The 72,089-nt window shown below is 29.8% G+C and overlaps 6 protein-coding genes across 13 annotated transcripts in view; 3 read left to right on the top strand and 3 right to left on the bottom strand.

Annotated features, from left to right (window-relative positions):
• The window catches only part of LOC106784240 (serine protease inhibitor dipetalogastin), a 39,474-nt gene extending 34,086 nt beyond the window's left edge, over window positions 1–5,388 (bottom strand). The window contains exon 1 of the mRNA XM_014743571.1: window positions 4,753–5,388. Within this exon, the coding sequence (XP_014599057.1) occupies window positions 4,753–4,807 (55 nt within the window). The 5' untranslated portion in view covers window positions 4,808–5,388. The remainder of the gene's footprint in view (window positions 1–4,752) is intronic.
• A 14,577-nt stretch (window positions 5,389–19,965) lies between these two features.
• On the bottom strand, window positions 19,966–23,201 carry LOC106784244 (UDP-glucose 4-epimerase). The gene is made up of 7 exons (XM_014743579.1): window positions 22,797–23,201; window positions 22,122–22,268; window positions 21,633–21,751; window positions 21,279–21,569; window positions 21,026–21,206; window positions 20,623–20,907; window positions 19,966–20,551 (listed from the first exon to the last, which is right to left on the bottom strand). The coding sequence occupies exons 2-7, from the start codon at window positions 22,249–22,251 to the stop codon at window positions 20,469–20,471; spliced, it is 1,089 nt and encodes a 362-aa protein (XP_014599065.1). The 5' UTR covers window positions 22,252–22,268; window positions 22,797–23,201; the 3' UTR covers window positions 19,966–20,468.
• Window positions 23,202–24,128: 927 nt separating this feature from the next.
• On the top strand, window positions 24,129–55,621 carry LOC106784217 (protein 4.1 homolog). Of its 8 annotated transcripts, XM_014743522.1 has the most exons (22): window positions 24,129–24,869; window positions 45,895–46,067; window positions 46,136–46,283; window positions 46,361–46,655; window positions 46,779–47,117; window positions 47,226–47,398; window positions 47,512–47,651; window positions 48,443–48,529; window positions 49,023–49,256; window positions 49,866–50,681; window positions 51,401–51,508; window positions 51,612–51,719; window positions 51,822–51,926; window positions 52,028–52,132; window positions 52,233–52,340; window positions 52,442–52,543; window positions 52,779–52,880; window positions 52,988–53,095; window positions 53,354–53,464; window positions 54,074–54,178; window positions 54,644–54,853; window positions 54,927–55,621. In XM_014743522.1, the coding sequence occupies exons 2-22, from the start codon at window positions 45,909–45,911 to the stop codon at window positions 55,104–55,106; spliced, it is 3,843 nt and encodes a 1,280-aa protein (XP_014599008.1). In that variant the 5' UTR covers window positions 24,129–24,869; window positions 45,895–45,908; the 3' UTR covers window positions 55,107–55,621. The 8 variants fall into 8 exon arrangements, with proteins under 8 accessions (XP_014599008.1, XP_014599009.1, XP_014599010.1 ...); XM_014743523.1 differs by lacking the exon at window positions 48,443–48,529; XM_014743524.1 differs by lacking the exon at window positions 52,779–52,880.
• A 1,899-nt stretch (window positions 55,622–57,520) lies between these two features.
• On the bottom strand, window positions 57,521–60,071 carry LOC106784221 (protein phosphatase 1 regulatory subunit 42-like). Its single transcript, XM_014743533.1, has 6 exons — window positions 59,758–60,071; window positions 59,382–59,687; window positions 59,064–59,298; window positions 58,869–58,988; window positions 58,630–58,767; window positions 57,521–58,575 (listed from the first exon to the last, which is right to left on the bottom strand). The coding sequence occupies exons 1-6, from the start codon at window positions 59,893–59,895 to the stop codon at window positions 58,445–58,447; spliced, it is 1,068 nt and encodes a 355-aa protein (XP_014599019.1). The 5' UTR covers window positions 59,896–60,071; the 3' UTR covers window positions 57,521–58,444.
• Window positions 60,072–60,387: 316 nt separating this feature from the next.
• On the top strand, window positions 60,388–64,818 carry LOC106784219 (integrator complex subunit 8). Its single transcript, XM_014743531.1, has 12 exons — window positions 60,388–60,455; window positions 60,521–60,693; window positions 60,777–61,191; window positions 61,259–61,496; window positions 61,584–61,820; window positions 61,897–62,142; window positions 62,225–62,474; window positions 62,561–62,971; window positions 63,047–63,301; window positions 63,385–63,637; window positions 63,714–63,832; window positions 63,910–64,818. Exons 1-12 carry the CDS (start codon window positions 60,445–60,447, stop codon window positions 64,275–64,277), a joined length of 2,976 nt encoding a protein of 991 aa, XP_014599017.1. The 5' UTR covers window positions 60,388–60,444; the 3' UTR covers window positions 64,278–64,818.
• Window positions 64,819–65,027: 209 nt separating this feature from the next.
• On the top strand, window positions 65,028–70,881 carry LOC106784220 (protein mothers against dpp). The gene is made up of 4 exons (XM_014743532.1): window positions 65,028–65,080; window positions 65,152–66,536; window positions 67,147–68,459; window positions 68,533–70,881. Exons 3-4 carry the CDS (start codon window positions 67,213–67,215, stop codon window positions 68,690–68,692), a joined length of 1,407 nt encoding a protein of 468 aa, XP_014599018.1. The 5' UTR covers window positions 65,028–65,080; window positions 65,152–66,536; window positions 67,147–67,212; the 3' UTR covers window positions 68,693–70,881.
• Window positions 70,882–72,089: the final 1,208 nt, after the last annotated feature.

The raw sequence follows: 72,089 nt of genomic DNA, 5'->3' as shown, positions 1-72,089 counted from the left end.
TTTCTCTTTTACTTTCGTACAAGCATACTCCCGCTTTAAATTGCACCGACAAACGGTCAGAGAACGAGTTGTGTTCAGTGAACAGAAAGAAAGAAAGAGAGAAAGAGAGAGGAGGTACGATGAAGAAAAGAATTAAAGTCGCATCAGGCTTGCCGAAGGAAACAGCGATGCGTCTGTACGAAAAAGGCGATACAAAAATAATTGTAAAAGAAGAAAAAGAAATAATGAGATAAGACGATACGTGTGGTCGTTTCAAGTATCTTGAAAATTTTTGGATGTTCTTATATGAGACGAACGAGTATCTCTACGGTTTCTCATCTCCTTTTCGAAAAAAGTACCGTAATTTCAATGACGTTGGCATTCTCTCGTGAATACATTTATTCATGCTCGGATGATCAGCACAATTTGAAGAGACTTGTAAATTCATTTTATGAATAATAATGAAAGTAATTAACAATTTTAGGTATTTCATTTTTATAATGTCTCACTACGAAAAATGACATTTTCCTATGTTTTTATTTTCATTTATTTTACATAGAAGAAAAAGTTGTTAGGCTGTGTCAATGTGTTAATTATCGTTTGTTTAATTTTCCCATTTTGTTTTCCAAAATAAACATGATATAAATGAGAACACGTGATAATTTGTAAACTGTTTATGCTCGAATAATCAGCTAACGGTAATAATACGCGTATATATATGCTCATTTTATAAATAATAATAAAAATAATTAACGATGTCTTTGGAACTTCATTTCAGGAATTTTTAATAATGTGAAAATAATGAAAATAATGAAAATAAATTTAAGGTATATTTTTGTTTTAATTCAATCACAATCATGGAAAACATCCGTTCGACAATGAATATATTAATTATCATACGTTAACCTTTTAATGTATGGTTTATGTATTTAGAAATAATGGAAAGATTATAATATCATAAGTTTTTTACAAAATTTGATAAAAAACTAAATTGTAAAACTACGTACATTTAAGACTTGAACACACTGTCTTCTGATTTTTAAAATTAAACATAAAAAATACCACAAAAAATTCAAGCAAGAATGATCAGAAAAATGTGATTAGATATGTTTTATGTGTATAATTTTCTGAGTAATAAATGAGTTTAATAATTAGTTAAACTTCATTTTAAATTATTCTAATGACAAAAGAATACGTGTTGATATACATTAATCATAATAATTAATAAATTGCAATATCACATACATTAGAGTTTAACAAATATTTACTTTCTTTTTTAAAGAGAAAAGAGAAAAATTATCAACGGAAGATGATTTATATCACAAAAGAACTATTCGAAGGAGAGTCCAATTTACACAGCAGAAGATCGTAACATATGCCCGATAGCGTCCATAAAAGCTTATGAGGAATAAGAAAAATAAAAATACGTTCATCGTTCTAGTCACAGTTGTCGTAAATCAATTGCGTGAGACACGTGCGAGATAGTGAAAAATTTTCGCAGGATCTCGTTACTCCTCCTAGTTCTCACGGTTTTAAAAGCTATGGTAACGCGATATTACTTACTATTTTCGATTCTCTTGAATTTCCATGCTTTCTCGCTTTCTTAAAAGCAAGTTGTAAAGCCGATTAGCATACTTAATTAGGCGCGTTAGCTCGACTAACTCGTCGACTTTTACGACTTTTATGTGAAGCACGTAACGTGCCCTGTCGAACACACGAGCTGGTCCTATACCAACACATACATTCTTATATTATTATATATATATACTTCCTTTACAGTACAAGCTTTCGTACAGCAGCGTAAGTAAAATATAAAGGACATTGAGGATTCGCGAATAAAGAAAAAGCTATGTAACTCGTTTTTCCTGTAAATTTAATCCTTAACGTACCTTTTTCTTAATTGGTCTAACAGATGCTTCCTTTTCTCTATTTTTTTCCGTACTTACTTTTACATATGTATAATGTATATTATATATTATATATACCGAGTGAATCACTTAAAATTATAAGATCAAGACAATTTTATAATACATTAAATTTGTTCTATGGTGATATTAACTGAACAAAAATATTGTTCTGCCGAATAAAATATATTCTTTATTTGGAAATTTGTTTCTATCATAAAAAATAATTAAAATATATTAACGCTTTTATTTTTAGATGATTCAGTTGAATAGATACATTCCTATATAACTAACTGTGTGTGTGTGTGTGTGTGTTTAATAGTTTACAAGCATAATGAAACTTCCGACGAAAGTATGTACAATAAATTAGATTCTACTCACGATAAAACTTGTGACTTGTCAACATTCTCGATACACATATACGGATTTACGTAAATCTTACGTCAATCCTTTTGCATCGGAACGCACGATCTCGCGAAACTTGATTTAATGAATTCTAAAAGAAGATTTTCTCGATTTGATATCGTAAGACGAATTATAAAAAATATCGAGAGAGTAATTTATCTCAAAACGAGTATTTAATTAATTTTTATTGCCGTAATGAAACAACTCTTGGCTTGCTTGATATTATCTAAAAAGAAGATTATTTGAACGGAAATTAAAAAATATGCATTGTTATAGTCATGGAATTAGGTAAGAAAAATTAATATCTATTGTTAGAATTTTATTGTTTTTAAAAATATAATTTAATAAAAAAAAAAGTAATAATTGTTCTCTCTCTCCATAATTAAGCCCAAACCATCGAAATATATCTCGCGTGTTTTAATTTGTTGAAAAATGTAAAAAATATAATTAAATAAAATAATAATTGTTCTTTAAAACACAAAGATCTAAATCATTGGAATGTTTCTCGAATAGTTTAATTTGTTGGCAAATAAAATCTGAAACAATACGAAACAATTATTGTTCTCCAAAATGAAACCTACGCCATTGGGATATTTTTCGAGTGGTCCATATCGGAGTCATGAAATAAAAAGAGAAAAAGAGGAAGAGAAGACAAACTCGTATCTTCCTCTCCCTCTCTCTCTCTCTCTCTCTTTTTTTTTACTCAAAGATTGGAGCACGAGGATGCGAACGTACGAGAGATTAAAACGAAAAACGATGGTTCTCTCTTTCTTTCCTCGTTGAAAGAACACCGCTTTTGCCAAGGAACGATCCTGACTCCCTGCAGGGAATTCAATGGGCACCCTGAGCAAAGCCATTTACCGAGAAAGAAGGTAGAAAAGAGAAGGAGATACTCGGAAGCTGTTTGTGCATCTCTATTTTTCTCTCTTTCTCTTTCTATTTCTCTCTTTATCTTCCTTTCTTTTTTCTCCATCATTACTCTTTCTCGCTTCGTTTATCGCATATGAAAAGAACAGTTCTAAAATTACATTCCGATTTTTCGTGACAGTTTTCCATGTCCCACAATCTTGACGATTTATTGAACCATCAATAATTATATTTATACGGAATATAAATATATACATATTACGTACGTATATATGCTGCCTAAGATAAGGTACATCATGATTTAAGTTAATTAACTTAAAAGCAATAAAAAACGATTATAAAAAGATTACTGCTATAATTTGTGAGAAATATTTCTAAAATTAGACGAAAGGATATAGAAAGAAATAGAGAGAAGAAAAATGATTCGAATGAATTAGTCCAGTGCTCTAAATAGTCGTCGTTAATATTTGAAAACTACTTTACATACTGAGGTATATACTAGGTTTAATATCGACTTGCCTATAAGTAGTAAAGATCGAAGAAAAAATCGGTATCTCAATGTTTCTTTGTTATGATTCTATGTAAGTATAACAAAAATAAAAAGAGAAACTCGTTTCTAAAAATGTGTAGTCAAGTACGACCCTGTCAGGTAAAAACAACTCTATAAACATTTCTCACAATGTAACTCGAGATATATTTGTTTCTTTAAATTGTTCTCACGTGCTTCCTGACAACACCCACATAAAACTTCGGTATACGTCATTTACTCAGTTAGTAACATAAATCGTTGATATAAACTCTTCACCCGGACGATTTACTTCGTTCGAATCGAGCTCAATTCTCCAAACTCGTTAGCTCGGAATCGATTTCGTGATTCTCGATCGACAGAGCGTAAAATTATTCGACCATTCATTCTCAAGATTCTTCGAATCGACGCGACCGTTTCGGTAGTTACGCCGATTAATGATATTTTCTTTTTCTTTTTTTTTTTCTTTCTTTTTTTGTCAAGGTCACGGTTTCATTTACTTCTCGAATTACGGCTAGATGACCATCACCGAAGAGTTCACCAAGAGATCTGATTACCAACCTTGATATACCGTGACGAGGAGAGCAAGAAAATCAAGAAAAAAGGGAAAGTAAAAAACGAAAACGAAAGAAGATAAGTATTTCTTGGATGAAAATAATCCTTTTTAGTAAGGTCAAAGATACTTGAATAACAATTGAGAGGGACCATACTAAGAAAACTAAGAAAATATAACTTTTTAAAAGGATTTGCACATCAATTAGTAGTCAATCATTTTCCATCTAGATCGCATTGTTCGTGTGTTGATTACTTTCTCTATTGAAAAATTTATTTCTATCATCGATAATTACATTCCATTCATATTTCCTATCAACTTATATTTCTTTCAAAAAAAAAAAACAAATATTTTGTACAAGTTTGGCAAAAATTTCCAAAATTAAATATATCAACATAATAATGTGAAATTGTTCAAAAAATCAAAACAATCCAGAGATCGTTATTAAATGCTTGCAAATGTATAACAAAAAAAAATATTAAATATAAAAAAAAAAAAACGAAAAAATAAGTACCAACCTTGAAGATAACCCAAGAAGATGACTCCAACGACGAGGTAGACCTGTCGATGCATCCTTCCCTTTGATCTCTCTCTGACGTTTTAAGAAAAAGGAAAAAAAATAAACGATGACCGAGGAAGCCGATGAAAATTGAAGAGACAGACGTCCTAAGAGAATTGCAACTTGAATAAGAGGATGTGAAGGATGTGGAAGAAGATCCTTCCTTTTTCTTCTTCCTCTTCTTCCTCCTCTTCGTCCTCTTTTCTCTTGAAGAATAAGGACTATGAATCCTGGTTAATCGTATTGATAAAGAAAATCGTTGTGTTGCGTTGTCGTCGTTGTTGTCTTATCACCTTCGATAATGTCAAAGAGAACGAGAGACAAACGAAGCAAGAAAGATAGAAAGAGAGAGAGACGGTGACAGAGAAACAAACAGATAAAGAGTCAAAAACGGAAAGTTGTAAATGGATAAAAAAGAGATCAAAATAGAGAAGAAGCACCAGTCAGGAAGGAAAAGGAGGAAATGTCCTCTTCGACCTCTATCGTCCTTCGAGGTCCACGAACGACTGAAGCGCACGAAGCGACGTCGGTCCGGCTATAGCCTCCCCTTCCTACTTTCACGTGGCGTGCTCCCGTTTCCAACTGGAGGCACGGAGCCTCTCCATGGGCCATTTACCATCGTTGTCGACGATGCCCCAAACGAAGAAAGAAAATAAGAGAGAGAGAGAGAGAGAGCTACTGTTGTGTCCAAGATGGAAAGGAGGTGGTAACCTCTCTGGAGATCCTTCGTGAACGCATCGGAGAACGCTTTGGCACGTTTCTAGGCCAGTCTCTCTTTCTCTCTCTCTCTTTCTTTCTTTTTTTCACTTCTTCACCATCGAACAAGACATTTTATTTTTTTCGTTATCCTCTCTTCTTACTCTTCTTCTTCTTCATCTTCTTCTTCTTCCTCTTTTTTCGAGACAAAAATGGCCAACATCTCTCCATCTCACTCTTTATCCTTCTTCTTTAAAGGGTCACGTTTCCATTTCTCGACGGACCAATGTATAATTCTTACCTTTCGGGAGGAGGTCAAAGAACGATGTCCTGACACCGATCGTGACCGATAACGAGGACTTATGCTTCCTTTTCCGAAGATGACTCTATTTCCTTTTACATTTATTCACAGTTTTCCTTATTTCAGTGTTATCGAACGATCGCGTACTGATCTATGAACTGTTCTCCTTTTGGTAAGTATGGTACGTATGTTAGTAGATCAACGATTACGTTAGTAATCAACGATTACTCGCTCCGTTTTCATTCAAGTATGTACGTTTATAAAGGATTATTGCTGAACGGTACATCGCTCGTTTCGGTCTATGCTTTTCTTTCAAAACTGCCGATATTTGTCAAACCTTTCGACCTCGATAAAGCATCCGTACTTCTCTCTCTCTCTTTTGGTTTCTCTCCTAATACGTAGGCCACTTCTATTGTAGAACATCGTTCATCAATATATATACTTCAAAGATTTTTTTTAATATCTCAAATATGTATATGTTTTGTCAATATTTAAATTTTTGTCAAAGAATAATACTTAAATATAATCATTATATCGTAATCGTAACGTTTTAATTAATTTTCATTATTTATAATCATTATTTATTTATTCAATTGCATCTGTAATGATGAATCCAATATGTCGTTCAACCACAGTAAATATAAACTTTATATATGTTTTAAGTAAGATAAATTACCGATCGCGAAGTCTCTCTCTTGTGGCACATTAAAATAATTGATTTATTTTGTATAAACTTTTTGAAAATGAAATATTATACTTAACCGTTAGTTATTTGAATAATTTATATAATTGATTTGATAAATGATACTATCGTTATCAAACACGTACATTTCAGCAAAAAATTTCATTCAGCAAATATTCATTCTATTTATAGTACCATAGATTAATGACAAGAAAAAGGAATTCAAATGAAATCTTTCCAAGAGAAGAAAATACTTTCCGTGTTCGATGTACTATACGAACGATCGCGTTGCTCGATATTTTGGTATTCAAAGTGAATAACATGAAGGATCGACGGAATGATTTTAGAGTATTTCTAGATAGACCCATACGTCTTAGCTAACGGTATGCCTTACGGTCGGATAGAAACGCGTTTTCCTTCGAAAAATCTTCAGGGAAATAAAAAATCTACGATTAAAGGCACGTCTTGCGAGGGTTAAGCAACATAATCGTTAAACAATCAAAGATAATAAATGATTTTACCGGTTTAAATACTTACATGCAAACATATAACCATCCAATCATCGAAAGATCACGCGTATTACACATTTATGTTTGGTATATAAGTATCTATGTAGTATCTACGTACGATCGCCTACAATTAGACGAGATGTACTTTCTAAGCGTACGATCGAGAGAAACGAGGAATTCGTTTCTTAACGACGGCGATATTAGTCTCCTTTCCTACTTTTACACTCCGAGCAATCATATTTATTTATCTTTTTCTTTATCCAGCGTATAAGAATCGATGCGAATTCATGAAAAATTGATGTGTCATAGTTATCGATTATAGTAACACGTTTGTTTGCCTTCGTTGAAAGATCTATTCCCAATACTTTTCATTTAGCAGTTTTTACATCAACCCATGTTACACCTATAAATATTTAATATTTGTGTAATGTAATTAATAAGATAGTTATAGAGTAATTAGAAAGAAAAATATGTAAAAGTGAATTTTCTTATATCTTCATTTATATGTATAATTGTTATCATTATGGAAAACATTTAATTAAGATAATTCTAGTCAGATCAAACGATTGGATGTTCTTTACTTTTTGACTCGAGAAAATATGAGATACATAAAAGAGATACTCATAATACATTTGCACGAGTTAGCTCATAGAACGTATTAATCGCAATCACACCAATATATTTATCACCACGCTCGAAGCCTTTTACTACCGTCGACTTTCTCGCAAAACATTAGTATTATCTTAAAGGTAGGCGATCTCCATTAACATGAACTTTCTTAGATTCAACGAAATCGTTCTCGGTGCTCCCGTTTTCCGATCATTTTCGAAAGGGAGCGAACAGTTGTTACACGTAAGGAGAAAGAGAAAAAAAAGAAAAAAGAAAAATATGATAACATAGTCCAGTTGATCTGGTTGTTGTCAAAAAAAAAATAAAAAAGAGAAGAAAAAACAGGTGCAGCAACGTTCAGAAGCTCAGAGCAGCGACGTACCTCATATAACAACGATCGTTGCTTCTTCGAGGACCCCGGAGGGAATTGTTCATCAACATCAATCACGCCATACCTAATACTTCAGACGTAACCGTCGAGACGTATCTGGCCAACCGCAAAATATGTACACCCGATTTGCCAGTATATATTTGTCTTTTTCTTTCTCCCTCTTCTTTTTCTCTCTGCTCAATCGCCATTAACCCACTTGTGGCCTTTAGCGCGTTACCACGCATGATGACCCATTCATTTGGTTAATCGACGAGATAAGTATTCCAAATAATTATTTTTAATTATTAAAATTTGTAAAGAAGAAATGTCTTATGGAATTGTTTATTGATACTTTTTTAAATGTATTTATCTAAGGAATAATTTTGTTAATTATTATTATTGTTTAATTGTTTTTACTTTAACATTCTTTGATAATAAGATTACGAAAGTCCATTTATTGTAAACGGGGAACACTCCGAATACTTGTGATAATAAAAATTTATTTGTGAATATCATATTTACATTATGTGTAAAAAAATAAGGATGAACGTCAATATAATGGGAAATGTCACATTCCGTGACTCACCCTGTATATTTGTTTTGTAATGTATTTTGTTCCATTTCGTTGATCAGCTTTTTAATCCTGCCATAAATTTGAATCTTACAATTAGTATTAATTTAATTTTATAAAATATTAAAGTTTTCTCTGTATTTTTCAAGAATTAATTTGTCGATACTTCAAATTATAATCCATTATCATGAATAAAACATAATCATCAATAGTGATCGATCAATCGAATGACAATCGTTTATTAGAAATCAAAAGTTCGTTGAAAAGATTAAGTAGGAAAGTTAATTTCAACGTAGTCGTGTTCGCAAAAAGTGGGTTTGATTAAAATTTATGCACTATGTATGCGTCGAAAGAAGATCATCAGGTCTCTTACAAATATGCAACGGTAGGAAAGCTCATTCCTTTCGACGGCCGATGCATTATCGCCTCCAGGAGGAAAGTACCCTACTTACAAATGATTACGATAATGATAAGTTGAGACTGAATCAGCAACCGAAAGAAAAGGTACTCGAATCAATTACCGTGTAATGTCGTTAGAATTGTAAGCTCCTTGTAAGTCCTAATATTGATCTTTGTAGATCTAAGATTTTCATATACTTTCTCTCGATGATCTGTAAATAACAAAAACTTGTTTTTTTCTTTTATTTCTTATTCGTGAAACTGATGTCAGTGATGATATGAATATCATTAAAAATTACTTACTAAATCGAACAAATGTTTTACGTATATATTCTATTATTTTTTGTCACAATAAAACTTACAATTAGATCACATTATTTAAGAAATTGGAAAGCAAAAACATCCTATCAAGGATACATGCATCAGTAATAAGACGGGAACTATACATGTGGGAAAGAAGACATCAATTTCAGCAATACTGTAATTCATAGTAATAAAATATTGTTGTTGAAATATCTTTTTGTTTTATCTTAAATCTGTGCTGAATTACTGTGTAATTTAGAAATACTGTGTAGATATTTATACGTATTATTATAAAATATTATTAAATATTATCTCATATATATAAATATATTACTATATTAAATTATATTATAATAAATATATGTATGTTCGATCAAAACAAATTTTTATAATAAACAAAAATATTTCGTTTCTCGAGGATTTGCATTTTTGATTAAAATATTTTTTCTTTATAATAGAAAAAGTCTGGTAGTATCAGACTGATACCTATGAACGTATAATTAATTAATAATTTTGTTTTTGTGCGAGGTTGAATAAATAGCACGAAGAAAGTCAATGAACATTATAACGCGATGTATCCTGGTGACCGTCACGTTAGGCGGTATAATAAAAATATCTTTTAACCGGATTGAATTTGAATGGTTTCATTATCTTCCTTAATAAGTGTCTCCCTCTTACGTTTTTAGCCTTTCTTGCGTTGGCCTTTCTTACGCATTGCATGAGCCGACCTAGCTATAATAAGTATAAATCTTTTGTTCGCAACCCAATTTTGCGGTCAACCATGAGATCGGTCCTCTTCCTTAGTAATTTTCAACCACGTCACAAATTCACATTCTCAATCACAAAATTAACTTAATATGTTTATATGTCATAGTTTCGTACACATTAAATGTAATAAAAATCATTGATAAGTAGTACTAGTATGTTAACAAACTTTAATACGAATTTTTTCATACTCTTTTGTAATATTTGAAAGATTAATAGTATAATATGTTTTTCTAGTGTAAGCACAGTATAATTTTAAAAGCATTACAAAGATTAACGTATATTTTATCTCGAAAACAAAAGTAATAATTATAAAAGTTATTATGTATGATCATTTTAAACAGTAACACTGCGATACCCCAATCTTAATTTTGTATCTGATTTAAAATTTAAAACAAAATAAAAGTAAGCTTGATTTTTGAAGAAAGTACGAAGAAAACTAACAATAAGATAAAGTTTATCGATACATTTCGACATCGCATAGTATCAGCTTTGCAACAAAAAGAAAAATCCAAAAGAAAGAGAAAACAAACATAATCTAATAAAAATAAACATAAATATTTATGTGCAAATAGTTTCTTATATGTTGTCACAAACTGTTTCTTAAGATTATATATAATATATATATCCGCAACCCTTTTCTTTCGCAGTGTAGAAAATCTTCGTAAGAACACCGTAGGTTGGTCCTGAAAAAAGTGTTGAATTCGCTAAGATGGTATTCGCGACTAAAAAACACCCTGCATCTTTCTTCCATACCTATAATGAGGGAGGGATTCCGAACTATATCAATTAGGGAAAATCTTTCGGCCCCAGATTCAAGCACGAACACACATCAAGGATAATAAAAAAGTAACGGTATGAGAGTTATGACTAGGAATTCATTAATTTTATTTTAAATTCAAATAAGACACGATCAAGTGTTAATTGGTTCAATATTCAATATAAAATTATAAATTATATTTTATATCTCTTGATATTATTATTTTGAATTTAAAATAAATTAAATTAATTGAAATGTTATTCACAGTACATATAAAAGATGATAAAAAGAAATAAAATTAAATATAACACTTATCATTAGGCTTCGATCTTTAGCGATATTTATTCTGATATAAACTAACTGTGTTACTGTTACGATAAACGATATAAAAGGAACAAAATATAAAAAACAAAACATAGAGATCATATACACACGCAACTATCATTGAACGATAAACATTCATCTAAATAATCTCTAATGGTTTCTACAATATATATCATAAAAAGAAAAATAATAAAAAAGAATGGAACGTAGCGAATATATCGTTTGATAAGAATAAAAATTCTACCAATTCTCGAGCGGACGCGACATTTTGGATTAATCGAAGCTCGTGTTATCGATCTATCGCATCGACATCTCGATTAATAATCCACGCTTGAATAATCGAAGCCTGAAAGATCGGACGAGTTCGAAACAAGACTCGTTATACAAATTTATAGCACGATTGGAATGCAACGTTCGAATTCTTCGATAAATCAGCGCCACTTTGCACAGTGGCCCATGAAACAAGCCGCTTACACAATACCGAACGCAACAATGAAATTTCATCGATCTAGATTCTCTTCAATATTTTTCTTTTTCATAAAAACTCGTCCTATGGCTTGTTTTTCAGCATTTATTTTTCATAATAATTCGTTCCCATTAATCTGTTAACCGGAAAGATCAGATAAATCCAATTTTCCTTTTGTATTTAATAACAATAATTATATATTATAAATTTTAAGTGAAACTTATATATTATACCAAGTATATGTAAGAAACCATTATTATATATCATTTATATTTAAGAAATATAAATTTTAAACAAGATTTTAATTAAGGTTTGTTAAACCTTGTTAACTAAAAAATATAATAAAATTTAAAGATATACACAACTCTTCTTCTTCTTCTTTTTATTAAGACTTTGTCGTGTAATTGTTTTTACCGAGGGTAGGTTGCTAGCCTCTCTCACCCTCAAATAATAAAGATATACATAATATATATAATATTACTATATATAAGTGTATACGTTATTTCAAAGTGAAATGGCATTATAGAAAATTAATTCATCATGATGTCTTTTTTTTCTCAAGATAAAAGAAATATTAAATCATTTATATCTCATGTTTATATTAGAAAGCATTATACTTTCTAATTCATTAATTTATCTAAAGTTTCCTGTTTTCGTTTGTAACATTTTCATTTTCATTTTAATGGAAATCAATTTCACACATACACATGCTAAAATAATAATATATACTTTAATCATTATATATATATAAGTTTGATCTAACATTAATATAATGTTTGAATATATATAGACATCCTTCCAAATGTTACTTGGCAATTATACAAGAAAAAGAATATAATTTTTCAAACATTCAGGATAGAAAATATTTTATCACTTTTTTTTAAATTTATTCCTTTTTTTTAAACAAATCTCCTCTACTTGGGAATTACCATTGAAACCGGTCAAACTCGAGAAACAACACTTCACAAACTCAAATGATCAAGATGCGTCGCAAGAGTGTAATGAAGGTGATCCACTTTATGCGGTCGTCCGAAGTATGTAAGTAATACATAAATGGTTACCCCAGCAAACACGATAACCATGAATTATTGTTACTTTATCATGAGCGATGTTATTCGAATAAGACGATATATATAGGTACAAACGATTGATATCGCTCTATTAATAGCTCAACACGTTTCGCTTCATCGTGCATCGACGATACGTAGAATGGTGAATGTTATCTCGATGCTTTTCTCAAAGCAAAACTAAGAGAAGTACCTTAGGAATCCCGTAATCTTGGCTGATACCTCGTGAAACTTGCCTCTATTACACATGATCGCTAATTACTTTCTATATCTTACACCGAGAACGTGCTAAAAAAATCTATTTTAATTACATCGACATAGGAAGAAAGAGGAGAAGAATGCTGTTACTTATAATGGGGAAAAAAAACAACAAATGTGCATACCAAAATAATAGACTCGAATAATTAAGAAAAGAAATTACTATAATTATACTAACATCTAATAATTAGTAACTAATTTATAATTATTATGCTATTAATATTCTATATATAATACATAACTATATTATAACTATAACAATAATTATATATTAAAAGCTTATAAATTCTGACTAAAAATAAAAAGAAATAAAATTATAATTAATATTAAAATAATCAATTAATCAATTCGAAAATTTAATAGTAGTAATAATATTTAAAATACTTTAAAATATATAAAAGACGCCTATTTAGTAAAATATAAAACATAAAAGGGAAAATTATTAATATAAAATCGCGCATAAACCGTTTAAAAAATGAAGAAAGAGAAAATATTTAACCGCTATGATTTAAATTATTCGAATAATGTGATCATAACAACGAAAGTGTCCTGCTGGATTCCATCTAACAATGATAAAAAAAAAGTATCGAAATATAAAAGGTCGACATCGAAAGCAAACTGGCGTGACCGTGGGAATTCGCTTTACATTTTAAAAAGGAAGAAGCCTTTTAAGAAGGTGTTTATCGAAGCCGAACGAGAAAGACTTTGATCGGTGAGATCCGATCGACACGCTAATTCGTTTCAGCAAATCGTTTTTCTCAACTTACTGCTATCCTCGTGAGTATAAAAGAACATAGTGAACCGGGCTAACGCTCTCCAACGAAACTTCCTCAAGGTTAACCCTTTGTTATCCACATTCTTTATAATATTTCCCCTTCAAATGATTATTAAATCTCATTTATTTATTTATTCAATTTTATATCGATTTAATTTAAAATTAAAATTAATCCGTTATCAAACAGGATACAGATACTATTTAATTTTATTCAATTATTATTATATCTCTGATGATAATATATTATTTTAATTAATTAATTATTTATCTTGATTAACAAAAATGTGCACTTTAATCAATTATAATTTATTATTTTTAAATTTTACTTAAATTTGATAATTTTTTATTAATTTTATCTCGATATTCTATCGTTCATTATTAACACAGATATATGTATGTCATGATTCTTTCCTCTTCAGAATACGAATAATTCATAATCATATATCGATCAAAAGTAGATTTCGAGTCTGACTCGATGTAGAAGGAAATATCGTTGATGCAATAACGATTAGAAAGTTTTACAGGAAGTTATTCAAAGAATACTACTCATCGAGCATGTCCTATCGCAAGTCAATGTAAATGTTGGCATATTAATAACGCACTGCTAATGTAGCTTCGCGACTCGTCGCATCGTTTCTCAATGTTACCAGCAACTATTCATTCTATCTCGGTGCTTATGACGGCCTTAATCCGTAAGACGTACTGTGCACAATGTAGACACGGACTAGGAATATACAATGTTCGCCAACTTGAATGCCACGTACAATCAAAAATAATACCATGCTTAACCCCACGACTTTCTACTAGAACTACAAGAATATCATTCTTTTTTTTCTCCTTTTGTGAAAGAAATTCTAGGTTCTATAATCCAATTTGATTTTATGTCTTAAAAAATAATATAAATACAATACAATATACAATATGATCTAAGTTATATCTACTTTAAAAATATTATTTTAAATTGTAAGATGTAGTTATAATTATAAATTATATTATATTATATTAAGTATAATTTATACTAATAAAAGTTTAAAGTTATATTATTATTTTACTTACTGTTAAAATAAGTGTAATATAATCTATACAAGAATAATTGTATATAATACTACTAAAACCATATTATATACAATTCTATTGTATCATTTATACCAGTAGTTCCCAAAAAGTGTGGCATTGATATATATTCATAAGTATTATAATTTTGAATTAAAAAATTAATAACAATAAATTTGAAACTTAAAAATTATATAACATTGTAGTAGGTAACGTTCTCTTAAAATAAATCTTTATTCGACAAATATTACTTTCTTTTTTTTTTTAAATTCTGTGATTTAAATGTAAGAAAGAAAATAAATTTAAAGAAGAAAAACATATAAACCAGAAGACGTTGCGAAATTAATCGCGTGAGAATACTCTTCGAGCCATTGAAAACGTGAAAATTGTATTCCTACTGTGTCGAATTAACGTCCGATTTCTTTTGAAATGACGAACTTCGTCCGACAAAAAAGACGAACCAACGAATGAAATCCGTGCTTCAATTCCCGATACTTCTGATTTCATAGTTACCAATAAGAAACTTGCAGTTTTTAGGATGCTCGCGTACGCTTATTACCATAATAATTTTATGATGCGTAAAGAGAGAGAGAGAGAGAGAGAGAGAGAGAGAGAAACTTCTGACAGAAGCACGTGAGCGAACGGTTACAGTTCGTGCATCGCCATTAAGTCATCTCGTTTCCGCGTTGTCGATTAAGGCTGTTCACTACCTTTCACCTGAAGCATGTATGTATCAGTGACAGATATAAATTAAAAGTGCAATAAAGGAACAATGTACCGTATCAATGTACAAACTTATATATGTATATCATTTGCACAATCGAATATTAATGTTAGTGAGCTGAACTCACACTTTTCAATCTATCATATTTATATCAATCCTTGTGTATATGGTTTCACAGTGATCCATGCTACAATAGATACGACAAAGCTTTTTTTTAATGACGCGCGACAGATCTGTAAAAAGAATAATTATTAATTATTACTTAACACGTGTTGACTACCGCGCGCTTTTCACATGATTTGCCTGCCACGCCTATATGAATTTTTTATTATGAGATACATATTTTGTTGTGACATTTTTCTTACAGCTGATAAAGGGAGTTGTATAATTGTGTTAATGCATTATTTATGATGAGGTCACCGGTAACCCCTAAGACGCTGTAGACCATTTTCGTGATTATTAACTGTTTCAAACTGTCCGAATGACAGTAATGATTGTAATAATAATTAAAGTATAATTGTAAATGAAACAATCTGATATCCGTCATTTTAACAGACTTGAAAGTCCTAATGTTAAAAATCACATTCAAGACATTATGTACCTCTCATTTCCAATCCTATTTTATGACAAAAGGAATTAAAAAATTCGATATATCTCCCGTCATTTCTAAAGAAAGGAACGAAACGATACGAGTTCGCAGAAGGCAAGGGTGCTTTAAATCGGCTTAAACGGAGCGAGAAAGGACTCGCCAGATTTCCATGTATGAAATAAACATTTCGCCTATGTGAAAGAACAGTGGCGTCGCGTATGGTGTCCCGTGTTCAGGACCATAAAGGGCAACTCGTAAAATACGCTAACCGGATAAACGCAAATGTAGAAAAGTGTCAGGATATCGACGACGGCACGCTGGCTAAATTCTTTTTCTGACTTTTTATCTCCTCGTTGAACAATCACGAGCTTGATCCTAATTTTTTTTCCTGTCACAAGCAGACAGGTAGATGGGACACGTACGTTTTTAAATTAAACGCTTCTAGGAGAAGTAATTTCATAAAATTTCAAACAAATTTTTCAATAAAATGTCACTAATTTAGTCTACCCGTACTTTAAAGAATTCCTTTGGAATATTGATTCACGTGATTTATGTGCAAAAAAAAATTACTAAAGTGTACTAACATTAAAGAGAAACCTATATTTAATAAATATCTCTAATATCTCTATATTTTGTAATAAATATTATAGGTTCGAAATATTTTTTAGTAATAATATTTAAAATTTATATTGTTTCATAAATACAAAAAAAAAAAAGAAAAATAGCGTAAGAGCTCGAAGGTTGATGTTAACTAATTGTAAGTATAAGCTACACTTATTGCTAGTATAGTATTACTATTAACATGATATTATAACTATACAGTTTTACGTAATTTAAATAAATTTCATATTACATAGTTATTTTTATAAACGCCACGAACGTATTTAAATTATAATAGATAAAACATAAAATAAAAGATAAAACGTAAGTGATCGATATAGAATCATATTTGAAATAGATCCTTTCGTTTTTCATTCGCCAATTATTTTGTATCATACATTATTATTAATTCACTCGCTAACTTACAACATGAAATACTTGAAAAACATGCCTATATACTTGTCTACGAATTACTTTATTTATCATTCTCCAATCGAAGATAAAATGTTCGAAAATAAACGAAAGAAAAAAAAGAAGAAAAGCAGGATCTTGCTCACGCCTTCCTTGAAAGCGGTAGTTTGCGAGTAATTCGATTGACACCTTGACGATAAAACCGGATTACATCGGCTTCTTCTTGTTAACAGCCACGGAATGTGTCATGTCTGACAAAAGACTGCACCTACAACTTTAGTTTCTTATTTTCTTGAGTTCTTCGTTGACACGATTATCCTCGGTTCCTTGATTTATCGCACGAGAACAAAATCCCTGTCTAAGAAACCAAAAAGTTCAATCTCTTTCACGGGGCACGCGAACACTCTAAAGGCTCATCGCGTGTCTACGCGTGCAAATTCAACAGAAACACCTTCCGGATTAATTCGTTCTATTTCAAAATACCCTCGCTGTTTGCAGTTGCTTCAACAGTTCCACGCTCTCCCTCTCTCTTTCTCTCTCTTTCTTTTATCCTTTTTTTTTCTCCTTCATTCTCCCATTTCCACATACTCTCTTTCTCTTTCTCTTACTCTCTTTATTTGTACTCTCTGTCTCTCATTTTCTTTTTTGCACTTTTTCTCTCACTCTTTTTCCTTATTTGCTCTTTCTTTTTAAGTTCTCCCGATTTGATGAGAACAATTCTCGATCAACCTCTAAGCTATTTCAATAAAAAAAAATCAAACGTAACGATATATGTAAATAAAAACAATCATATGTCATTATTAACCGTAATAATCCTTTTTGTTGCTTACTTTACAGTCAGCTTACATTTTTAATTTCCTTCGTTCGTTCGTAGCACAGCTTTCTCGTATAAATTATCTTGAGTATGATTGAATTTGGAAAAATCTTTTTGTGACTTATGTACTAAGCTCGTGGATCGATAATAAAAACTTATAATGTTATATGCACGTAAACTCTTACCGTTGCACTTCCTGGCATTCGTTTTAAGCATTGCGTGAAACTCAGCTCTTATCGGGCTCACTAGCTAGCCAATGACCCTGTTAACTTAGAAGGTAACACGATCTCGACTAACAAGTCGACTATTGGAAAAATGACATTTCCAGAAATGGTCAAGCTGTAGTAATACTCGTCATCAACGTGCTTCGAAGATTAACGCATTACAAACGGTATATTAGGTTTCTTACGGTATTTTTTGAAACATTTTATTGGTTCCAACTCATTCTCTAATACCTAATCATAATCTAAGTAACAATTAAATTACGTAACGAATATTAATTAAAAATTACATAGCATTACATAATCGATCCATAAGCGTAATTCGTTAAAAGTATTTCCGCACTTAAAACTTTTTTTTAAAGATAGTTAAGTGTCGGATTAAATAAAGAAGTCGTCATTTGTTTTAAATTATTATTAAATTATTGTTTAAAATTTTTAATGTTCGTAAATAAAAAAGAAGGAAATATATAAAAAATGTGTTATGTTTTTTGTTAAGTAATCCTTTTTTGTCAAGAACAAGTCATTCTGACCTCTACAGTATAAGTAGGTATACGTAAATCACTGGTAGTTCTAGTGTTAAAAAACATTTTTCAATAGTCCGGAACATTGGTTCTAGTCGTCCATAGCAAGAGGAAGACGAAGTATATTTACTTTTATGTCTCGTCTCTCTTACTCTTTACACAGAACTCGGTCGCATTGGATATCCGGCGACAACGCCGGCAACGACGAGGACACCTTGTCCATGCACCGTTAATGCAGCCTCCTTTACCGGTCCAGGAAAAGAACAGGAGATCTCCATTTTTCACGTGTGTCAATTTATGGTGGTCTTTCCTTCTGTATACTCGACTTATCAAATCTCATTTAAAGATCGACTGTTAGAATTCTACAAATCTTCATTATTATTTCTATCTCGACAATCAATGACGTTAATAACCAATAATTATAATTAATTATATATCATGCGATAATAATGTACTTAAAGATTAACGCCAATAAATGATTCCTGATAATACTTTAATTATATGTAAATTATTCGGCTTGATTAACATTAAATCTATCAACAGTTTATTTACACCCACTTATAACACAACCAGTCCTTAGTAAAAATTATATTTTTTACTATTAAATACAGATAACAGTCAATCTGATACTGACTTCGATAATTAATATAACAATTTTTATAAGAGTCGCTCAGAGCCCAATGCAGTTAAGTCAATGTTTTTTTATTTGCACATTCTGTGCATACCTTGTTTTGTTGCAGAACATACCCTTTGAAAAAATACTTTATATACTTTTCTGAGCAAATTAAGAAACTAAACATTTTAAAAACCAATGTATTACTAAACATCAATTTTTTAATTTTTGTTTTCTGGACTTAATCGCATTGGCTTCTGAGCGACTCATATAATAATAAAGCAATATTTATAATTGTTTTTAAATTTATAATTGTCATGATCGTAAGATTTAAATTAAAAAAAAAACATTAACATTGAATGCAGAATTTTCATTCTAAATTTAAAATCGTCATTTAAACGATGGTTATTATTTTTCGAGTATTTTCCAATAATATTTAAAATTAATCATTGGTTCTAGACATTTTTATTTATGTAGTGTTAATCATATAATTTCATGAACAATATACCCATGAAGAAGTTCGTCAATGATCGAAACACGCACATTGACGAATTACTTCGTAGATGCGTTATCAATCATTGATGAATAATTCCGTAGATATGCTGCAAGTTATTGACAAATTACTCCGTAGATACATCATGAATCACTGACGAATTATCTCGCAGATATGCTGTGGATTAATAATAGCTACGAAAATTTCAATGATCAATAATATCATATTTATAAAAATTGACATTTCCTTTATTATAAGATGAAATATTTAATAAATAATTCTTTTTTAACGATCAAATTTTATTGAACATTGATAACAATACATAGTTAACACATTTGCGAATAATATATATATAATCTTTGTACTGATGAAAAATGTTGGTCTTTTGTAATCAAACTAATTTTAAGTAATAACACATGGCACACAATTTAGAATTCTAAATATACAATATTTATGTATACTTGTACAACAAATATAAGTATCACTAAATATTAAAAAATAAAGAAAAGGAACAAACGTATCTATTATTACTAAATATTAGGAATGACGCTGGCATTGCACTTAACATAAAACTATGACAAAATATAAAATCAAATTAACGTGATAATCTAATCAATTGATTTTTCATATGTATCAAAATTTTTATAACAAGATATATGATAGATATGTTTTCACCTTAGGCTTTGGTCTAAACTTTGGTAACTATACACCACCGACATTTCGTACTGCTAGCATGCCTCTTATAAGCATGTAAAAACAAAATGTACATATTATTTATTATTTAAACAGTAGCATGTTTAAGCACATGATAAGTAGGCTTGTAACCATTTGGATTACTTTGTTGCCATCTCCACGTATCCGCACCTATAAATTATGAAACTTGATAAAATTCGTACGTGTCAGTTTGTAAAAACAAAAAATAAAATTATGCTTACACATATCATCTATATTTTTTACAGCACGCCAATTCAGCACTTTAAACGCTAAATTTGCGTCAGCGTAACTAGTTGATATATCGCCAGGTCTACGTTCTACTATCTGGTATGGTATCTTTACTCCTGATGCTTTCTGAAATGCTTGAATAATTTCTAGAACGGAGTATCCTTTACCAGTACCTAAATTTATAGGATTAAATCCAGTTGGACTTTGATCTTTTTGATAAATCAATGCTTTAACATGGCCATCAGCTAAATCCATAATATGAATATAATCTCGAACACCTTCAATGAAAAAAATCACTGAATTAGATAATTAATTATAACAAATCATTTCATAAAGATCATAAAATATCATCTAATAGTGTTTCTTCTATTATCAATAAACATATCTTTTACTTACCCGTTCCATCAGGAGTATCATAATCATTACCAAACACATCAACTGATTTTCTTTTTCCAACCGAAACTTGAGCTATTATAGGCATTAAGTTATTTGGAATACCATTAGGATCTTCTCCAATTTGTCCTGAAGGATGCGCACCAACTGGATTAAAGTATCTGAGAGATATAACTGACCATTGCTAAAAGTATACGAATTTATTTAAAAATTTGTATAATTCTATAAATAGTCTACATAAAATGTAGTTTTATACCTTGTCAGATAAGCAAAGGTCTTTCAAAATTTCTTCAACCATATACTTTGTTTTTCCATATGGGTTTGTGCAATTTCCAGTCTTCATAGTTTCTACTAATGGAAGTTTTTCCGGAATACCATATACAGTAGCACTACTGGAGTATATAAACCGTTTGATCCCATTTTCTCTCATTACGTTCAATAGATTTAAAGTACCTCCAACATTGACTTCATAATATTCTAGAGGTTTTAAGCAAGACTCACCAACTGCTTTCAGTGCAGCAAAGTGTATGACGCATTGAAAGGTATGCTATAATGAAATTTATGTCTCATAATCACTATCGATTCACCAATAACTCTAAATAGATCTTACCTTTGCGAATAAATCCTTCAATTCATTTATATTAGTTATATCACAATTTATAAATGTAACCTTTTTATTTGTTAGTTTTTCAATTCTTATCAGACATTCAGGTTTTTCATCAATATCTTCTGTAAATGCATGAGAACATTAGATACATAACGCATGTTCTTGAACGTACTAATATTACAACATATTACATTTTAGACAATATAAAATAAATAAAAGCATTTGTAAAGGAATAATAGTGTAGGTAATGTTATAGCATGTACTTTCTTATTAACCCTTTGCACTATAATTTAACATATTGAGCTGCGTGCAATATTCAATGCTATATTTTATGCTTCTTATATCTGACCCATAAGATTTCCCATAAGTAGGATTTGTATTTCTCATGTTTGAACCGTGAAGTATTTCACATGTTAATAGTGTGAAGGGTTAAATATAAATTATATATACATACATATGCATGGTGAACCAATGCGCTCAATTATACCTCACCTTTATAGGCATTACTAAGGTTGTCTATTACCACCACCTGAAAGTTGGCCTGTAGTAGTTCCAAAACAGTGTGAGAACCAATATAACCAGCACCACCCGTCACCAGTACATTCCACGACACATTTGCCATTTTGATTTTGTGGTATGCTGCATATTATTTATCAATTCTTTACTTTATTTTATAATTTATAAAACAATAAGAGACCAGACCGATAACCAATCACTATATCATAAATATATACAATAATGTAAAATATCATCTATAATAATAATCGACAACTTTGACATGTGCACACACACACAAATAAGAATTTACAAAATAATATAACTTTAAAAATAATAAAAAATTGTTAACGATGCTATAGGAATAATAATACTTCAGAATAAGTATAGCAATATATATATTGATTTTCCTGAATATAATTATCAGTGGCACTCTCTAGTAATTGATAAAAGATTAATAATATTCAATGTTAAATGTCTCTTACGTATTAGTTTATATAAAAACTTAATACTATGGCAATTTGAATTTCATTTGTGTTGCGAAAGAGGAAATAATTCTACATTGTAAGAATCATTAGCTTGTAGCAGTGTTTTGTCTGTTGTTGCTTAAATAAAATAGCTGGATAAGATTGGAAAAAAATGATGTTTGGAAAGAAATAAAAATTACTTTACCTTTTCTTTAATCTTCAATGAATAAATCTGACTCTCTCTTCGTAGAGGTCAGCGATAAACTGAGTGGATTGTGATATAAAAATACTGAAGGTGCCACTTTTCGTGACGTTATTATATAACATTGACAAATAACATTGAATTAGATGAGAGTAGATAAGGCCATGCTGTTATCATCAATATTTGAATATTTCGATAGTTTGACAAATGATTTGAAAAATGTATTTATTCCTTCTATTTTTTGTTAACATGATCTATAGATCGTAGATTTCACATATCGCTAAACATACATTATATAAAAATATAAAAAATGTAATAATGCAATCAACGTATTATTATTATTATCATCTAACGAAATATCATCGCCACGTAGATTTGTAAACAATTGAATGTCCCTCCCACTTCCCTACCTATGATTAAATGTTTGATATTACACGAACTCGGATGAGAAATAGCAGCTATTTCAATATACATACTATATTCTAGTTATTTGTATTCTGACAATGATTGGTGGAAAAAGATACAGTTGAAGGCTTATCATTATTTTATTAAATTCATTATACAATGCAATATAGTGTTTTATAATTTTAATATTTTTAACTAGCATTGAAAATGATTCGATATTTAAGTTTGTCATATTTGTTTAACATAAATTCGACCTAAATTCTTTTCAAGTTTGTAGTTCCTATTAATATCATTATATTGGTATGCTTGTTAAAATAAATACTACCAATATTTCCGTCCAGTTTTAAAATGGTAACAGAAAACGGATACTTTTGGATAAGAAAATAATCTAAAATTGACGTAGTTTACAGAAAATGATAAAAGCAAGCTCTTCTTTACTACGTAATCCCAAAATCGAAAGAATAATGAGAATTCTTGATTTTATTATCGATAAAAAAAAAATTGCGAATTATTATCGATACAATTTTTTGCAAATAAATCTTACATAAGATAACCTTTTGTACTGTAATAGATAAAAATAAAAAGTAATTATCAATCAAAGGATAATAAATTACGCCTAAGTGTAAACTTTATAATAAAAATAATTTATTTTGACTCAATATTCGCATATGTGCGCGTGCGCATACGAATTGGCGGGAAACAATCTAAAAATCAAGAAGACGACGTGGTGTTGCATTATAATCTTTCTCTTTTTCTTTCTCTCTTTCTCTCTGTCTTCCTTTCCCTCTCCATTATACCTACCAATACGATACCCCCTCCTGTGATGCCGCCTGGCGAAGAAAATGCGCACGAAAGTACGCGACGCGCTTCAAGGTAGAATATAGTGGTGGGGAGACGAGTTCGTTCGATTGCGTCATAAGAGAAACCTCGAGTTTTCCTATTCGGCCATGTTGATTCGCGCGTAAGAACACATCAAAAGCAGTTCCAGCGTGTTTACTGCGTTTAAAAGTCCGAACGTATATAGGTGGACCTATATATTAGGTTAATTTATCGTTAGTAAAGACGATTAGTTAGTTAATGTTAGCAATAATAAAAAGAATTATTGTCAAACGACGAATTTGAGAAGTGTCAAAGTAGAGAAATAGGTGCGACGAGAAATTAGATTTGATACAAGAAAATAATGGAACAAACGCGATAGTAAAAGAACAAGAGAAAGAGAAAGAAATAGTGAGAGAGCAAAAGAGAGAGGGGAGAGAAGCAATCAGTGACTCTCTCTAATATTGAGAACAGTGAATAGCAGAATAGAGTAGTGTGGGACTATTTGAAAATCGCGCGTGCATGGGTAGTGGCCGCCTAACGGCGTCGTCTCGCGGTCTCGACGGAGACGTATCGCGTTCGTCAGTCGGTGAAATTGGAACGCGCTGACTTGTTTACTGTGTTTACGCTCTCGTAGGTAAGGTTTTTTCGACACCTGCCCATACGCCGACCGGGAGAAGAGGACAGACGACATCCATTTTTTCTGCCTAGGACAATCGTTCGTCTTTCTTTTATCTCGTTGTCGACGTAGAAAACGAAAGATTTCTTTGGCCGGTTGACTTTTTCCATCTCCTGCGTCGTTGTTACTTGACGAACGAATATACACGCCTAACTTTGTTCCTGCTGTTTAGAGAGGTAAGCCTCAACTCAATTATTTATTCTTTATTTCTTTCTCCTAGTTCGAAGAAACGTCATTACGAATTCTTTGGTAAATTCTTCTAATTTTTTCTTTTTTTGTTTCTTCTTATTAACTATATAACGGTTCGTCGTTACGATAAAAACGATCGAACATCGTCACGATAAAAGGGAAGTCAATGCTGCGTGCAGAAAAACGAAAGGTACGTTCTATATCGTGACGCATAGGAATGTTAAACCATAATTTTATGTTTAGAAATTTGTCGAAGTGTATAAAAGATCATGACTAACGTGCTTGGTGTAATACCGTGCATTTATATACATATACGTCAAAATCATACTCGATTGAGGACGCGCCTTTTTTTTTAAATATCCTTCTTTTTCATCGAATTAACATCTAAGGACTCATCGATCCTTTCACATATTTTATTACTTCGCTTGTCATTTTTCATTCGTCACAAATAAATATATATCGGTCGAACATGTTACTTTTCTAATTCGAATCTCTTGATTCTCAAGTTCGGTTAGAAAGTTTATTACGACACGCTAAGAATTTTACTCATTAAATGCACAGCGTTCTTATCTTCGATTGTTTTCATCGGTAATTGTAATAAAAGTAAGAAACTTTTTCTACAAAAAAAAATGTTTGTGCGCGCGCTCGCGCATTTACTTTACGTTGCTTGTTACTCATTGTAGGTTTCACTACATAAGAGGAACTCTGACTTTTACTATCTACCTGCTAAATGTGGGTCGTCGTAGCACGTTCTCTGTATGTTTCGGATGGGTGTTTAACGATGGGCTCGCACGAGCCTATCCCATACTTGGTTCTCATGTCACTACTATGTGTATGTCTCCCTCTTTTTATATATATATATATATATAAAAGAGAGATATACAGATATACGTAAGTTGTATATGTGTCTCTCCCTTTTATGAGAACAACACACTGCGGAACAAAATTCGATTGATGCACGCGCACCTAAGGTAGAGAAAAGAATATCTACTTGGAATTTCTCGATGCTTAGAAGGCTTTACAATTCTAAACGAACCATTTTTCGAATCATCTTTGTTATTCACCGATAATTTATTATCATGATCAACATAATATCGATTTACCATTTTCTTCTACAATACAATTTTCTTACGAAAATAACGGTATATACTACAAGTTATTTCAAATTATGTGTAAGATATTCATTTTTTTCTTCTATTATAAATATTTTTTTTCTTTTAATTTTTTATAGTGATCCCAACTTTTTTTTTATATTTTTAGTTTTTCATCTAGAATCACCCACTACTTGTTTGTACTATCAGTTACAGGACGACCTGTATGTAAAAATGTGTGATATGTATGGTAGAATGCTTTATCAATTTGTCTTGTTTTAAGTACAAATGATATGTAATAGAGTATATATAGACATATCAAATAAAAGATGAGCAGAATGTATAGATAAAACGTGCAGATAATATCTTATTCATGTGTGGTATAAATATTTAGAAGACTCAAGTACGATCAGTGTTATGTTTTTATCAATTGGTGTATAGTTGATTAAAAGTAAATTTGTTGAAGAATATATTACAATCATTTTAACATATTGCAGACGCGGATTACAATTTATGAAAAATGAACTATGTTGACAATCACTATTCAATAATTTAATATTATAAACTTAAATATTACATGCTTATTTAACATTTTCTTCTAAATTTTTAGTTATGAACTTTTTGCTACTATTATAAAAGTAACCGTTATCTTGTAATTCTCAAGTAAATTTCACACGTACCTGAAAACAAGACCTCTCGGTTCCTGTTTGTAATGTGTTAAATACATTTTGTTATTAGTATTATAAAAATAAAAATTAGCACAAGCAAAATTTAGATAATCGGTATTAAACAAGTTTATTTCCATGTGTATTTAGTTTTTATCATATATTACTTATAGTTACATAACATTTTTTATAATTACTTTTTTAATTATTATAAAATTTTAATTAATTTTTTTTTGTTAAAAATAGTCAACAGGCTAGCCACGTTGAATTACATCAGATCACTAATCTAAGTAACGTGGGCACGGTTAGTAAAATGGACGGGTTGTTCGTTTGGAAAAACAATAAAATAAAAACTGTATGTTGTTAACTCTAAAGAAGTGGTAAAAAGACGCGACCTCTTTGATAATATTGAATAGGTGTGAGAAGGGTTAATATAGAAGTGACTCGAATCTGTAAAAGGAAAAGAAAAAAGATAATTAATTTAAGATCTAATTTAAGAATCAATAATTAAGTAATATATATTCGTATTTATATATTTAGGTTATAATTATCATCATATATAGGTTAATATCATTAAAGCTCACTGTTGCATGCATATATAAAAATATAATAGCCAGGAGTGTAGTTCATCATTTTATTAACAGATAAATAATTAAAGCAAAGGTATAATTCATCCTTTGAATCGAGATGAGAAATTTTAATTTAAAGTCAAATTAGCCGTCGTTTTTATTTAGATGAAAACTTTGATCACAAATGATTCAATAATAATCTTATCGTATATTTCTTTTTTCTATAATTTCACAAAGTTTCGTGTTATAACAGTCCAACGCGATTTACCCGATTGTTATCAACTTTTTCCCGTCCATCTCCATTAAGGAAATCGCATTAGTTGTTTCATGGCAACCCACTTTGTTCATTCGTTCGCGTTCGTTACCCTTCCATGTGTGTTGTGTAAGTTTGTTCCCTTTATTTTCTCTTTCTTTCTTTTTTTATTTTCTTGACCGCAAGTAGACCCGTTCATAATAACAACAAACCGTATTTGTGCCCGTTCGATACCGTTAAGTTCTAATGATTTATCTGATACCACTACGAGATTTACTTTCGTGTAAAATACTATTCGCGGCTTCTCTTGTCGATGTATTGGGTTGCTCGGAAAGTTCGTACTGATTTAAAAAAAGAGAGTCAAAAGCTGAACTTTTATACTTATAAATATATAGGTATCAGATATATAACGTCGGTTCAACAATTTTCAACCATCCCACCTATATTAATAAATTTTAAATATTGAATATTGTATTGATATTATAATATAAATATATATTTAACATTATGTATAATAATTTTATTTTAGTATTATGAAATGTAATAAAAATCAATATTTAATTAATAAATTCCTGTCTATATATATATTTAGTTCATATATTAATTTATAATTAAATTATTTTTAGAAGAATCCACTTTTGTAGTTACAAGAACTTATCGAGTTCAATATATATCTATAGATCTATCCAAACCGGGCAACCTAATCTAAATATACATATATATAAATCGTGTTTTTTTGGGTTCTACCGAAATTACCCTTTCTAGTGAATGGCACGATTATTTCTAATGAAAAGTCCAAACACTTTCTTTTATATACATTGCTATTTATTGTGAATTAACGAACGAAAGATAATAATGCATGTATATAAGAGTCTCGTAAAGTTGTTTTCAATGATAATGATCTTAATAATAATTCTAATCATGATGGTATGAGAATGACATCATTGAGATAAATATGGCTGATTATTACTACAGTAGTATCGTATCCATTCGATATTGACGTTCTTTTGAAATATTCTCCTTCGTATCATTTTATTATTAATTCGATCTATTTAGCAAGCCTATTTTTCTTTTTTTCTCAGTCAGTGTTTATTCGTTTTTTATGAAATAAACATACAAGTTAGTATGTTCGTTCATGAATAACACGCTTTCGAACAAATCTAGCGGAACATTGCAAATCTCAATTACATGTACTTTCATTATTCCTATATAATAATAAAAAAAAAAAAGATTAGTTCTTTTTACAGAAAGCACGAGGACAGTTTATTCCTACTCTCGAATAGTTTAATAACAACGTATAACTTGTTATTGTTAATTTCGAAATTGTTGTCATTGTCGCAATATACAAGTTTTTTTTTTAATTAAGCGAGAATTCACGGATATCGTAGTATGTCGTGAGAAATTGTCGAGAAACTACAGAGACATGGTAACATAAACAATGTATGTGAGATACTCGTGAGACTACCTTGATACTTCATATACCTAGCTAACTTTGCATTAATAATTATTGTTAGAGTAGACCCTCTTTGAGATGAGTGAGACGTTGTAACGTATGCTGAGATCAACAACAACAGCGCCAGCAACAACAACACACTCGTTAGTTCGACTAATTTATTAACCGATTGCATACTTAATTTGTTGCGGTTTGTGATCATCGGCCCAGGTTGACAGACCTTATCGCGAAATTAGTTATGTATACATAAATGCCGAAAAGGCCAAGTTTAATGGACACAAAGATGCGAGCCATGGTGCTGTTTATTAAATGTCGCGTGAAATAACGTCATCGTGCTACATCGTGAATACCAACTTTAACAGAAACGTCCTTGCTAAATTACATTCCCTCATTTGTATAATTTATTTTTAACTAGTTAGTATTTCTTCAATAGCGAAGAATCGATTGAAACTTTGTACCTTTTCAACGGCTTATGAATTAGCATTTTCCCTTCCGAACTCAGGATTTGTTATTTTCGTATTAACCAAATTGTATTAGTGTGGGGTAATTGTTTTTTATTTTATTATTTTTCTAATGTATATATTACTAAAATGAATACTATTTCTATTTTTATCTTGTTTATTCTTATTAATTTTAGTTTTTTTTTCTTTGAAATTAAAAATGAATGACAAGTTAGTCTTATTAAGCTTATTAGGCCTTATTAACCTTGTGCTATTTAATTTTGTAACATTTTTGCAGATATAATGAATATAATTTATATCTTTATCTAATATTGCAAGATTTTTGCATCTGCTGATAATGCCGTTATCGTAATCGTATTAGTACAACATTTTTCCATATTTGTTTCTTTATTTATAACTTATCAGATACATATCAATAACATATATAATTTTCATTCCTTTTAAGTTTCCATGGGTATATTATGTGCACTTTTATTTATTTCAAAAAGTCAAACTCTAATATAGATAGTATCGTTATCTTGATCTTTAATTTAAACATAAAAAGAGATAACGGAGGAAGAAAACTTTTCCGACTTTAAACGCATCGATGCGCTCGAAGAAAAGAAGAGAAAATGTGATTTAGAATTTAGAATTTGTTTTCTTTCTTTTTCTAGCATTGCATAAAGATCACGATTGTGTGGATTCTTTGAATCTTTTTGTTTTTTGTCCACACAGAAATATACTTATACATAAGTACTTATATATATACATACTAGCTATAGAATAGTTGCATAGTAATAAAGTTGTCTGGGAAAGCTCGTTTATCATAATTCCATCCGGATAAACATCTCTCGTTGAAGAGAAGAAAAACGGTTAACGAACCTGCAACAGTAACGATCCTTTTAATTTTCACCATTCTTCAAAGTGTTCACCAACCGAACCAAAGATACATATATATGCATATAGTGGGTTTCGTTTCACGTCAGAATCGTATGACCCTGAGGGCAGAAACTCTTCTTCAAAGTGTGCCACTTGCTTCTCGTGTACGCACCATAAAACGCGTAATACCTTCTCTCTTTCTCTTTCTTTCTTTTTATTTTCTCGTTGGCATCGAATTATCGCGAAGGATGCGATCGAAGGTGCTCATTTCACAAGATATCCAAATTCCATGGACAATCTTTGCGATGATGAGAGTAAACAGTAACGCATTTTGGTTAGTTGAAATTAATCGATTGATTGAGCTATCTTAATAATACGAAAAAATAATACGAAAGCAGAAAAAGAGAATTCTCTCTTTACTAAATAGTTATGAAATTTATTATAAGAAAAACCTCTTTAGTGTTGCATGTATGTCCAGATATTGTCTCTCGTTATTGGCCTGTTTCACGCATGATCTAACAAGTATATTCCAACATATAGCCTATATAAAAAAAAGAGAAAGAACAAAAGAGAGATAGAGAGAAAGAATTTTCAGCATATTACTTGCCAAAAACGTTCACGATCCTATATGAATCTTTTTTTATTACCTTTGACTACGATTACGCGCGTGGATGATTAGAGTTAACTCATACTCGACAGGGGTTCTCAATGAAACGTGCTTGGATTTAATATATACGATTTGTGAACAAGTAGTTTTATAAATAACATTCTTTCTTCTTCTCAAGAAAGAGAGAGAGAAGAAAAAAGAAGAATTTATTTTGCGGTACTTCTTCGGAGTTCACATTCATAAGAAGATAAAAATAACGGCTTTAGATATTCCGAGAAAAGTATTATTTCGAAGCATCGAATTTTTTTAATTTTGTATAAACATTCAAAATAATGATTCGTGTAATATTTCATTTTATTGATTATTTTATATTGTACAATAATAGTTGGACAAATGTTCAAGTTTGTTTGTAGAAATGAACGTGTCTCCTGTTGTCATTCTCGTTCCACGCTTTTACTATAGCCAATAGCTTTCAATTAGGTCATTTGTACGCTTTGGTGCAGAAGCAACGCCAGCGTTTTCCAAGACGCATTAACCCGGATATATGGTAGGAGTTTTGATCGATGTTCAGCTCGTATCTCTATTTTCTCTATATTTTCCTTAAATTTCTCGACTGACATGTTTTATTTTTGGAAATTCTTTGTTTTATTCGTCACTCAACGATTACTCCATTAACCTACTTCGACGAATTTGCGAGAGATTTTATGTTTTTCTAAATTATTTCATCTTTTTTTGTCAAGGTCGAACCAATAAAACTACAAATATAATCTTTTGTGGATAATGGATCGTTTCTTTCATCAGTAGTAGTGAATAGTAATTTTTCTCTTGACGGTAAAAACAGAATCCTCTGACTCATATTACGTTTATTCTTCGAGATGAAATCGATAGAGATAAAGATAGAAAAATTAGCGTGGCTTATAACACGCGAAATAGTGAATCAAATGTAAAATATACGTTTCCTCGAGCATTGAATAACTACGTTATATTTTCCAGAGATTTTTCATTCGTATTTCTAAATCGAATAAAATATCGATCGAACAAACATTCGAAGTTGTATCAAGTTTAACATTTATTTTAAGCGAACTCTGAAATTTAATAAAATTATTAAATAAATATACATATATTTGCATTTAAAATAAATACATTTTATACATTTATCTGTTTTAAAAATCATCCGAATGGTATATTACTGTTGCTTGTCACGAAATAAATTTGAAAATGATCAGAAATGTAAAGTTTATCGAAATAAGGAAACATTTTCGCGAACAGTGAAAAGAGCAAGTCTTTGGGGCCAGTTCATGTAGTAACTAAAGTTACAATGAACTTGGGAAACAAGGCTTCACCTGTCGGTACGAAACAGCATGCATGACACGGCTGGCCGATTTTACACTTCCTTTTGTACTTAAAATGCGCCCTAGGAAATGGATTTCATTCCTTTTTCTTTTTTTCTTTTTTCTTGTACAATATGAACTCATGAGTCAATAATTTTCCTTCGTCATACAATCATTAACTTGTGCATTTATTCAAGTTAAAAATAATTTGTAAAAATATGATATTTAAAAAGAACAATATAGATGTTCGAAAATGAAACAAATGTCATCAAAACAATTAGAAGTTAAAATTAATACTTAGAAAAGTATTAATTACTGAAAATCATTTAAATTGTATAGTTTCTAGTCTTATCTACATAATGTTATGTTTGTGTTATACACATTGCATACATATATATTACATATGTACCGTTCATAGCCCGTTTACACATATCTTGCAGTTTCCATTATGAAAATATACTTGAACCGTAATGTGTTTATTGTGAATATTGCAGTATTATCAGAATATTGCTGTTTCGTCTTACGCAGCAAATCATATATATATATACCTAACATATGTAGTACAAGTACTTCTACGTGATCCGAATAAAAAGAAATCGAATTATTTGTTCATCGATTTAAAAAATCTTATTAAAGAAGACATGAAAACTAAACATGAGCAAATTAGCATTGAGGGACTAAAGGTTTTGTGATGTTGAAACTCCCCCGTCTAATCTTTATCTAAATTGCTATTTCCCTCAGAGATTATCAGAGTTATCATAGTTATTAATAGTGTCATCTCTCTCACCGTTGCTCTTCCTCTTTTTCTCTCTCTCTTTCTCTTGGTGAGAGAATAAATCTCTGTGAGAGTGAGAGAACAATCCGGGAAATGAGTCACCGGAGTTCGTGAATGCTTGTTGGGACTTTGTTCTCGGTGAGTAAAAGGGTGATTCTCTTTTTCTCCCGCGTTGATGCGCTGCATCAATATTTAATGCAATAACGGTCATTGTGCTTCGTCGATAGATATCATCGAATTATTCCATAAATTCGTTATCGACCACCATCGTTGATGAAATAAAATTTTTATGGCTCGATGACATAATTTTATTTTTCTCTTTCTCTCTCTCTCTCTCTCTCTCTCTCTCTCTCTCTCTCTCTCTCTCTCTCTCTCTCTCTTTTCCTTTCTCCTCATCGTATCAGGCATATCAGAGATAAAGTAGTGAATTTAAAATTTGACACACCTTTATTTTCTGTTTCGATGCATTCTAATTTTTTTAATCATACTTAGACCTACCCAAACTATTTACAGTGTCAAATTGATGTATCACATTTAAAATTTGACACACCTTCATTCGATGCATTTTAATTTTTCTAATCATACTTAAAGCTACCAAAATGATTTTTCGCACCGTTCTGTTAATACGGTTGAATATACGAGATAAGAACAAACTCGCGGCAATTTTCTAATAAGCCACGAACTAGAACGGAAACGGAGATCATTCGTTTAACCAACTCGTTTAAAGCTTGTACATATGCTTATCGGTACTGATCGAATGACTATCGAACGTCGAAGGTGAGCCGAAGGCGAGGCCGGAGTTTTCAGTTACATTTAATTCCCCTGTTATCCTAGGTAACGGCGATTTGTATATACGAACAATGTGTAATGCATGTATACAGAGTAAGTCAATATTTAATCTATCGAAAGAACTTTACATTTATTTATTTATTTTATTAAATAGAATGTTTACGTACGAAATATTTCACATGAACATTTTGATTAATCCCTTAGAAACTATCATTAAAAAATCACATTAGCAAATTGTATCGCAGTTTCATCCAGTTTATTTTACAATTCTGTTCTAGAAATTAACAAATCAAAGAAATTCGATTTATACCTTTTTTTTTTTAATTATATCATAAATATTAAAAGAAAATTTGAGAAAAATTATTTGATTAAACTTTAAGCATTTTATCTTTTTAATAGTAACAGTAATTATATTAATCAATCGATCCTGTAGTATAATAAAATATTTTATATACATGCATATACATGTGCATGCACACTCTCATGTGTCTGTCTGTGTGTATACACTATCGACGGAAGTAGCCACGATGCGACAATATGTACAACGCACTTCAAAAGTTAGAAGGTAAACGTGGACAAGGCGTGGTCACGTTCACGACTACCACTACGTGGCACCGTACCGTGACCAAAGTCGAGATATTCACAATGAACTTGAGATTCGACGCGCTTTAACGGGCTTGATCCTTACTCAGTGCTTCACTTCCTTTGTCTTACCGTTGTTCCGCTCTTTGCCTTTCTCTTATCCGACTCTTACCAACTCCCACCAACTTCTCTTACTCTCTCTCTCTCTTTTTTTTTTACTTTATCTCTTATTTTTTAATTGCCTATTATCAAAACTTCATGTCCTAACATGCACTCATCTATTCGTGACAAAATACTATCCTTGTTTTAATAAAATATATTGTATATATACATATATAACGTAAATGCATTTACAATATATTCATATATGAGAGTAGATTGAAAAGTTTTGAGCCTCAACAATTTTTTTTTTTATTATAAAAGTAAGTTTTGTCGAAAAAAAATGTATTTCTATGTTAGGCTCACAACTTCTCAATCCACCCACGTATATATTGCAATATTATAATGTTTAAAAATATAATATATTTTAAATATATTTTATACTTATATATATATAGATTTGCAACGATAAAGTACATAAACATTAAAAAAGCCTGTGTAAAATACTTTTTATCAGAATTATAATGGAATATATTAAATATTGATATATGTATATTTCACAAAAGAGATTTTAATATTGAGTGTATTCTTTTTTTATTTAAATTCCTGTTTACATATCTTTTTATCATGATTACTTTTAATAGAACTTATTGAAGGAAGTCAACATTGTGATTTTGTTTCTTCGAATGCGGCAAGTGATACTTTCATTTCCCTTTTTCCATCGAAAGCGAGAGAATCCATGCAAAATCAGGGACGCGAAACATCTCTTTACCGCTTCCGCAAACGCGATGTTCATCGGTTCTAAACCGTAAAAACGAGTTATTAACGTCTAACATAAAAAAAAAAAAAGAGAAAATATACGGTTTGAAAAAAGTAGAGTAGAAGTGGAAGCAGAGCAAGGGAGATGAATGAGTTGGAGGAACATAGTCGTTGTGTTAAAGCAGGACACAGGTACTTATGTTAGTAGCAATTTCAAGTAGACTCTTCTGCTGGTGTTCTTTGACCCATTAAGTCCGATCTATACACTCTCTTTCTCTCTATTACGAGTCAGCCACAACGAGTCAAGTATTCTCTTGTTCGGAAGGCCTTTCGAGTCTTGTTCAACGTCGAATCTGTCAGTTAAATTATCCAAAAATAGGAGTCACCAACGAGAAACCCGAGAGACTGGTTTAAAATTCAATTTAAAATTCAATTTAAAATTCATTTCAAAACCTCGCTTTTTTTTTTTCAAAGATATCTAGGCAAATTTCTCTTCTTACGATATCATCCAATTTTGTGCTTATATCAGCAAAATGAAAATTTTCTCGATTGCAATAGGAAGAACACATCTGCAGAGATATCTAAAAGGAGAATCATTTGAAAAGGAAAATAATCAGCAATGCATTTGAACGCGTTACATCAAAGTTTTTTTGAACAATGGTAGTTCAGTCAGCTTTCCATGCGACGCCTTCCAAATTATTATAAACTAGACTTCTTGCATGCGCAATGTGCATTTACTCAAACATACGTCTGATACGTAACGTATATGTATGCACCTATACATAAAAATGTATATGTATATATGTATGTATGTATGATACATATATAGGAACGTGTATATATATAGATATATTTCAGATATAATGACTCACTGAGAAGAACCATGCGTGACGCTATCGAACGCATGCACCACACGCTTTTTTCCATCCCCTCGCTTCTTTTTCTTTTTCCCTTGCTTCGAGCCTCACTTCAGTCTCTAATCCGCACGTAACGGCCCGTAGGCGGGCACACCACTTGTGCGCGAAAACTCGTATAAAAATACACGGCCGACTTATAAGGACGGTCTTTAATTAAAATCATACGAATGAAACTCTATGAGTGACGAGTTGCTTCGATCTTTCCCATTCTTTTTCTTTTTTTTTCTTTTTTCTATATCTCTTTTCCTCTCGCTATTGAATATTTTATTACCGCATCAGTGATTTCAAATTGAATTCTATCCTAATTTATCTAACATGTAATTCTAATGATTTTTAATTATTCATCAAACTTTTAATAAATCCTATTTTTTCATTTATGTTAGATAAATTTTAAGAATAAATATATCAACACTTTTACGTATAATATGTGAGATATTTGTTATAACTTACTATCATAAACACATACGTATAAAATGACAGTTCTTATTGCACTTGGCACGAATCCGACGTTAGTAATTATCGAAAACGATTTTAAACACTAGAATTGTTAAGAGGAATCTCGGAAGGTCGAGAGAACCACAGCACCGTGCAGTATCATGTAACAATGCGGAGTAATGAGACAACGTATACATACAGAACCTTCGCATACTATATACATATATACGATGTGGATCACGTAATATGAAAAAGCAGAAAGACGACATATTTCAAATTCCATTTTGTTTTTTCTTCTCTCCCATTTATTTCTCGTCTCGTCATTAACGATTCGAGAATGAAAATAAATGGCTGAACGTAGGAAAAAAAGATGGCCAAATCTGCCATTTGGAGATTGCATTTTTCCATAGAAGTTAGTGTGAGAAAAAAAGACAAAAAGGAAAGGGAGAAAAATAAGTAATACGGAATAAACGAAAGGAGACGGTTATTCCCGAGGGATATCAAAGTAATCTATATCCTGTCGAATAATCATCGATTACGTTAAAAATGAATGATGGAAACGATTGCAAGCGATCCATCAAATAACGAAGATAGCGTCACCGAAAGTAGTTATTTGTACTATTCTATTTAACGATTACGATTTCTGAACTAACGAAAAAGATCGATTAGAACGTAAATGAGATGAAGAAGGATCCTTCCTCCCTTCAGAAAGAAATCTTTCGAATCGTTTGAGTTATATACATAGAAAGCAAGAGGGGTGGATTGATCGTTGTGTTTGTGTACGGATAAATATTATAGTCCCACTTTAACGAACGTCTTCGAATCCTCTTTCATCCCCTCTTTCACTCTCTTTGTGTATTTTTTATCGAGCGTTCTCTGACCGCAGGGTAATGTTGGATGAGATCGAAAAAGAGGAATTTAGAAAGAAAGGGAAATCGTCCGGATCGTAAGTTAAAAACACAAAGAAGAAATAAAAACTAAAAGATAAAGAAAGAGAAAAATAGAGATCGTGCACTCGCGGAATCGTCGTTAAAACGCAACGACGATAGTATTTTTACAGAATTGGACCCTTTAATCTCACGCTTCAAAGAGTCGTCGCCTACCCTTCCTTCTCCCGTCCCTTCCTTCACCCGTTGCATCGCATTTGCCCTCCCCTTTTCGTCTACAAAGCTCTCTTCCCTTTTCCCTTCCACTACCTACCATCATCACTACCATCACCACCACTAGGATACTTTTCAACCCTCTCTCGCGGAAAGAGCACGCTTTGAATTTGGCGCCCAGACGAAGGAGTCGTCGGCAAGCGTTCGTGGGTGTGCGAATGAAAAGAAGGGTTCCTGGACAAAAAGAAAGAAAGGAAAGAAAAAAAGTACGCGAAAGACAGCCCTAGAAAGATCGACGACCAAATCTTCACGAGTTTCGCGTACATCACTTTGAAATATGAAATTGAGATGTAGACAAAATATGTCGATTATTTCGTCTTGTTTTTCATCTAAGAAATTGGATAGACGATGGAAAATATATTTTTCTTTTTCTGTGTGTTTTGTTATGTCTAATATTTTATTTATATATAATATTTCAGTATTACACTAGAGAGAGAGAAGAAACATGTAGATATACGTATATTTATATATTATTCATTTGTAAAGATATTTTATATTTCTTTCTCTCTCTCTCTATATATTTTTCTGTATATAGAGCATTAATAATAAATATATTTTTTATGTATGATAATTTTTATCTTGTTTTACTTTTCATTTTTTTATTTTGCTTATAATTGATTCGATGTTCTCAGAGAAAAGCACGCACAATTTTTCCTTTTTGTGAAAAAGAAGTCGCACAGAATGCGAGAGAAAAATTTTATTCTATTTTTTTTTTTTTTTTTTATGAAGAGTTAAAATAATCATGCTTACACGGAAAATTATTACTAGATAAACGTGAACGTGTGTATCTCTATTTGTTATCTTTTTCAGCAAAGTTGCATTTTCAACAATTTTTTTTACATCTATTTCTTCCCCTGTCTTCTCTTTTTTTTTTTTTTTTTTTTTAAGAGATCGCGTTAAAACAAACTGGTTATTTAAATGATCGATACTACTAGAACGATAAAATTTCAATATAATCAAAAAAAAACCTTGTTATCTTCTTTCTCGAATCTTCGAGCAAACGTGTATGCATGTACACATATAACATCGAGGATACTCATTAACTTATTTTTAAAATTGCTTTAAAAATTCATAAACACGTTGTAGAATATGAAAAAGAAAAAAGAGAGTTAGGAAAGGAAGAGAGAAAAAGTGTCTCGTGTTTCGGATTGTCGAGCTTTTTCAAGCACGCGAGCAGCCGTGCATGAATGTTCGTTATCGGAGAACAGGAAAAAATATGGCTACTACCAGCTGCAAGAAACTCTGAAATATAGTTTTTGTATTTCTTTCTTATTATTATCACTTGTTTTTTTAACTTTGTGTAGTCTAAAGAAACAAACGTGCTACATATTATGCACATCTGTAACTTTTTTATTTTAAATTCTCGGATTCTTACACGTTTGTTTAGTTTCACATATCATCCACACGAATAAATTAGTAAAAACGTATAAGTATGTATATACAACTATACATAAAGATATATTTATACGCTTGAATTCGCCAAGCGGAAAATTGTCAGCTCGCGCGTTTCTCTGCGAGACGGGAAAAGGTCGATCGATCAAATGATTGTCAAAGTATAATAGTTAACATGACTGACGGGGTGCATGCGGAATCCGATCGTCAAGAGTCACTACGGCAATTTCATGCAATCGATACACGAACCACGTTCTCATCTTTTGCATCTCTGTAAAATTTTTTATGAGGAATGTCCTTTGCACATAAATCGTTTCTTCTTCATCGTATTTTATTTTTACTTTTATTTTTCATTTCCAAGAGCTATTAATTTATTATTACTGTTTCTGTACTTTTTCAACACAAGACATAGTACAATTAAATATTTCTCTTGGAAATTTCTCTTGGTTTTTCATTTTATATACATTCTAATTTTATGTATATAAAAATATTTACATATGTATCAAATAAAGTATTTCTCTTGAGAAATAATCCTTTTATTTTGTGTTAAAATTATACGTAGTGGATGAAAGATTTATTTGTTACATTCTTTTTGTAGCTTTTTATAAATATACAATATTTCTTTTTTTCTTAATATAGTTTTTGTTTATTTTAGCTATCAAAAGAAGGTATAAAATAAATAATAATTTATGAGAAAATATAAATAACGCGCAATATACATTTACCAAAATTGATGACCCGAAAAGCGCTCTTTGTTTTCTAATATTTTTCAACGCTAATAACAGAAATTGTTGATAAACAATTCGACAAGAAGTACTTCTTTAATTTTATGTAAAATGCGTCAAAAGATAAAAAAACTAAAGTGGCCGAGAAAATAATTATTTTTTAAAATTTTCAAAACTGTTAACAGAGTTCATAGATATTGTTTAATGTATAATATAATTAATAGATCTTCAGAACGAAAAACAAATAAAAATAATTTCAAACGATGATCAATAATTAATTATAAAAAAAATCACAAACGAAACATCTAATTATTTATAATAATAGCGTAAATTGTATTGAATCGAGAATACATAAACAACTGCAATGCGTTAAAGAAAAAAAAAGTAAATTTGCACGATTATTTTTTTTTTTCGACGTTTAAAACTTCTTTTCATATATTTTAAATGTTGAGCACCCTTTGATTTTCTATTGAATTAGTTTTTGACATAAATCATTATGCTCTTTAAAATTTCGTTGATATTATAAATGCTTCGTTGATGAATTTGGTGTCACGCGTCTCACCCTTGTAAAACTCCCAAATTCTCTTTCATTCACTCAGGTTTTGTGGACTATTTTTTTTTCGTTCTCGGTAGTGCCAAATGTCGCGACTTTGAAGTACTATATTTTAACGAGCACACTTCCTTTTCGTCATCGTGAATCATCATACTCGCCCTTATGGCTTCTTCCAACATCTTTGAGTAATGTGGTATATCCTTTTTTCTACGAAGATTAGTTTCTACGGAGACCTACAATTAGTCGTCATATATGATTCGTATTTATTTTTAAATACTCATTGGTTACATCGTATAGTATTCGTGTAGTAACTTTTATAAAATATTTATATAATTATATTTATTAAATATATTTATTTATATACTTTATTTATAATTTATAAAAATATATAATAATTATAATATTTTAATAAGATCACTGTAACATTTATTTCGATATTTTAAAGTAAATTCAAAAATGAAAGAAAAATTCTAGATAATAATTCTATAGAACAAAAAAAAAACAATAAAAAGATATATTTTGAAGCAACTTATCCGATATTATTTTTGTGAAACACGAAAATTATTTAATCTTGAAACTTTCTCGGTGTCTTTTTCTATATTTCGCGATATTACATTTAAATTTAATCGTATTCATTGTCTTCGAAGCGCATTTCATCGTCGACACAATTAAATTAGGGAACGATGAAGCATTGCATTTAAGCTCGAAGGACTAATTACTGGGTGATGCGGATTTTCCTTTATTCGAAAAGTGTCGACTATGCTCTTATTCACGTCGTAATTTGGATTGTTGTTCAACGACGCGTCGATGCATTTTAATTCTGTCTGTGTATGTATTATGTTCTATAAGTACATACTATATATACTTATATGCAACTATGTACATAAATATATACACACTTATATATGTTCATACATATATGTAAGTATATACTAATATGTCCAAGTTTGCATGTAAATACGTATATGTCTATATATATATATATGTATGTCTACGTACATAAGAATCTGTATATATGAGTGTATATGTAAAAAAGCATATACATATATGTAGATGTGGATATGAATGTATAATACGTATGTAACTGCAATTCGCTCCATTGAACTGATCTTTTCTCAGCTAGTTTATCTCGTTCGCATTATACAATGTAACTACGTTACGAGTTTAATAAATTCTTTAGCTTTTTTATATAATTATAATAATTCGTAGACAGAGATGAAGACAAAATGAAATATTCAATTATTTTGATCGATGCATTTTTTTATTACATTTAATACGATTAATATGAACGAGAATATAATGAGATAATTCATTTCTCGGGTGAATATATCTGTCTATTGGAAGTCTCGTTAGCCTTTCGTTTTAATCTATCAACATTGCTATTAATAAATAATATAATATTTCCGTGATTTTCACGACATCACATTATCCTGACGTTTCTATTATTTTATAATATACGATTGTAAATAAAAATTGAATGAAAAGTGAATATAAATGTGGAAGGATAATGATAAAAGATTGTATTATTATAATTTTGGTTTAAATAAAATATTATGTACTAAAAAGCTGCACATATGTTACGATATTAAATATTATGTTATAATGATTAGAAAAAATTATATTAATCATTAATCTTTTAACTGTGAATGACAAGTATATTTGTCACATGAGAATAATAATTTCTTTTTTTATTTAAATTAAATTTTATATACTTTGAAATTTTTTGAGATAAAGACGAAATAAAAGAAAAATAACAAATTAAGAAAATCATTTGCAAAAGATTCCACACGATGTGACTTATAAAATATTTACAAATTTGTGACTACATTTTTTTCTTTATTAAATTTTTTGATTTTCTATCTATCGTTTCAAGAGATTAATTCAAGAAATTGTTTTATTCTTGACAGATTAAAATTTTTTCTAAAGAAATAGAAAAAAAAAATGTTGCTTATTGTAAGAAATATACTTAAAATTATCTTTTTTTTAAGGATCAATTATTTTCTTTCTATTATCTCTTTAGATTAACAGTTAATAATATAGTATACTCGTTATCGTGTCGTTCTAACGACACAATTAAAAGGTTAATTATATGTGTTATATATTGTAATTTTCTAACCACCAAAGTTATTGATGTTATATTAAAAATTCAAATGGTGTCGAATAGTATAAAGTCGTAATTCAATCGAGACATTTAACGTTTAAATAATTCATATACGATCATCGAAGATAATACCTCACCAGTAGTGTGGTGTCTCATAAGACATAAATTCTTTCGTTAGTGCTGGTGCACTCAGGAAAAGACAAGGAGAGAAGAAGAAAGAGAAAGAGAGAAGCATGGAAGACACCGACGTTAATAATGTGAGTGTGCGTGTAGGCGTGTGCCAGGGATCACGCGACCCTCGTTTACAATCAGCCCTTTTGACACACGACCAAATGGAGCCCACGCGCCTCTGAAAGAAGCTTGCAACGAGAGAAAAAGATTCTTTCAACGCTGCCCGAGCCCTAGGTGTCCCTTTTCATGAGGCCCTTTAAATTTTAAACCGACCCGTCAGCGAAACTACTATCGACCGTTTAGTTGGTTTTATTTTCTTCTTGGATCTGGGACGAACGTGTTAAAAAAAAATGCCTTTAGCTACTTCTTGAGTAGGTAACAAAAAAATAACTTTTTTTTTTTTTTTAACTTCATTATCGGTTTATCACCTTCATCAAACTTATTGAACGTCTAAAAAATAAATGTCTCTTGGTGATAAAGGTGTAAATATTCTTATGTATGTGTGTGTTTGTTTTTGTCATATTCGCGACTATACTTCTTCCACTTTTTCTCTTACATGTCAGTTAACTTTCGTTCGATAAAAGCGACGGAACATAAACTACTGGGCTATAACAAAGAGAAAGCAACTAATGATATACGATATATGCAAAGACATCGGATTTACGAGAAATTCGAGGAAGAAAAGCTTCGAGGATTGGCTATTACCTTAGACTAAAATAGTTTAATCTTATCGTAGCTAAAAGATTCGCGTGAGCTTAATAATTTTAACGCATTCATAGTACGTTTAAGTACAAATCGATATGATAAGATACGATCGACTATTTCCATATCATTAAACTTTTTAATGTAAAAGAAAGATAGAAAAACAGATAGGATGAGAACCACCAAGGAATAGATTAGACTTGTACGAATTTTATACATTTTTTCTGTTTTAATATTTTTACTCATCGATTAATTTCACCAAGGTTATCACTTATACGATACATTCAATCTTTGTGACTTATCACGTCATCGTCGTCGTTGATCCACACACGGCGTATTGCCTCATCGTTCTCTGCTGCCAAAGAGAATAACGCAAAGGACGCCTGCTTCCAGTGATGACGACATTTTAAGTTTCTCCGTTCTCCCAACAGTTTATTGTAAATTCTCGTAAAATACGTCCGTATTATATAAAAAAAACAACCTGTATTTAATGAAATTTTTTTCAGAACAAATTGTTGCATATCTGTTAAAGGGAGAACGAGATGTGACAATTTTACAAATAACAACAATGTTAAAATCAACGAATTGTTTACTAATATTGAAAAACAAATGAGTGACCGTGATTTCATAATGTCACGGTGTTATTTTGAATTATTTGCTTCATTTAAATATTTCACAATATTTATTTAACAAAATAAAAGTCGGTAGTTCCACCATTCTAGCTTTTTAATCTTATTCGATAACGCATACATAATTATTTTTCAATTAATTTTATCTCTTTATTATTTCAATAATTAATTTAAATTTTTTTCAAATATTTTCACATGTAAAATATATATATAATATATAACATATTTTCTCAAGCAGAATGTCAATATATAAAAAATTACTTTTATAAATTATATTCCCAGATTTGTCATTTTCTATTTTTATTCATTTTTTTAAGGAATCCAATCAAGAAAGTTGGATATAACGACAAAACAAACGATATCGAAAATTCTGAGAGATAGGATTTCTTTCTCTTTTTCGTGGTTTGCTATGAATTCGTGCGATTGCTTATTTGTAGGGATTTACACCGCGGTAATGTAATACGTACATATATAACATTATCGAACACGGTGTACGGAGTTCGCCGCACACAAGACACGGATATACCGCTAGATTTGTTCTTCCGCATTAGAACTCGTAAGGGAATTTTTATTTTCCTCGTCTATTTATTCCTGTTTTTCTATTCGAATAGTAATCATATCAAATCTAAATGCAATGATATGATTATTCATATATAATTATTATAATATATATATTTTATCATTTACTTTTTGTTAGATTTATTTACAAATTATATAAAATGATTTATAATTGTATGATATCGTTGATGACACTTATGTTTCGTCTAAACAAAATCATTTTTATTTAAAAACATATGCTTTCGTTGAAGATACTAACAACAAAATAGATGATTACAATAGAATCGTATTTGCAGTTAATTCATTACTTCGTAAGTTACATACACGTATACGTAACAACAGGATATCGATCAATGATGATTGAAGTTTAAATGTGATATCCGGTCACGTTGTTGATTTTTCTATTTTGTCGCTTCTTTTAAATCATTTAAGAGTTTTCTAAATCGTAAACGAAAACGTAGTGTCACATTAGAGAAATAGTATTATGAAATTTGTCTCATTATATTTATATTAACTTTTCGTTAAAACATTAAGTAAACTCACGTACATATATACACATATATACATTGGACGTATACCTGGTATCTTGAAAAAAGGCCAATGACCCGTAGTAAAGAAACGGTTGCACCGTATTGCGAGCACGTTCAAGAAAGAAAGAAAGAAATAAAAACAGAAAGAGAGAGAGAGAGAAAAAGCTCGACCATGTATCTTGATTCAAACTCCTATGAAATCAAAGTTATTTCATTCTATATATCTTTGAACTATTCTAATCTGGAGATAAGGGAACTTTAATGATAGTTCAATAATATATAAAAATGTACTATAACGTATATACGTCTATTACAATTTTATAATTATTTCACATTTCATCGAATTACAATAGAGAAATCGATGAAATTTCTTGAATGAATATGCTCGTCTCTTAGTCTCTCATTAATTATTACACGGAAACAAGCTCGGTGATTTTGTGTAAGGAAACTTTTCCCAAGCGAATAATTTCTTTTTTTCTTCTCGTCGTCGAAGTCACAACGGTGCAATATTTATCCCCTAAGGTGCCTGAACCATACATTCAATTCAAGAGAACTCTCACAAATATTGATTATTTCTCTACAAAGCACCCTCTAGTCTAGACGGGATCTATACTTAAATATCTCGAACAAATACCAATTTTTTTTTGTATTCTTATTTGACATCGACTCATTTTAGATAAGATCGTTGAAAGATATAATTGTTTACCATTTCAATTAAATAACGTTGGAAAGAGTTAATTATATAAAAAGATATTGCACGAAAATGTATTTCGCTCAATATTAAATAGATATAAATGAATAAATATTATTTACCAGAATTAGGATTTTTGTTTGATGAATTTTTCAGAATAAAGCTGAAACATGCCGGAAGAACAGAAATCTGCCGCGGTACCTCCCGAAGTTACGGCGGAAAATGGCACCGGAACTAATTCGCCAACTAAAAGTCCAGTTAGTAAAGGAAAAATGGCTTTGGCGAAAATCACTTTACTGGATGGCACCGTAAAAGATTTTTATATCGATGTAAGTGATAATATAAATTAATAAAATCAATTAAAATATCTAACATCTACCTGGATCGCGTTTTATAGAGAAAGGCGAAGGGACAAGAGCTCCTTGATACGATATGTCAAAGTATGAATCTACTCGAGAAAGATTATTTTGGCCTTGTCTATGAAGATAAAGATGATTCAAGAAATTGGTTGGATCTAGATAAAAGAATTGTCAAATTTGTCAAAAGTGAGTGATTCGTAATTAAACAAATTCAAAATTAAATAATTATGACATTTAATTGAAATTTTTTGTATCTTTTACAGACGAACCCTGGAAATTTAGTTTCGAGGTGAAGTTCTATCCTCCGGATCCAGCTCAATTACAAGAAGATATTACACGATATCAATTATGCTTACAAATTAGAAATGATATTATAAAAGAGCGTTTACCGTGCTCTTTCGTGACCCACGCTCTTCTGGGATCTTATCTAGTTCAGTCAGAAATTGGAGATTATGACCCAGAAGAACATGGTAGAACGTATTTGAAGGACTTTAAATTTGCCCCCAATCAGACGCCAGAATTAGTAGAGAAAGTTATGGATCTTCACAAAACACATAAGTCCGTATTTGTTCCTTATATTTTTTTAAACAAATTTATCACGTTTAATTCTCCTAAAAATATTTGTATTTTACAAAAGATAAAAATCAAACTTTATGAAATGCACGTTTAATATCTTTACAGAGGGCAATCCCCCGCCGAAGCAGAACTCCACTATTTAGAAAATGCAAAGAAATTAGCTATGTATGGAGTTGATTTACATCCTGCGAAGGATTCAGAAGGCGTTGATATAATGTTAGGTGTTTGTTCATCGGGTCTTCTTGTTTATCGTGATCGATTAAGAATAAACAGGTTTGCATGGCCGAAAATTTTGAAGATTTCTTACAAGAGGCATAACTTCTTTATAAAAATACGGCCTGGTGAATTCGAGCAATTTGAATCCACGATTGGTTTTAAACTTGCAAATCATAGAGCAGCTAAAAAGTTGTGGAAGGTCTGTGTAGAACACCATACTTTCTTCAGGTAAAGCATTCGATACTTTTATTGCCTATACATTTTATTCATTTGGCTTTTATTACGCTTTGTACATTTGACTACCAGATCAAAATACATATTCGTTTCTTTTTACAGACTCATGAGTCCAGAGCCCGTAAAGAAAGTAGGATTATTACCACATTTAGGGTCTCGTTTCCGATATTCTGGAAGAACGCATTATGAAACGAAAAAGACTCCTATAGACAGGCAACCTCCTCAGTTTGAGAGGTCTCTAAGTGGTCGACGTCTAACGTCACGTAGCATGGATGGTACAATAAATTTTTTATATATATTTTTAATTAATATTTTATCGAGAAATAGAGCAAATATCATTAAAAATCACTTGAAATAGATGTTAAAATAAAGTAATTGTTTAATGCAGCCTTAGGTGGCCCTAAACCAGTCGAAACTTACGGCTCGGAACCAAGTAAACGTCATACTATGAGTTACGAGCCCGAAATGATTCCTGATATGGAACACATTGATCAACGGCCTAGTCCTATTAAAAAACAAAAGGAGAAGGTAACACATATTTCATTTATTATTATTACATCTATTAACTGAATTTAGTCTATCCTTAGGTATATATAGATTGTAGATTTTGCATGAGTTAATCATGCAAAGTTTCGATGATTTTAATTTACGTGGATTTTAATTTACACAATAAAACAAATATTTTTTTACTTCGATTTGCGGTCTACGCTTTCAAATAACCAGATTAATACAAATAATCTATGAAGTTTATTATCAAGTAACACAAGCAATGTATTTATTTTTGAATATATGATGCTAGGAAGTACTGTAGAACACAATTGTTTCATAGAAGTAAGATAATGTACAACATTACGTGTTTTAATAGCTGAAGAGAATGTATAGTTGTAATGTTTTCATTGATCACCATGCACCTCTACATTCATTTTAATAATTGGTCATTACATTTAGCAACAGCATGTTAGCACTGTATACCATGTGTTAGACATGGATGAATGTATCAAAGCGTTCAGTTTTTGCATAATAAAATTTGCCCAAGTTCAAATACAACATTCAAATTCAATAATTTAGAAACATTAGCATTGTTCTTTTACAAATATTAGAGATATTATTTTGTCATTACTGGTTTTTTGAAACATTTATATTCTTTGTAGTATTATAAAGTATTCCTTAAGAAAGTAATTATATAGTATTATAAAATAACATATATATATATATATATTTATATATAATAATTTATTTCAAAAGAGTTAGTCGCGTGATATACAGAATATAATGCTTCACCTATAATAACTAATTCACACAATGACTAACATCAATAGCTCACACGAAAAACAAGTGCTGGAACAACATCCGCCAGCAGTACCAGTAGCCTGGAAGGAGAGTATGATGCGGATCGTACCAAAAAGGTATAAAGTTTCATTTATGTTGTTCTTCAATTGCACTGTTTTATTAAAATTGTAATTACACTACAGTGTGATAATTTTCTAATGTTTTCATTTCTTTTATGCATGCCGCTGACTCTCATTCACAGCTTTGTTGAAGATAATACGGCCAACGCCTCAATATTAACAAAATTCATAGTTATATAGGTATCTCAGTACTTTACAAAGCATGACATATTAGAAGAGATTTCATTAACATATCTATATCATCGAAATAATCCAATATTTAACATTTATTGATTATAGAATTAGCCACAACATTACAATTTGTGAAACAGTTGTAACCAGAACAGCAAACTAAAAATTCTTGAGAGCGCAGACCGTAATTATTTGTGAAGCATGCAATTTGTGCTGAAAAAATTGTAGTGTGATATATGCTTTATTTTTAGCTTTATATTTATAGTTGCTTTATGCTTGTTGCATGAAAAGACGTGTGATTGTATCACTTTACTTGTAGAAACCGGTCGGAGGAATTGCAGTCCTACCGCCCGGTGGTCTTTCTAAGAAGAAGAAGGATAAACAAAATGAAAACGAGAAGGAAAACCATAATGATCTGAACAATTCTAATTTAATTAATGATAATGCTCTTCTTGATAACAACGATGAGAAATCACCCAATAAAAAAGATGTAAAGAAAAAGGACAAGGAAACGCCAGAAAAGAAGGACAAAGAAAAGAAAGAAAAAATTAAGGTAAGTTTATTGCTTGCGGATGATAATTCGTTCATAATTTATTATATTTTATTTAATCAATGTCAATATCGTGGATGTAAAAAAAAGGAAAATACTATAATGATTATATATTTTTATACTAAAATAAATTTCAATATAATTGCATCATTAATATTGATATACAATTTAATACATTCTATATATGTTAAATTTTATTATTTATATTTATTTTATAATAAATGCTATAAAAGATTTCTTAATCTTATATTTGAAATTCGGATCTATTATTAAAGTATAAACAATTATAGAATATGAATATCAGTTATCACGCAATATTGCTATTATATGAAATTTTCAAAATATTTATTTTATTTATAATTCATACATGCATGTTTGTTAATCTTTAGCGAACGAATGCCGCCATACTCGCGACATTATCAATTGTTAAAGAAAATGCTCGTTCGTTAAGGGTTAATAAAATTTTCTTGTAAAGATATATATATATTGTTGTGATATGTAGAAATTGGAACGATTAGTATTTCATAAATATATATATTTTATGTATAGATTATTTTGATAGATGCAGCATGTAAGCTATTTTGTATTGCATGTTTTTGTTTATTATAAAAGAGTCCTGTTGGTGGTTTCCTCTTCGGAAAAAAGGAAAAAGAGAAAGAAAAGGAGAAGGATAAAGAAAAAGACAAAGGGAAGGACAAAGATAAAGATAAGGAGAAGGACAAAGAAAAAGAGAAAAAAAAAGAGAAGGAGAGAGAGAAGGAGAAAGACAAAGACAAAGAAAAGGATAAGAAAAAAGAGAAGGAAAAGGAGAAAGAGAAAGAAAAACAAAAACAGAAGGAAAAAGAAAAGGAGAAACAAAAAGAAAAGGAGGAAAAACAAAAAGAGAAAGAGAAACAAAAAGAAAAGGAAAAAGAAAAATCTAAAAAAAAGCAAAAAAAGAAAGATTTAGATGACTCGATAGAAAAACATGAAATAGAATCAGATGTTTCAACATTGGATAAAGAAATAGCAGAAGAATTACGGGAAAAACTAAGTACGGATAATAAATCAAGAGATTCTGCCATGAACTCAGATCGTCCAGGTTATACAAAACCATATGACTATGAAGAAACAGAAACCTCATCTACAAGGAAACCATTTACGCCTCATGGATTCTCTTATGAAGACAGACCAGCATCTCCAAGTGTACGAGATCAACAATCTCCTACTGCAGCTAGTCGCAAAGCAACGGGTTTAGCATTTAATTATGCTCCAGGTGAAGAAAAAAAAGTAGTAGAATCGGTGGAGAAAAGAAAAACGAAAGACATGGATAAACTACAACAAGTTGGAATAAAAACCCCTGGACTCAATTATGTCGAGTCGGCTGGTCTTAAAGAACAACAAAAAGCTGCAACTTATAGACTACCTAGTCAAAAAGATACTTCTCAGGTATGAAATCATACACGCTGCATTGCAGTTCAAATTCTTATATTCTATTTCTCATGCCGAACAAAAGACAATCTGTTGTTATTATTGAACAACTAGCAAATAATTCCTTTTTCATTCTACTTACAACAATGCATCATGCATAAAATGCATCATTTATTTTTCATTCATTAAGAGATATCCATTTCACATGTAATAACATTTCATAACACTTCTTAATAACAAAAAAGATTACATTATATTAAATATTAAAAATATTAAAAAATATTATAAAGTAAAAATATTACTTTATCACAAAGCATATAATACGGTAACCTATCGGAATTATAACAAAGAATCATAAGAGTAATAAGAATGTGGTATTTTATTATGTGACTTTTATCTTATATGCATGTATTGTGCATGGTATTTAATTGTATATATAAGCTTAAAGAATACGATAGTAATTGTTTAACATTATTCCAAATAGCAATAAGTATCATACATATACAGAATAAAGTAACTCCAAAAATATTGGAATTATTTTAAATGGTATATAATAGTCATTGTATAATTGTTCAAAATTGATAACTTAAGTAACGTAAAATTTGGAATATTAAAACTACTAGTAATTTCAATTAATATTATAACTACTACACTAAAACTTCATTTTTATATTCTAATCTTCATATTTTTACATTACATGTATTTAGTACTTTTAGTAAAATTGTAGTTATATGTAGGGAGAAACTTCAGATGACGGTAAAGCTTCGCATATGGCAACAACGACTGTTACTACACGCACCACCCAAATGCATGAAGGCTTTGAAAAAAGTCCCAAAACAAGTCAGGTTTGTAATTTTTACTGCTTTAGTTCCTATTTATTATAGTTTTTATGCTTTTGTTATTAAGTAAATATGTTAGAATCCACAGTAAAATGTTAGTTTTATATAGACAGAAGCATCAAACTATGATAAAAAAACTCCATATACATCAACATCTGTTACTGCACACACTGCTGCATTGCATGAAGATTTTGAAAAAAGCCCAAAAATAAGTCAGGTTTGTGATTATATTCATTTAAATATCTTTATTATTATTTTCGTGCTTATATTGTTCATTAATTGTATGTAGAATCCACAGTAAACTTATAGTTCTATGTAGGCACAGGTACCAAATGACGGTAAAACCCCTTATACGTCATCATATGTTACTGCACGTTCTGCAGCATTGCATGAAAATCGTGAAGAAAGTCCAAAAGCAAGTCAGGTGTGTGATCATTATAATTTAATGTTTTTATTATAATTTCTGTGCTTATATTGTTTGTTAAATATATCTAGAATCCATAGTAAAATTATAGTTCTATGTAGGCAGAGATAAAAAAAGATGGTAAAACACCTTACACGTCAGCATCTGTTATTACACGTACTGCAGCATTGCATGAAGATTTGGAAAAAAGTCTGAAAGCAAGCCAGGTTTGTAATTGTCGTGCTTTAATGTTTGTATTATAATTCTGTGCTTATATTGTTCGTTAAATGTATCTAGAATCCACAGTGAAATTGTAGTTTTATGTAGGAAGAGGCAGCAAGTGAAGGTAAAGTTCCATACATTGCAACCACAGCTGGTATTATACGCACTGCAACAATGCATGAAGATCCTGAGAAAAGCCAAATAGAAAATCAGGTTTGTAATTGTCTCGCTTTCATTGTCGCATTGTAATCTCCATTTTGTTACTATATATAAAATACATATAAAATCTGTTGTAAATTTATAATTGTATGTAGGAGAAAATGCTAGATGATAGTAAAGTGCCTTACATCACAGCTGTTACTGCACGCACTACAGCAATGTTTGAAGACTCTGAAAAAAATCGTAAAGCAAGCCAGGTTTGTGATCGTCATGCTTTAGTTCTTGTATTGTAATATTCATGCTTTTATATTAGGTCTACCGAAAAGTTCTGTCTGTTTTTGAATTGAAAGAAAATAACACAATATATGTCTCAAATCAACATGTGCATATGGATTGAAACCTGAAGTGACACTATCGGACAAAACTTTCCGGTAGACCTAATAATTTGTTAAATGTATGTAAAATCATCTGTAAAACTACGGTTGTACATAGGCAGAAGTACCAGATGATAATAGAACCCCATATATAACAGCTGTTACTGCACGTACTGTAACAATGCATGAAGATCATGACAAAAATCAAAAAACAAATCAGGTTTGTTATTATTATATTTAATGACTGATCTTATTAATCATAATCTTTATGCCCTAATTATTCATGAAGCGTATTTAGAGCTATTAGTAAATTGTAGTTATATGTAGGTAGAAGCATCAGATGATGGTAGAGCCCCGTATATGACAGCAACAGCTGTTACTACACGTACTGCAACAATGCATGAAGATCTTGAAAAAAATCAAAAAACGAGTCAGGTTTGTAAATCACTGATTATATTATAATTTTCTATATGACGAATTATAAATTATTTTTTTCTGCTAATTAGAAATTATCAGTATATTAAATATTAAAATAATTTGCAATCATACAATATTGTACGAATCATTTAATTTATAATTATTTTCGTATAAACTTAAGAGTATTGTATTTGAGATTACAGTATATTTGAGTATTTCACATTTTTTATCAATGCTTTACTTTATGTTATGTTATAATTTGCTTTTTTACATTAGGTAGAGGAAAAGACTGTAGCATACTCGACTGCAACCAGTACAACAAGACAAGAGCAAAGAGTAGTAACACAAGAAGTTCGGACTACAAGTCATGTGCTTTCAGGTGAACAGGTAAAATAAAGTTTAATATCTAATTATTTATCTGTGTAAGCTTAAAGACTTCATTCAAAGCATGTAGACAATTATGTGCACAATTTAGAATTTTAACTAACGTCGTCTAATGCAAATATCAGATTTTTTTATTGTATATACATTTATGCACAACCATATTATAATAATATAAATGTAGTTAAAAAATTTAATTAATTACATTGAGAGATACTAAACATTATTATTTTTAGCTATTAATTGTAGTATTTTTTTAAATGTGTAAATTTTCCATACGAATTTTTCTTATACTAATTTCTGTTCATCAAGTTAAAGGGATTAACGATTGTGTTCAAAAACAATTAGAAGGTATATATTAACTTACAATTAGTTAGAATAGTATATGTGTATAAAATCCTCTATTAATACATACGTATATATATATATGTATGTAGATGATGAAATTGGACATGGGAAAGAATTATCCTTTATTTTATGCAAAAAGTCCAGCTATTTTAACAATAATTTAAATCATGCCATTTTTCATTTGATTCAATTTTTTTCTCCTTTTTTTTTTGTTTTGTTACATCATAATTAATTTTGGCGGCTTGGCTAACACGTTGCATGAAATAGCTGTTCTCACGAAGGCTCAGTACATCTAGTTCAAGCAGCGGAGATTCAGGTACACCAATTGACCTTGATGATGACCAACAAGCTTTCTACAATCAATATTATCAGGTAATTTACAACGTTTAGTTATAACGTTTCTATTTATCAAATGAAAAATTTATATAAATTACTTTATTATATTTATAAAAAAAAAACTAAGTTTGACAATTATTACCTTTTGACTGCTGTTTGTATTCAGATTTGATAACTGTTAGATTTCTATTGTTATACAAAAAGTAAAAATTGGTAATCATATTTTTCATGTAGGATGATCCCTAAAATACAATAATCTTTTTAATATTATTTGTAAAGAAATGTGCATGTGTTATTGTCAATTTTTTTAAAGAAAACAAATTCATAAATAAATTATTTGTACGGAATCATTTGTTGATCATTTCTCTGTATGTTGGTATAATATGAAAATATGTGTTACTAATATATTATGTCTAATACATGTATATGTATAATAATTTAGTGTTAGTCAACTTTGTAACATTCATTTAACGATTGTATTTGTACATTAATTTCATATAGGGTGATCCTGCAAATATAGTAGCAACTGAAACACATGTCTATACCGGAGAGCCTGATAGTAATGTTACAACTACTACAACAGTTCCATTAGTTGCAACTGAAACAAGAAAAGTTGCTTTAGAAAGTGAAGATGGGAATTACAGTGCAACGGGTGAAATTGTTAGTTCCCAAACGATATCAAGTAAAACTCGTACTGTCGAAACAATAACTGTAAGCATAATAATCGCTTATTGTTACATTGTAATTAATAGATCTTTGTATATATTTAATTCTCTTTTTATAGTACAAAACTGAACGAGATGGTGTGGTGGAAACACGAGTAGAACAAAAAATAACAATACAATCGGATGGTGATCCGATTGATCATGATAAGGCTTTACAAGAAGCTATTCAGGAGGCTGCTGCAACAAATCCTGATATGACTGTTGAAAAAATAGAAATTCAACAGCAGATGGCACAGTAACCTCTTCTAAAATAGAATCTATAATTATATGGCACTCTGTCTGAACAGCTATGGTATCTTCAGAGCAAAAAAATATGAAGATACAAGTTTGCATTTACTACATGTTGCATACTATTATGCATCTTTCAGATGCATAATCGTCAGACTGAATTATCGTCAATAAGCCCTTGCGTACATTATTCATTTAATTATGATGCCTTTCTTAAAAGATTTGGGAAATTGCTTTTTGAAGCTTACCCAATTATATGAGTTGAAACTTGATTGTAAATCAAGTTCATTAGTGAAAAAAGAAAAGTCATTAATAAAGTTTTGTATGAAACGTAGTACCTTATACCATAAACAATCGTGTTCATGTTCAGATAATTAAGAGTGTATATGTATGCACATACCTTGATATTTATTATACATATTACATATACATAGATATGTATGTATATAAAATGAGTAAGCCATTAATATTTACGAAAAGAGGACAGAGTGCCCTTCAGATAAAAATTTTGATAATTTTAAGTATTGAATTAAAAAAGGAAAAAATCTATATATATATATATATATATGTCATCTATTCATAATTTTCATATATGAAAACAAGATAGCTTTTGCAAAATGATATTACTAATTTCAAAGTGTATAAAGTCACTAATTCTGCTATTAATGCATTGTCATATTTTTGACTTCTATATCGTTTGATTAACCCTTGAGCATGGTCTATATAGTACAGATTCGTTCAAAAATTTGAAAAATCTTATAATAGTATTACATAATTACTTACAAGATATACAGTTTTTGATTACTCCATGCATACAAGGTTTCTCACTAATATTCTGTAAAATTTGTAAGTGATAAGTAATAAATACACGTGTAATATCCATTCAACAGCTTAAATGCAAATGAAATTAGCTTAATTGCTATGTACGTATGTTCGTGTGTGTGTCACAACTGAAACAAGGAAGATTGCTGTAGAAAATGAAGATGGGAAACTACAGTATAACAGAATGAAAATATTGTTAGTTCCCAAATGATATCGAGTAAAACTCGTTTGGTCAAAATAATAACAGTAAGTATAATAATATATCCTGGTCGTTCAGCTATCTATACATATATATCTATGTATTATTGTGCTGTACTACGAGGACAATTGAAATCTTCATAGTTTCCAATCTTACAGTGTTAGTGTTAGTGTTAAGTGATATACAAAGGAAGAAAGTATATTATTAAAAGTGCTAATTAATTTTCATTTATTAATATCGTTGGTGTATTAAAGACACCACAGTTTTGGAAACTATGCAGATGTTCACATTCTACTTTACAAGATATAATTACTAAAATATTAATAAAGATTAATAGATCATTATATAAATAAACACCAACAGCAATGATGCATTGGTCAGCGTATATGTCTAAACTAAGCTATAGCTTATGTAGTTTTAGAACTACATTTCACAATACTATTCATTTTGAAATTTCATCTTCTAGAATTTTAATAATTGCGATTTTATTATACAACTAAGTACCAAAATTAAAGGAGATAATGTTTCTCTTTTTTTATTGTTTATATGTAATTTTTAATTTATACTATTTCCTGGATTTATATCACAATTTCGCATATATTGACATCTGGTATATAAGGATATGCATATCAATGGATAGCTGATTTTGTTCACATATGATTTTTTTTTCAATGCTAAAGACCTTCGGTGTATCCGAATTATTGATTTAATAATGATAAAGGAATAATATATATGATATAAATTTTTTATATAATACATCGTTTATAATTTTTTATTAGTTAATATGTATCTTGCACAAATGATACAGTGTTACAAGCATTATATGATTATTGCTTACAAAGATTTTCCAATTTTTTATTTTTATATTTTTACAAGCTTATAAAAAAATATTATATATTCTAGCTTTTATGTACATACCATGCGAGAAAATATTTTTAAAACTACTTTATGTTATACTTAAAAGTTACTTTTATTTTATACTTTTATTATAGATGTGCATATTCATTCTTCAAAATATGATTGACAAACAGTAAATCTTATGCTACGTTGTCTTCGAAAATATTTGTGTCAAACTATATATCTAAAAAGAAAATATTTATTTTTGACGTAATATATCAGTTTCAATTATCTATAAAGATATTTATTTGTTTCATTTATTATCTAATTAAAATGCTTTAATTATAAGAATGTGCTATCTGCTATTATTTTTTAAGAAAAATCCTAAAAGTTATTTGCTTTAATATTAATTACGAGACAAAATATGCTTTGTATCTATAAATGTATTGTATTATGTATTTTCACTGCACTAACAACATTGCATTTATCAGAAGCACATAATCATAATTAGTTTAAATATTTTATGAATACTTCATGACGTAAAAAAAAAATAAAAAATAATGGACACACAAATTGTGTAATATTTCTTAAAATCTTAAAATTATTTGGAAACAATAAAAAAAAGTTTTTTGAGGTTTAATATATTTATTTAAATGTAACGAATTTTAAACGATTTGCATTTTGTTTTATGTTTTAATTCCAGAAAAAATGTCATTTCGTACTACGTCTAACATTCCATGCTTATAGTAACTAATAATCGTGTATTATATATATATAAATTTTTGAATATTATTTATTTCAAATTTCTTAAAAAATTATTATATTTATATATATATTATTTCAGCTTAGAAATAGTATGTGCTTTTGTGTCAATGTTACAGTCTAGCATTAATTATTTTTATGATATTAAATAAAATAGTGCAAAAACTTTAGATTATTATACTTGTGTAATGTTTGAAGCACCATTGGTTTTTGTATTATTTAGTTGCATTTAAATTATCATAAATCGAATTGAAAAGATTACGTATGGATCTTCAAGCAGCGTACAAATGTAGTATATAAGTTTACATTCTGATATTTCTGTTGTTCATTTATTTCAAATGTATTTATATTATTACAGATTGAATACATATGAAAGTGTTATTATATCTTCCTTGAAATGAACCAATATCTACATACGTATAGTTATTTATTTCCTTTTTTTTATCTTATCCATATTACACATTTGTTCACAAGTAAGTTTAATTGTAAGTTAAATTATCAAGTTATATAGATGATTATTGATGGGTCGAATGTAGTATTAGTGCTAAAATACATAAAAGTATTATTGTAATTGATAACAAATTATTCATTTTGTTTACATGTGAACATTTCATATTCTTTTTTATTTTTATACAAATGTACATTAAAGCTGTTAAGAGATTCCAATATATAGGACAATAGGTATAGCAAAATATATTCGATATTAATCAATTATTTTACCAAAATTAATCAGATTGGTGGAAACATGATTGCTTTGTTATTTATTGCGTTTACTTTACATATTTCCTTTTTATTCGTTTTATTCCTCCAAAATGGTCTTGGAGTTATGTGGTTATCCTTTAGACTATTTATACCAGCAGCTAGTAAAAGAATGTTATTATTAATGCATGACAATTTATCTTAATTATTTTTACCTGTTTTCCATAATGGGAAACTATGAGGCTGTAATTCTCCCATAGCAGATGTAACTTTTATAGATAATTTTGGTCCAGGTTGTTGAAATATCGCTCTATATACAGATTTTTTAAATGCAGGAGGCAAATTCAAAGAATCTATGATTATGAAAATATGTATATAATCAAATTATATATATTAATTTCATATATATATATGCTATGTGCGATAAAAATGTTTAAAAGACAAACAAACGTACTTGCAATGTCATCTGTTATCGGTACTGTTATTTTTTTAATTGATTCTTTAAAACGTTTCTCTTTGAAAACCTGTAAAAACCTGCGACAAGTATCAGAAATATTCTTCCCATCTAAATTTGCTGTATACAAGAAACAAAAATTAATATTTATAGTTATATTCATTAAGAAATGTAGAAAACATAAAATAAACCAACCCAATGTATTACTATTAGCAATAAGGCTTTCCTTATATCTATGTTTGTGAACAACTGGATTGCCATTCATGTATAATTCTTTAAGTGAAATTAATGTACTTATTATTTGAGTTAAATCCTCAATATCTTCAAGTAAATTATTTTTCGCTTCTAGTATTTCTAATTCACTAAAATTTGCTATATCAGTTAAAGTAGTCATTTTATTATTTGATATGTTAAGTTTTTTTAAACATTTCTGCAAAATATTATTACATAATTATAATTTCTATGAATTAACAACCATGATATAATATGCAATATTATTTTGATATAACTTACAGATAATGTTATAGCACTGCGCGGCTCTAAGCATAATGTTTCGCCTAGAGTTAAGGATTGATTTTCTGCATGTAGTTCTATTAAATTTTCTATATTTTCTAATCCCTCAATTACGCTAATGCAGTTATATCCTACATAAAGTTTGCGCAATTTCTGTAGACAATCTAAATTTTCTAACTTACTTATTTTATTATGTTGCATATATAAATGTGTTAAATGTGTTGCAAAGTGTAAATTTTCTATACGTGATATATTATTATCTTGAAGATAAATTACTTTTAAATTTTTGCATACAGCAAAATTACCCTACGATAAGTTTATATATTTAAATATAAATAATTAAATGGTCTCATAACTTGTATAAAAATAAACTTACAATTTCATTGATAAACATTCCATTCATGTACAAATGAGTTAACTTCCATAATTCTTGTTTTTTATTTGCCTTACTAAGGGATTTTGATCGAATTTGGACGTACTTCTTTTCGATAAATTTTGATGTTAATTTTACCATAATTATCTATTTATTTTTCTCAAACTGTTGGAAAAATTGAAAACTATCTAAAATAGCACTAACCTTTGAAGTATAATCATCGATCAAACGAGCGTCACGTTGACCGCCAAAAGTCACGTGATACAATGGAACCAATGTGAACCAATCATGAGTTTTATGAAGTTCATAACCACACACACACACATACATGATCAAAATCATATTTTATTAATAAATTAATATCATTCCATATTTCAATAATTTTATGCACATATATATCAATATTATATAATCATTAAAATTTATATTATTATTATATTTATATGATAATCATCTTCATCGTACCGCTACATAGTGATATTTATATATTTAAATATACTATTTCAGGTTAGAAAAAACAAGAAAAGACATTATTTACTTCGAAAGGATCAGTGAAAAACTGTGTAACTAGTTTATCTTTTCCAATATTTTTACATGTATTTTATATTATTATAATATATATAATATAAAAATTTATTTATATATAAAATTGATGATAAAAAAATATAATTTGTTAATTTACAACGAAAAATGGATAGAACGTATGTGCATACTACATACTAAGTCGTTTGAATTACGCATCTAACCTGCGTATTTGTTTTTACAGTAAATGTAACTCGTATCAAAACACATCTGTTATTACTTACATTAATACAAAAATCATGGATGTAGATTTGTTAAGACCAGGAACGGTTCCTATTTCACCTGATACAATTCTCTGGTTTGAATTTTTATTAAATCCTTCTTTACTACAGAAACATTTATCGAAGCCTAATCCAGGTAAAACTAGATTAATTAAATATAGAACATAAAAATTGTAATATTTTATGAATGTTCATTGATTGAATTCTTTTTTCTCGTAGACCCATCATCTACTGATTTAATAATTAAGTTTATAACAATCAATTCGGATCAGAAGGAAAGTGATACAAAATCTACAGATGTTGAAGTAAATGAAACAAAATCTAGTACAACCAAGTGGTCGCATAAAAATCTTGCATTAAAAATTCTTGCCTTGAAAGTAGCAGCGCATTTAAAATTTAATTTAGATATATTGGAAAAGAAATTACCTTTACCAATACAAGTAACTTTATTGCAAGATCTGTTTTATATAACAACGGACACCATCGTTGAGATACCTGCTATACCTGATTTCTCTATACATAATGTTTCTGACCAAACGCTTTTTACAATTATCTTATATCACAGATGGCACATAAGAGCAATTATTTACAGAGCTTTAAATAATAAGCAATCGAAACAGCAGTTTCTTCATATGTAAGATTTTAACTTTTTCAAATACGATCTGTATTTCTATATATTAATATAAATGTTCGTTTTTTAGACCAGGTATTCAGGAATCTACTTATGTACCACCAGGCTTAGTGGATGAAATTATTAGAAAATTAGAAACACATCTACCCAATAGTGTTAATACTTTAAATGCAGTCTTACAATCAATGGATTTAAAATTGAAATCACTATCTTTTGATACTTTTCAAATGCTTACTGAAGATAGTACAGAAATAAAACAAAATTACGAAAATATGTATCCTATCAATATCGAAGAAGTTAAATGTCAGGTATTATATATTCAGATAAACATAAAAGTAATTTGTATATTAACTAACTAGAATTTATGATATATTTTTTTTTAATTATTTTTTTAGATACATTATGATTTAGCTGTATTTCATTTATTAAGAGAAGAATATCAAGAAGCAAAGAGCCACATTTGTCAAGCAAAAGAAATATTTTACAAATTTGATAACACAGAATCTTTGACATACTGCAAGATACAAAAAGAATTTTTAGATGGATGTTGTTTAGCTTGTGAAGTTCCTGTAGATGGTGTCAAATCCACTCTAACGCAGCAATTACAATCTTCAATCAAAGATCAATATTTGGTATGTGTACATTATTAATGATTGAAATTATTTAATGTTTGTGTAATATATGTATAATACGAAAATTATATTTTAGAATATATTACAAATTTTACAAACTGATAATATATCAAGAGAGATACCAAAAGTCTTTAGGGATAATTTAGAATTGGATATTCAAGGAGGATCTGTAAATAGAAAACTTGTTGTAGCTCGTGATTTATTATTGCAAATTCAATGTTTGAATTTAGTTCGCAATATACTCAATGAAAGTGTTATTCTTGGAGATTATGTCTCTGAAATACAAGCAGCCGGTGCTAAAGGTCTCGATATGCTATTTTGGGTAAGTAAAATTTTTTGAAACAGTTAATTACAATATTTAAAACAAAGCTATTAATTATGTGTTTAAAAAATTTATTGTATAGGCTCTGGATAGTGTTATGGAGAAAGTAACGCCTGTAGATAAAAAATGCATTTCTCGTTACATACTTTACCTTGTAAATACAAGTGATTTAGAAGGATTGGCATCTAAATTACTTAATAATCCTAATTACGCAGCCCTTTTCAATGAAAGAGAATTACATGAAATAAGGATAAAGGCATCATTGGAAGAAATTGAATTACCAAATTTATTGTTGAATAATGACTGGGGCATTCCACCTATGAGATCTACATGTAAATATTTAACATCTAAAAGTACAAGTAAATGTTATATGTACATAAATACTTATTAAAAAAATTAATATAAATTTGATTTATAGATAGTACGAGAATAGAAATTTTTGAATTAGAACAGAAACTCATACAGTCTTATGATTGTCAAGAAATTCGTGAGACTTTATTACTCTTGGATAGCAAACGTCGTATGAAGCCATTATGGCATATAAACAATTATTGGGAATTACCTATACCGTTGCAAAGTGTTGTTATGTCTCTTCCTCGAGGATTTCTTCAAGATTACTCATACGTTCTGCTGGCTAAAAGCAGAGAATTAGTAATATCTAAAGACTTTGAAGGAGCTATTGAATTATTACTTGTTTTAGAGAAGGAAGTGCAACAGCATTCACAGAGTGGAAATACATTAGTTTATAAATTATCTAAATTAATTAACTGGGAATCATTACTTGTTGATATATGGAGGTGTCTCCATGCTTGGCCAGCAACAAACATATGCAAGTATAAATAAAAAAATTAATTTAAATTATGAATGAAATTGACTCTAATAACATAACATTGTATCATTTTAGGTAATATACCAAATTTAGTTACAAGAAGTAAACAGTGTCTTGGTTCATTGCAAGCAACTGATCAAGTTATTCCAAGACAAGAAATCATTGAATATTGCACTGTTTTTCTATTAAATATGGCCGAATGGGATTATCTTACAAGCTTAGAAAAACGATGGAGTTATACTGAATTTGCAGCTGCTATTAGTAGCGTTTGTCAAGATATTGTTAAATATAAAGGAACAAGGAAATTTCCTAGAGAAGCATGGGATATGAGTAAGTATTCTATCATTAACTAATTTAAATTATTATATTCTACTTGTTTATTAGAACAATATTATAAACAATTTTATAAATAGTTTTGACAGCTTTTGGAGCATCTAGAGATCAACCACAAAAACGAAGCAGTAGTGGTAATAGTGGTACTGCTGCTGGAAATGCATCAAGAGATACCAGTGCTAGTATATTAGGGACCTTAAACAGACTACGTGAACCGATGGTTCTTACTGTTGTTATTTCTCTATTAGCACGTTTACGCAATGTATTGCGCGATGAATCTAGTCTAGAATTGCATACACAATATCTCACTCTTTGGCCAGCAGGAGTACTAAAGTAAATAATATTTTTTATAATTCTATTCTACACATATTATGGATGTACATTAACAATGTTTATACTATTTTTGCAGTACCAATTTTTATAATATTAGATATATTGGAGAGTTATTATTTCAATTATTAATGCAAGCGTTAAAATATCATCCCACCAATATTCTTTGGTTGCGATTAACAGGTGATCTTAACTTTGGTAAGTATGTAATAAATAGATAATATAAAAGAAATATTTTGTTATAATAAGATACTGATAATGAAATATTTCAATAGTTTTAGGTTATTATGAGAGTGCAATGAAATACTACCTAGAAGCAATAATGGTTGCTAGCGATTTTTTTAGTCAACCTATACCACGTACACAAATAGATGATCTTGTTTATAGAAGAATGATTAAATGTTGTGCCCATTTGCAATGCTATACGCAAGCAGCTATATTATGTCAATTTTTGGAAGAAGTAGACTATGCTCTAGCATTTAAAATGGCAGGAAGTGATCAAAAAAGTTGTACAACGGCAGATGCTATGGATGCGTATTATCATTGCATTTGGGACACAACAATATTAGAATATCTTATTCATTTACATACTAAACGGGGTGAATATCATAGAAAGCAACTTGCTGTAAGTATTAGTCGATAAATATATGTTAGTGTTAAATTGTATAATTCAGTTAAATCATAAAAATCCTAGATTTTACCAAAAATAATTAGGTGTTTTTGAGAAAGCATATAAAAAAAATTTTATTATACACTAAAATTAATAGTTTTAGGAAATAATAAGGTTATATATGAATTCACAAGATGCGAGTAGTCAAAGTATGAGATTGAATTTAATCAGTATTTAAAGTCTGCTTTTCTTTCTACAACAATGCTCGTAGCTATCCGTTTTTTTATCTATTCTGTACTTTAAAAATCAATGTTTTGTTAGTTGTGCTGTTCTATTAAATCTAATGTACGAATTAAATTTTAATTTTATACTTTAACTACTAATTTCTGTAAATTCTAATTTAACTGTAAATTCATATATTACCAAATTAAAGTATGTAATTCTGCTTTTTTTCATATTTAAATAGATCAGTATAGTTATTTCAGGGTTTAACTAATCATTTCACTTATTAACGGATTTCACAAAGTAACGCCAACATATATACAAACAAGTTAATTTTATTTTTCGATTTTCATATTATAATAAATTATTTTCAGATTAAGACAATAGGTTTGTTAGAATTAAATTCTAATAATAATGAAGAAATCCAAAGAGAGGCAGCAAATATACGGAAAGCAAAATTTTTAAGAGCATTAACAAAACAATATGTGTATTAAAAAAAAAAGAAATGTATATAAAATTGTATATTGTTCTTACAATAGAAAAATAAAATTTATAATTTTATAATATTTCTGATAGATGATATATATATATATCGTGACTAATCAGGCATTAAGGTAAATTGTTTTACAATTTTACCTTCGTATACAATATACGAATACATAACATGCGTATATGTATTTTTTAGATTACTCAGAAAAAAGGACATCACTGCACATTGTTAACGCGATAGTACGAGAAAAAAATAGGTAATCTAGCCATGTCATCATTACTACTATCATAATATGAGTAAATTTTATAATACTAATCTTTTTCTCGGTAATGTAATCATTCGAATTTCCCACCCTTCTCTCATTCATAGCTTCGCCAATCAGTGCATTACATATGATTCTCGAACGATATGCTGACTATATAAATATATACAAAGAATTTAAAAGATATCAAAAAACAAATACATATACAGCTCGGTAATTATATATTGCAGAGATTAAAAAAAACATATTTGTGTTATAAAAAATAATCGAAATTATCGATGAAGAACTAGAGTCAAGAGTATTGCGTTCTTTTCTGCTTTTTTTTATACACTTGAGTAATTCTTATCATATCGAATCATTGTGTGTGTATTGTGTGTAACTATGAGAGTATGTAAACGTGCGTCAGAGAGTAGTGATTAATGCTAAAGCAAGCAAGTTAGAAGTTTCTTTGTATGGTATAAGCATTCCAATGATGCAGACAAGAAGACATATCAAAAGAGTCTTCGATATGGAAGAGAAATGTGATGGACATATGCGATTGCTGGTATAACAGTTACGGCAAATGCGAGCCTCATAAACACGTCGCCATGATGGTTCAGCAACGCCATAATGCTGCTATGCGACGTCCCATTCTCCGTAGAGTAAACACTCGCTCTTACTTACTTTTAATCCGCACTAACGAGATGCCTAAGGGATAAGAATTGTTAACTTTGAAATTTTTGGAAAAAGAATAGGTACATCGACAATAATCATCTCGATAATCGATTGTGGTGAGTAAAGGCAAAAGTATTCATCGACAGTAATACTCTTTCTCTCTTTACTGACGAGTGAAAGTACTCTGTTTTTAATTTCCTTAGAAATACCCTTGTCTTTTGCTGTGCAAATAAGCGGGAGGGAGCTATAGAAAAAAAGAGAGATAGGAAAAGGAAGGGAAAAGAAAAAAGCAAAGAAAGAGCGAGAGAGAGAGAGAAAGAGAGATAGATAGAGAAAAGAAAGAAAGAAATAAAGAGAGAGAAAGAGAAGTAGTGAAGGAGAGAGTGAGTAAGAATGATTGGAAGGGCGGGAGGAAAAAAAAAGTGAGAATGCTGTGAAGCGGATAATATTATATCGATGTGAAATTTACTTAGGTGATTATCAAGTTCGTAAGAATCATCATTGCGCCATTAAATCAACTCTAAACTCGAACGCGTTAAAAATCGATACGCGGTTCCAGCCGCCTTTTACTTATTTTGCGATGGCGAAAGCGTGGCGTCGATTTAGTCCTAGTAGGAGAGAGATTTAGTAAAAACAATGATGCTGAATCGGTAGCGTTAGATACGTAAGTAAATATTCATACTGTCTTTATTCCATTATTGTACAAAATTTGAGTTTCGTGAATGTGAATTTTTTATGCACTTTCGTGAGCGCGCGCGTTCAATTCTTACACTTTCTTTTTTTTTCGACAACGTAATCTTGAAAACATTTCGGAATTCTAACCTAACTTTTTTTTATATCTATTATTGATAGTTTTATATCATATTCGCAATTATTAGGAGAAATTTTAATTTTAGGTTATGTTAAATTGTCACGAATAAGAAACTTTTGGAATTTACAATTAGCTATGTATTTTTATTTGTAAAAGCATACGTTTCGACTCGTTATGAGAAGCTTCAGTAACAGCTTTTTTCTTAAGAATAAAATATGGGGAAAAAGACAGGCACGATTAACCTAGACAAGTTTAATATTTATAATATTTATAAAGTTTTTTAATCTCTTTGATACTATTATTGACTTGAGTCGACAGCATCTATATCATTGTATCTAGCTGATTTTTTTTTATATTTATTAAATATTTTGAATTTAAAATATAAAAACTTTTTTCATTTTAATAAATATCCAATTGTAAACATTATATATGATATTTATGTTTCAATTGTATTCTGTTACAGATCATAGTTAGGAGAAAGAATTAAATAAAAAGCCACTAGCCTAATTAATATCTAAATATTTTCAACATGGATGATGAGGAAGGTGCATCAAGTTCCGGACCTATGTCTTCATTAAACAGTTTGTTTTCTTTCACTAGTCCAGCTGTGAAAAAATTGCTTGGCTGGAAACAAGGAGATGAAGAAGAAAAATGGGCAGAGAAGGCAGTCGATTCTTTAGTAAAGAAATTGAAAAAAAGGAAAGGTGCTATAGAGGAATTGGAACGGGCCTTAAGTTGTCCTGGCACACCCAGCAAATGTGTAACAATACCAAGAAGCTTAGATGGTAGATTACAAGTATCTCATCGCAAAGGATTACCGCATGTAATTTATTGTCGGGTATGGAGATGGCCAGATTTACAATCTCATCATGAATTGAAACCGCTTGAAGTGTGTCAATATCCATTTTCTGCTAAGCAAAAAGAAGTTTGCATTAATCCCTACCATTACAAGAGAGTGGAAAGTCCTGTACTTCCACCGGTACTTGTTCCACGACATTCAGAATATGCTCCTGGACATTCTCTTCTACCATTTCAACAATTAGCAGAGCCAACCATGCCGCACAATGTATCTTATTCATCCAGTGGCTTTAACGCAAGTTCTACTGGTGGTGTAAATCCAACATCTCCTATGTCTTCTGTCAGCTCTGTACCTAGTCCAGGAAGTTCTACTTCACCGAATCCACAAAGTCCTTATGGTACAAATGGATTACCAGAGACACCACCTCCGGCATATTCTCCTCCGGAAGATGGCTCTCAACCAGGTCAATCTCCTCAACCGGATCCAGTCCCAATGGACACAAGTGGTCCTGCTGAAGTAGCACCAGTGTGTTATCAAGAACAACCATTTTGGGCATCTATCGCATATTATGAATTAAATTGTAGAGTAGGAGAAGTTTTTCATTGTCATTCTCATTCTGTTATAGTAGATGGTTTTACGAATCCAAGTAATAACTCTGATCGCTTTTGTTTGGGTCAGCTGTCCAATGTAAATCGAAATTCTACTATAGAAAATACTAGAAGACACATTGGAAAAGGAGTGCATCTCTATTATGTTGGTGGAGAAGTTTATGCAGAATGTCTTTCAGATTCAGCTATATTTGTTCAATCTAGAAATTGTAATCATCATCATGGTTTTCATCCTAGTACAGTTTGTAAAATTCCTCCTGGATGCTCGCTTAAAATATTTAATAATCAAGAATTTGCTCAATTGTTGTCACAAAGTGTTAATCATGGCTTTGAAGCTGTTTATGAGTTAACAAAAATGTGTACAATAAGGTATGCTTATATTTTCATTATTTCACGTTTTTACTAATTATTTGGCATTTTTTTCACCCTCTGAATGTTTTAGAATGTCTTTTGTAAAAGGATGGGGTGCTGAGTATCACCGACAAGATGTTACATCTACACCTTGTTGGATAGAAGCACATTTACATGGACCTTTGCAATGGTTGGATAAGGTGCTAACACAAATGGGTTCACCACATAATGCTATAAGTTCTGTGTCATAAATCGTATACAGGTTGATAATATAAGCAGGAAGAACCACTAGTGGTAATAGATAAGTGAGTTTTAGTGCGGAAACATATATTATGTGGATTATACAAGAGATAGTATTTTCAGGAAAGTGGATGGTTAGAGGTGTAAGTGTCAAAGATGATCATTTATTGTGACATGTTTTATTTCAGCATATTTAATCCTTTACACTCGAAAAGCTACTCTCTAGGGACACTTGATTTGATGCATTAATTTGAGTGGTGACTAAGCAATGACGATATTCGTTTATACTAGAATGTATGAATTGTGATAGTGATACTGCGGACGAATAGACAATGTCTGTAGTATGTAAAAAATTTGGTTTTTTTAAACAAAAAAATTGTTTCGATAAAATTTGTTTAAATGGAAAGCTTTTTGTTCTTTTAACATAAATTAAGAAAGATTTCAAGATATGCTCTAAACGAAATAAACCTTGTGGAAAACATAAAATCAAATTTTATTGCGATGTGTTCTGCCAAATTGAGTGTACATTTTGATAATTATTTTAGAAAATACTGCACAAACAAGAAATATAGAGCATAATATTTAACAAATTGTTTCTTTTTAAGATGTAAAGATATATAAGATATTAAAATATATTATGTTTGTATCAACTTCTTTTAAATAAGCTGTATGAGATTTGTCAAATATTTGTAAAGTTGTCTTGAGTTGTTAGTTCGCTTTAGTAAAAAAGCTGTCGAGTGTAAAGGTTTAAAAATGTTTAAGGAATATTTTAAATAAAATGAACAATTATAAGAAATTAGATAGATAGAGAGTGATTGTTGGTATATAAAAATTTCCCAGATAACGTGGTATATATTCAGAGTTATACCACATTTTGGCTGTTATACATGGAAATAATTATAGTAGAAATAGGATATCTTATATACATATGAGGAATATTTTTCAAACCTATTCAACAGTCATAATATTTTATTTTATATGGGAATTGTTCTGAAGATATTGGCTAGTAGCATATTGCAAATGCTTTCCTAGACGATCTTAAGGGACAATACAAGAATGATATAAAAATTGAAGTTTAAGCACAAGTTATCTATCGAGTGATAGAAGAAAGTAATTTCCTAAATCAATAGAAATACCTAATTTTTAGAACTAAATATGTTAACCTGATTTTAAATCATTTTAAATAATGTATAATTAGAACTATACATGTATAAATATAGAGGTAGAGATTAAAATCAGAAATTCATGTTTGGCTCTAAAATTGGTGCCTATCGTACGAAAGTTATACATTAAAATTATAATACTCTAATGTCCAGTCCTTTGAAGTATAATATGCGTGCTTTAAAATTACAACTTATACCTAAACAAGGATTAGATTATCCAAACTTATCATTATAATCATAATCATGAAATAAGAATAATTAATTTTGTCATTACTGATAATGATATAATTGATACTTCGGTATTAAATACTGGATGCTGATCTCACGTTGACATTTGAAAGTTAACTGCATCCAATAATCTCTTGATATTTTAAATTAAGTAATCCTGCTTTAAAGGATTACTTTTTGTGCAAGCTTCCTTAACATTTTATGTATGCCATGCTATGTTGATCATGTATTGACCATAACTTGATAATGAATTAAATAATATTTTTAAAAGTAAGATTTCCCTTTACAAAGTAATGAAGAATGTAATAAACATAAAGAACTTTTTGTATAGTTCATTAATCCTTAAATGTTTATTTAGTAATTTTTTTTACATAAGTTTAACCTTCTAGTTACGACAAGACTGCGTTGCTAGTACGGCGATATTTGCTATCGTGTGTATATAAACGTAAATAAATTGTTAGAAAAGAATGTTTATATCGAGAGAAACTTCTATCAAAGCAAAGAATGATATTTTCCATTATTTATGCAATGCACATAACTTTTTAAGTAATAAAAATAATAAGCGAGATAAGCTTAAGAATGGCTTGGTCGAAAGCTACTATAGTGACGTTTGGTTCCACAGTATGATTTACAGAAGAACTTTAATGGTTAACATTATGCAGTATTTATATAAATTTTAAGTATAAAATATATTCCTTGAGATAACAATATAATTTAACGTTATAGCAAAAGTATCTCTTGAAATAATGCAGTATAGTTTGTGATTAATAAAATGAAAGAAATTACTTTTTAAAACATTCTTCTTTTCTTTTTAAGAAAAGGGAATTCTAACTTTAAATAAATAATCTTTTAATGTTACATATTTATAATAAGCTCATTTCATTTTTTATTATATAACGAGCCAGGAATGTCGTACGAATAATTAATGAAAGTGCAATAGAAATAGAAAACTTTTAAGTTTGAATATATTTAAGAAATATCTTGCATTATGTAAAAGTTGTGCTACAAATGTGTCGATATATATAGGCAATTTTTTTATAGAAATGTTTAATGACAAATAATTTCCTTTTATGTCGTTTTAACCAAGGTATACGTGATTAATATTAAGATTCATTTAAGAATGACATATACTTAATTATGTTTGTATTCCGATATAGATTCAAACGTATTTCTGGCTTATGAACTGCTCTATTACATTTTATGTATATTCTAATGTACTTTTTAATTATAAGTTTAGGAAAAGTCAGATGTTACATGAGTTAAAGTAAGAATATTGTACGACCGTGAAACAGAAGTCACTGCCGCTTGTTAAATAACACTCGTTTGCCGATGTGTCTAGCTGTGATTCTTTGCTACCAAAATTAGCAAATTACGATCGGGAGATCAACAATTAAGAAAATTTGCCAAGATAACAAAACAAAAAACGATAAGAGAGACTGAAATATACAAGATTTTCATAACGACAGTTATACAAGAGATCGTGACAATAATCGGTAATTACAAGAATAACATTTCGCCAACAATACTAGATACAATCTTATTTGCCTTACATTTTCATGCAATTGCCTGTTAAGCCTTGACGCTAACAGAAGATTTTAAGGATGAATTATATTCATAAAGAATATCGATTAAATATTATAAGAGATTTGAACATGCGTTTATGTGTATTGAGCTTCTAGCAATCGAAATGAGCACACGATGCTTCGTCGCAACATGTATGTATAATTATCGCACCATACTGTATACTAAGAGTTTTAAATTACGTTCTTGCAACTCTCTCAATTACTTTATCAATTGAAACACTTATATATACATTGAATTCTTTTGTAAGACCCGATTACAAATCGTCTGCATTATTCTTATAAAAGTATATTAATAAGCCTTACAATTTGAAAGTATGTAAATCAAAAATGCGTGGAAGAAATTGTCTATTTATTGTGTTAGAATTAGCATAGCATATATGCCGCCCGTATTTGTGCCTTGAGAATGCTTCTTATACTATCGTATATAAATTCAT

Source organism: Polistes canadensis, unplaced genomic scaffold, assembly GCF_001313835.1.
Source record: "Polistes canadensis isolate GaletaPanama2010 unplaced genomic scaffold, ASM131383v1 scaffold_32, whole genome shotgun sequence".
NCBI lineage: Eukaryota > Metazoa > Arthropoda > Insecta > Hymenoptera > Vespidae > Polistes > Polistes canadensis.
The sequence above is the reverse complement of the archived record's forward strand: the minus strand, read 5'-3'. Positions and strand labels throughout refer to the sequence as shown.

Coding starts and splice junctions, on each gene's coding strand:
- LOC106784244 (XM_014743579.1), bottom strand. CDS start 22,251: ATGGCAAATGTGTCGTGGAATGTACTGGTGACGGGTGGTGCTGGTTAT. Junction 21,570..21,632: donor TGAAGGATTTATTCGCAAAG/GTAAGATCTATT, acceptor ATTTCATTATAG/CATACCTTTCAATGCGTCAT. Junction 20,908..21,025: donor TGATACTCCTGATGGAACGG/GTAAGTAAAAGA, acceptor TTTTCATTGAAG/GTGTTCGAGATTATATTCAT.
- LOC106784217 (XM_014743522.1), top strand. CDS start 45,909: ATGCCGGAAGAACAGAAATCTGCCGCGGTACCTCCCGAAGTTACGGCG. Junction 46,068..46,135: donor TAAAAGATTTTTATATCGAT/GTAAGTGATAAT, acceptor CGCGTTTTATAG/AGAAAGGCGAAGGGACAAGA. Junction 52,341..52,441: donor AAAGCCAAATAGAAAATCAG/GTTTGTAATTGT, acceptor AATTGTATGTAG/GAGAAAATGCTAGATGATAG.
- LOC106784221 (XM_014743533.1), bottom strand. CDS start 59,895: ATGGTAAAATTAACATCAAAATTTATCGAAAAGAAGTACGTCCAAATT. Junction 59,688..59,757: donor GAATGTTTATCAATGAAATT/GTAAGTTTATTT, acceptor AACTTATCGTAG/GGTAATTTTGCTGTATGCAA. Junction 59,299..59,381: donor GCAGTGCTATAACATTATCT/GTAAGTTATATC, acceptor AATATTTTGCAG/AAATGTTTAAAAAAACTTAA.
- LOC106784219 (XM_014743531.1), top strand. Junction 62,143..62,224: donor GTCTCGATATGCTATTTTGG/GTAAGTAAAATT, acceptor TTTATTGTATAG/GCTCTGGATAGTGTTATGGA. Junction 62,475..62,560: donor TCCACCTATGAGATCTACAT/GTAAATATTTAA, acceptor TTTGATTTATAG/ATAGTACGAGAATAGAAATT.
- LOC106784220 (XM_014743532.1), top strand. CDS start 67,213: ATGGATGATGAGGAAGGTGCATCAAGTTCCGGACCTATGTCTTCATTA. Junction 68,460..68,532: donor ACAAAAATGTGTACAATAAG/GTATGCTTATAT, acceptor TGAATGTTTTAG/AATGTCTTTTGTAAAAGGAT.